The sequence below is a fragment of the Martes martes genome (assembly GCF_963455335.1).
Source record: "Martes martes genome assembly, chromosome: 2".
In the NCBI taxonomy this organism is placed as follows: Eukaryota; Metazoa; Chordata; class Mammalia; order Carnivora; family Mustelidae; genus Martes; species Martes martes.
The window spans coordinates 33,668,648-33,737,799 of record NC_137889.1 but is presented as its reverse complement, the minus strand read 5'-3'; the positions used below and the strand labels follow the sequence as shown (position 1 = coordinate 33,737,799).

The following is a 69,152-nucleotide window of genomic DNA, read 5'->3' as shown; positions in this document are numbered from 1 at the left end:
TTTTACCACATGTTAGGTACCTCCCACAGCAAGTGGTCATGATCTCTGTGTCTATTAAAATTGGACTCACCCTTGAAGCGATATCTACTCAAATTCCCCCAGATGACAGGCCGCCTCCTGCACTTTCAGTTCAGTGACTAAGGGCATGGACTCTGCAGCTGATTTCGTATCCTGGTTCTCTAGCTTATGGATCACGTGACTTGGGGCACATCACTTAATTTACCAAAGTCTCCATTTTCTCATCTGTGAAATGGAGGATAAAAAATAGTTTTTACTTCAGAGAATTGTACTGATGTTGTCAGTTGTACATAAATGATGCCTGTGTGGTATAACACAAAAATACACCTGCCCTTGTTCCTGGTTCCTGACCCAAAGCTTCTCAAACCCTCGGTATTTCCTGAGAGATGGGAGTGTCTTTTGTTAATCAGGAGCCTCTTTGATCACGCCTGAGCTTATGCTAATGACTGAAGTTGGGCCTCTTAGGGAGCCTCGGGATGGGCCCCGGTCACCAGAAAGACTTAGTGACTGGGGGGGATTAGAATTTTTGTCGATGCTGGCCTCTGCCTCTGGGAAAGGGACAGGGGCACTCGAGGTTGAGGTCTACAAAAACTCCAACAGTGAGACTCAGTGCTTCCAGGTCGGCAAACACATCAGGGTGCTGGGAGGACCACACGCCGGAAGAGGGCATGAGAGCTCCGTCCCCTTTCCCCATACCTTGTCCTATGCCTCTCATCCATTTGGCTGTTCTTGGTTTGAATCCTTCAAAATAAACCCACTAAGGAAAGAAAAGTGTTTTCCTGAGTCCTGTGAGCCATAGTGGCAAGTTACTGAAACCAAAGTAGGGATCATGGGAGGCTTGGATTGATAGCCAGTCCGTCCCAAGTATGGGGGACCCAAGACTCCCAACTGACACCTGAAATGGAGGGACCGAGCCCTTAACCTGTGGGGTTTGTTCACTATCTGAGTGGAACGGAACTGTAGGACACACAGTGGAGAACCGAGAACACCCCAGCCTAGCACACACAAGGACTCACTAAATGTTAGCCAGGCTCCTCCCCTAGGGCCTGCGGCTGTTTTTTCTTATTGGTACTGTTGAAAAAGAAACAGCAGATCCAAAATGGAGTCACTTGCGGTAAGCCCCACATCAGCAAACCAAGACTTAATACCAAGTCTAATTTTAGTCTCAGCCCTCCCAGAAATCTGACCTTTAACCAGTCAGTCTGGAATTACCTTGTCAGCACTAGTGAGGTAATCTAACTGATAGACCCCAGCCCTTTCCCAAAGGAGGGAGATCTGGTCTGAACAAACCCACTCTTTGCTAGGAACTTCCTTTTCCCACTCCCTTCTGCCTGTACAAGCCTTCGGTTTTGTACAGCATCAAGGAGCCCCATTCTACTTGCTAGATGGGGTGCTGTGTGATTCATGAATCAGTGAGTAAAGCCAATTAGATCTTCAAAGGTAGTCAGTTGAATCTCATTTTTTTTTTCACAGTACCTACTTAGTTTTGTCCTCTCTCAGAGTTCACTGTTTAAGTGTCTGACTCTTTCATTAGCCTGTAAGGTCCCAGAGGGAACCAGAGGAGGAAATTCTTTTATTTCTATGATTTCCAGCCTGTTCTAGTGCCCAGCAAATGGAAAAGACACTTAATTAATTTGTTCAACAAAGTGCTACTGAAGTTTTAGTCATTCATTTAAGCCACATTTATGGAGCCTCTACTATGTGCCAGATACTGTTTCTGGTGCTGAAGATACAGCGATAAACCAAAAGAAAGTCTGGTTTCACAACACGAACGTTATCACAGAGGGTGACGGATAATATGTAAATAAACACATACATATAACCTAGTAGGTGGGGAGGAGATCAATGAAGCAAAATTAAGCCGCTTAAGGAAATAAAGTGTAATGAGGAAGACCTCTCGGACGAGGTGATCTTCGAGCAGAGTCCGGAAGGACGCAGGTCCTGTGGATTTGGGGGGACCAGAGCATTCCATGCAGGGGGAACAACAGCGTGGGCACTCTCCGTGCTCACGCAGGGAAGAGCTGGGGACCAGTGTGGTCACAGTGCCCTTCAACTTCATGTCCCCATCACCCAGGGTACTGATGACCCGGGGAAGGACTTTGAATTTTATTCTGAACTCAAGGAGCAGCTTCGAGGGTTTGAAAAAGACGTGTCATCTCATCTGAATTAGACTTTTACATCTCCTCTCTATGTGGCATGTGGAGGACGACGGGCCTGGGGGACAAGAGGCCAGCTAGGAGGCCCGTCCGGTGGCGATGCCGTGGCACCTTGGGCAGAGAGGGTGGTGAAGGAGGGGGAAAGAGGTTGGATGCTGGGTGTGGGCGGGGAGCGAGTCCAACGGGATTCCCTGACACACTGAAAGTGGGGTGTGAGAAGAATTTGTCAAGAATGACCCCCAGCACTGTGTAGTGTCAAATCACTGTGTTGTCCGCTGAAACTAATAATAGCATTGTGTGTCTACTGTGTTTCAGTGAGAGAAGGAGAAAGATCGGCCTCCTAGGTGTTGGGCTTCCACTGTGAGAAGAATGGAATCACCGTTTATTAAGCTGGAGATGCCTCAGGAAGGATCACATTGGGGGAGAAAATCAAGTTCAGCCTATCACTGTGGGCCGGGTGCTGGGTATACAATGGTGAAAAAGACCGAAACAACAAAGCCGTGGTTGCCACCCTCAGGGGAGGCTGTGACTGAACAGAGAAGGGCGCCAGTGGCTCTATAATTACAAATTGTGACGTGGGTGAATGTGTGGGAAGGGAAGGGGGCCATTAGATGGAATAATGGGGGGGACAGAGAGCCTGTAGTTTCCACTGGGGACCAGGAAAGGCATCTTGGAGGGAGAGTGGGTAGGCCAGCCTGGAGGATAAGCAGGCATCAGCCAGGCGAAGAGGAGGCCAAGAGCTTCCCTAACTCTGGGCGGGAAAGGTTTGGTGCCTTAGACAGAGAGACCTGTGTTGTGTGAGGCAGTGAAGGGGGGCTGGTGGCAGAGGGGTGAGGGCTCTCCTCCTCCCTCCTTCCTCTCCCTGGCGGGCCCGAGGCACCTCTGTAGGCTCCTCGGCTCCTCTGAGCGCAGGCGATAGGGTGTGTCTCTCCTGCCCAGGGTCTTACAGATGAATCAGGTCTCCGGAAGCCTCTTGATTCACAGCCTTGTCAGGTCACAGAGGGAAGGCCTTTTCTGGGGGGCTGAGGTAGTCCAGCGCATCAGAGCCTCGCTTCCCATCTGGTTTCGTGGCACTTGGGGGTCTGTGACCTGTTTCTTCCAGGCCCCCGCTCCCCACCCCCACCCCGAAGAACTGCTCCATCCATTGTCTTTTCTCCCCAGAGGCCCTGGAGAGGAGGAGGCCGGTGACAGGGTGACACCCCTCTCTTCCTGAGCCCTGCTGGGGTTGGACTATCCCAGAAGGAGGACAGGCAACACGGGCCGGAAGAGCATATGTGAGTGTGTGAGGGTGGGGTGGGATCGGCAGAGGGGGCCGTGGAGGGAAAAGCAGGTGACAGGGGCCACGTTTTTTACGAAGGCATGTGGACATGCGACGTCAAGGGTGTAGAGAAAGAGTGGGAGGAGGAGAACGAGAGTGATGTTTTTACTGAGGTGCTAAGGCCCTGAGGGCGCCTGTGCTTCTAGCCGGCCCTTGGACCACGCAGGTTGGACCTGTGCAGGCGTACTTCTCTGTGGGTTTTTTACGGTACAGTAAATGTCTTTTCTCTTTTTTATGACTTTCTTAATAACATGTTCTTTCTGCTAGCAGACTTTATTGTAAGAATACATACATACTACATATAACACACACAGTATGTGCTCAGTAACTGCTGATGTTATCGGTGAGGTTTCTGGTCAACCATTAGTAGTGGTTAAGCGTTTGGGGCATCCAGAGCTGTACTCCAATTTCCAACTGTGCAGGGGGTGTCAGGGCCCCGAACCCCCCATGTTGTTCAAGGGTCAACTGTATGTCCTTTAATCCTTACCACTGTCCCATATGCGGCTGCTATACTCTCTCACATGGGCCTCAGACAGATTAAATGACGTGCGTGCGTGCGACCGTTCGTGCGTGCGTGTGTGTGTGTGTGTGTGTGTGTGCACATGTGTGCTGGGGCTGGAGAGGCCTCATTTGGCCTCACTCCTCTCTGTGCTCTGACAGGGTGACTCATCGATGCAGCTGGACAGGGCCCCGTATCCCCCAATGCCCCCCACCCCACCTGCTACCTGGCACACGATGGATGAGCGTGGGTAGGTGTGAATCTGTGGTCTGGTTGATGACCCCACCAGGAGGCTCACGCATCTGTGCCCCTCTCACCCCAGGGAAGGCCTGACCCAGCACTGAAGAAAACAGAAGAGGATCAAAAAGCTACTTAGTGGCTTTTCTTGTTATTCTGGGCAGGAGGAGAGATCCAGACAAGCCCGGAGTGTTGGGGGTCCTGGCATGCAGGGGGACGTGGCCAGCTGGGGGCTGGTGAGACTCCAGACCGGGCTCTCCCTTTGCAAGGGATGTGGCAGGGGGCCCAGGCCGAGGCAGACCTCAGACTTTGTCCAGAGTTAAGCCTGCTTCCAGCCCTCACCACTGTTTATTAAAATTATTTTTATCAAAGTAGTACACACATATGGTTAGAAATGAAATAGCATGGAAGCATTTGTAATGGGAAGCAATATTCTCCTCCCCAACCAGCTCTCCAGAGGCGGCTCTCCCCCAGTCTGCTTTTAGTTCTATGCTCTTTGTGGATTTGTGGATGAACCCACTGAAGGAGCCTTAGTACCAAGAGGACTTCCCTGTCTGAGGGCAGCTTTGCAGGTCCAGTTCAAGAAGTGCCCTCTTCAGCTCCTCACGGTTGAGGGGGTGGCCTTCAGGGCGGTGGATCTCCATGGATTTTCTTTTCCTTCCTTCCTTCCTTCCTTCCTTCCTTCCTTCCTTCCTTCCGTCTTCCTTTCTTTCTTCAAGATTTTATTTATTAGAGAGAGAGAGAGAGAGAGGGCACAAGCAGAGGGAGGCGCAAAGGGAGAGGGAAAGGGAGAAGCAGACTCCCCGTCGAGCAGGGGCCTTATGTGGGACTGGAACATGTTTTTTCGGCTTAAAAGATGATAGAAGTAGGTCAGTTCACTTCCGCACTTATCCTGGGGAAATTACTTTGTGTGGTTTAGTTCATTTAAGTGTAAAGTTCTTGAAAATGTGTTCACCTTTTCTTTTTTACAGATTTTATTTATATGAAAGAGAGAGAGAGAGAGAAAGAGCACAGAGGGAGAGTGAAAGGGGCAAGCAGACTCCCTGCTGAGTGGAGAGCCGGATGTGGAATGTGGGGCTCCATCCCAGGACCCTGGGATCATGATTGAGCCACCCAGGTGCCCATTTTCAAGCCCGATTCTCTGGGTCACTGTCACCCTCTCCCAACACCACGGCCTGTCTCCGCAGCACACTCTGGCCCTCTTGGAGCATTCGGGAAGCCCCTCCAGTTTCGGGGAGCCTCATTAACACACAGCTGAGGCTGATCAGCAGCCTGGCAAGTTGATTTGTCATTTGCGTGGAACCCCAGTTCCCTGAAGCCGCTGCCCTCTGGCTGTCTAGCTGGCCATGGGGTTGGTTTCTGGTCTGGACTTTGTCTCTCTTATCTCCCTCGGCTTCTATTCCTCTCTCTCTCTCTTTTCTTTCTCCTTTCCTCTCCTGTCCACTTTTTGTACCCTAACCGAAGCACCACCCCCCAACCCCCCTGAATGGTCAAGGTCAGACTTCTGGTCAGGAGGTCAGGCTCTATTACCCAAGACCTGGCCAGCAGCCTTGGGGCCCTGGGAGGCCCACAGTGGTCATGGACAGGGAGGTTGGGAGAAATGCAGAAAGAGGAGCCCCCTCCCTGGGCCTCCCTTCTGGGGACTGCCCTTGGAGAGTTTGGGTGTGTCACCAGAGTCTCAACGCCCAGGGAGTGTGAGCCAGAGTATCGAGTTTTGGTTTCACTCTGGGCTGATTTCGCTGTTTTTATGCCCCCATCCCCAGCTAGGTCTTCAGTTAAAAGCTATGGGGATGGGAGGGGAAGGCTTGGGTGTCCGTATTTGGGCAGCACATTAAGGGGAAGCGGGGCCTTTCCTCCTTTCTGTGTCCAGCCTCCTAATGTGCGCAGCGAGATGCCTGCAGGGAGAGCTTGGCGTGGGCCCTCTGAGCTTTAGCAGCCTCCCTGACGGTCACCCTTCCTCCTCGGCCTTAGAGGATCAAGTTTCATCTATGAAGGAAGGCCGCGGCTTTCCCGACAGTCCTTATCTGCTTCGGCCATCAGAGCTCCACCCCGTTTCTCCATGGAGACTGGAGAAGGCCGCAAAGCCCAACCAGGCTGGGTCTGGCGGGGGCACCTGCGTTTACTGAGCCTTTATTTTGTGCCAGGTTCTGTCCACAGCACTTTACCTGCTTTGTCACATTGAGAGAAAACATGTCCTTGATTTTTAATGTTTACGTCATCTCTACATGCCACGTGGGGCTCAAACTTGAGACCCCTGCTGAGATGGAGAGTTTCAGGCTCTTAGGGACTGAGCCCGCCTGGGGGCCCCCACGCTTTATTGCATTTAAATTTCCCAACAACACCAGGAGGCAGTCGCTCTTAATATCTCCCCTATTTACCGATGAGGAAACCGAGGCACGAAGGAGCTAAAGTCTTTGGCCCGAGACAATTTGACTGGTGAGGTACAGATGTGGGGGGTCAAACCCAGACAGACTAGTGCCAGAGTCTCGGAGCAAGCATTTTGGCTGTGTGTGCGTGTGCACACGCGTGTGTGAGCAGGCACACACGTGTGCGCGTGTGCGTGCCTGCCCGCAGTAGCAGCTCCCCGCCCCTCGTGCGGGCCGTCTGCTTTAACTCCTCCTGCAGCTCCTCTCCCTGTGAGCACGTCCCTAACGGACTGCATGATGTCTTTTGAAGCCTGGGCTCCTCGAAGCCTGCACAGTGAGAGCCCTGTTCATCCAGCCCGCACCCCCCCCCCCAGGCTCTGGGCCCCAGTTCAAAGTTCCTAGTGGCACAGTGGCTGCCAGAGTGGGCCTGGGCCTCATAGGTGAGCAGGGCCAGCTGGGGACAGCCAACAGCGGGGCTCCAGGCTCACACCCAGCCTGGGAGAGAGCCCTGTGACCCGTCCCAGAGACCCACGCCCCGGTGGAGGAAGAAGGTGGCTCTCCAACCAGGCCCTGGAAGAGAGACATAGCCAGGCAGGGGGGCTGGCCTCTCTCCAAGTCCCCTCACCCTCAGCAGCAGGGCTCTGCTCCTGATGGGTCAAGTAGGACAGCAAAGAAAGGGGACTCTTTGAGATCTCAGCTTCAAGGTTCTTCCTGTTCCCTGGGATTTGTGGGGCAAGGTTTATGAGAGGCCCGAGGGAAAGGTGGCTAGAAAGAGGAAGCAGAGAGGGGAAAAAGGAAGAGAGGGAGATGGCTGGGCTCCTCCAGAGGGCCCCAGATGAGGGACACCCTCGCCCTTTCTCCGAGGAGGAGATATCCCCTCCTGGAAGCCAGCGGGAGGCAGGGAATCCTGGTGGACTGTGTGAGGAGGCGGCCATGGGAAGCCCTGGGGGATCAGCAGCAGCTCCTCCAGCCTGAGGCCCAGCTGGTAATCCCCTCCCCCGAGGCCCGCCGGCCCAGCTGAGGAAAGCTGTTGGCAGGGGCTGCCTCTGCACATCCTGGCTTTATCTTCCCCACACATTGAAACCATCAGGCCCGGCCCCGCGGCTTCGGGCCGCCCGGCTCTGTCAGCTAGAGACACGGCGCTTTCATCCAAACCAGGCCAGCCCTCCTCCAGGTCCCCACGCGGAAAAGGGGCGCACTCGCGCCCCCCTGGAGCCAATCCCTACACGTCTTCATAACGTTTGTCCCCTATTTCGCTCTCCTCTCTGAAACGTTTATGAGGCCACCTTCCACGCGGGGCCCTTGCTCCGCCCTCATCTTTCGTGGGGAGTTTGAGTCAGCCTGCAAAAGGTGGGAGTTCTGGGGGCCCCTTCCCCGAGCCCCGAGCCCCGAGCCCCGAGCCCCGAGCTACTCCCTGAAAGCAGTGGGCACTCTGCAGCGCTGCGTGTTCTGGGGAAGCCAAATCAGAGGCAAACCCTGAATTCCTCTTGCTCACGGCCAATAAAAACCTTGCTTCGGTGCCTGCTTCCTCTGCTGAAATCAGATATCCTAGTAATAAACAAGTCCGAAAGGCAGGGAAAAGCTCTTGCTTCTTTCTTCTGATTAGTTTTTCTTCCCTTAGAAAAAAGCATTCTCCTCTAACAGGACGCTGGCCCCAGAAACTTGAGCCCAGAGCCGTGCCCTCTCCTGCCCTGTATCCCCTGTATCCCCTGCTCCCTGGTACTTACACCCTCCACCCCCCCCCACTCCTGCAGACTAGGGGCCTGCCTCCCCCAACCCTAGGAGGTTTGGCTCTAAGACAGGTCAAAGGGCCTTGGGGAGAAGGGTCTTTGCTGCCTGGGAGCTGGCTCCCAGCTTAAGGGGAGAGCTAGGTCCTGGGTCTTTTGTTGCTGCGAAGGGGTCAGGGGGGTGGTCAGGAATGGGAAAATGAGGCAGGACAGGGGACCACTTATTTTCCAAAGATAGTCCTTCTCAATCCCTCTTGGGGCAACCCCCAGGCTGCAAAGAGCCCAGCACTGTGGATTTTAGTGTTGGGTACACAGGTGAGGAGGCCAGAGGAAGTACAGCACCTCAGCTTCGAGGGGGGCTCAGAGGGTAGAGGACTTGGGATCTTCCCTTCTCGGGGCTGTCCCAGCCTGGGCTCTGGGTCCTGTTCTTGTCCTGCCCCACAGTAAGTGCATCTCCACACGTGGCACACTGTGCAGTGCCTTCCCCCGCGTGCTGACATCTCTTTTCTCCCCTCCCTCCCCCCAAATAGGTTTTTAAGTGACTTTGCTGTCAGAGATGCTATTCTGTTTGTTTTTCCTTCTGACACTAACTCTCTGGAGAGTTTCTGGTCAAGAGAATTATGTCGAGGCTGCAGATTGCAAGAGAATTGCGCCTAATGGGGAACAGACAGACAAGACACCTTTCAAGTCCAGCCAAGTTATCCCCCCTCTTTCTCTCTCTCTCCCAACTTCTCATCTTCCCTTCTTGGCTTCAAAGTTGGCCCTAGTTTATGCTAGTTTCTTCGGTACAGCTGGTGAGTAAGGTCACAGATTGATTTTATTTGGGAGATTGGCAGCTGGGTCAGGCTTTGCTCTGGAGCCAGAGAGCAGGGGAGCTGGGCTGGGGCACGGGCGTGGCAGGCGCTGGCAGGAAGTGCTGGGGAACCCCGGGAGCCCCAGCTTGGAGAAGACACTCAGGTCCCCAAGGGGTGGCTTCTGCTCCTTTGTGAGCTCAGAAAACATCTTTTTAAATACAAGAAAGGTGCCAGAAGCCCCCTCCCCTTTGTCCCTAGCATATTCCATTTCAGCTCATCTGTGCTGGACTTCACAGGGAAAAGAGTGTGAGCTCTGAGGTCCCTTGGGCCCTTGAAGGGATTTTAGGAACTGAAGGTTAGGGCCCCCTTATCCTGTGACTAGCCACCCAACTCCACAGGGCCCCAGTGGATGCTCGGTGATACAGGACTGTGTGTACGAGGAAGCCCCTTTCTTTACCTACATGCTTCTTGAGGGGAGAGGGCAGATTCATAAAGCTTCTTGGTGGACAGTTTGGATTCTTTTGCCCTTAGTCATGAGGCTGATGTAATAGCGTTCAAGTGATTTCATGGTAAAGACGGTCACAGTTCCCAGAGCAAATCGGTTCCAATTGCACCGCCCGCGACACCCACCCTTATCATAGCCCTTCTGATTGGTGGGCGAGTCCTTCCTGTCCAGAGCTTTGGTGCAGGGGTGTCTTAGGTTTTGGAAATGGCCCATTTGAGCTCATTTCTCCCATGTAGCCACGGGGAACAGAATCATCTGCCAGTCTGGCTCTAGAGGGAAAAGGGCACAGCTTGGCATGATTGGGGCCTCGCAGCAGCCCGTGGGATAGTTTGAATCCGGAGAGGAATGTGTGTGTTAGGGAAACAGGATGAGAGAAGGGGGAGGCTAATTCCACTCAGCCTGGGTTTAATTCTCTCCTCCATGCTCATCCCCACTGCTTGTGGTTTCAGAGTTTGTTCTGCATTAAAGATGTGTCAGTTCTCAACAATTATAATAGACTAAAAACATACATTTCTGTTTTGGTAATACACTTCTCTTAACTTAAACCTATAAATCTAAGAATATGCCGTTTGGCAATTGTTATAATAAGCCTGAGGCGACAGAAGATACCGGTGTGGTGTAGTGAAGCTCTAGACTGGGAATTAAGAGCCTTGAGTTTCTCATTTTGTCACCAACCCAGAACCTTCTGGGGGACTCAGAGCCCTGTCCACAAAGGGACGCCACCATGTCGCCGAAATTATCCCACCAGCTTTTGTGAGGGCAAAATTCAAGAATATAGGGGAGAGTGCTTCACGGGCCAGGCATGTTTATAAAAGGGACAGGGAAGAGTTGATTTGAGTAATTAAGAGATGCAGTGGTTGTAATCTCTGAGGATGTTTGCAAGGACAAAGACATTCTGGATGATTGGGAGCCTTTGAACATCAGAACCCTCTGAGGCTGGTACTAAGCAGTCAAGGGCCTGGGTGGCTGATGGCAGGGACAGAGAACACTAAGCCACATGGTCGGTCTGTCCCAGAACAGCAGGCTGTTGTGACTCAGGAACTTGCTGTGGATGCTATCACCCATCTAATGAAAATCTGGGAGGATTCTGACCTGCTGCCTGTCACGTGTACCAAAAATCAAAGTCACCATTTTGCTGGCTTTTCTCTTTGCCAAAGGTCCTGGCCTGTTGTGGGAACACTGGACAGACCTACTTTAGTTTCCTTTCCTTATCTGGATTTGACTCAGCCTCCTCTGGCTTGCCTCCTTCATTGTTCTCAATCTGGAGGCACAATCCGGAGAGTTCTTTATTAAAAAGCTTAGACAAGTTCACTTTTCCCAGTTCCACAGCCATCCTCAGACCCCTATCCAGTTAGCAAAGAAATGAGGCATCTGGAAGAACCTAGTGGCTTTGCAAGAGTCAGCCCTATCACTTGGAAAAAAAGATGTTCTCTTTGGCCTCCTTTCCTGCCCTCTGAAGGGGTGAGACTCAGGGTGAGTGCCCCTCCCAAGAAATGTGCGCGGTGGAGCCCCAGTACTTGCCCACGGGTTAGCCAATGTCGCCACCTAGAGGCCACCTAAAGTAGAGGTTCTTGTGGCAAGAGGTAAGTAATACTACCTTCCTTTTGTGATTCCCGAAAGGCCAACATTTCATTTTCTTGCCTTTAGAAGTTCAGAATTCTTCTCTCATCCACGGTGTGGCTTTGGCTGCATCTCTGAGCCAGGGCAAGTCCTCTTCTAAAGCTGGGCTGGCACCGTGTCAAGTAATGGGCACAGTGACTACCTGTTGGCTCCATTGGCTCGCTCCTGTTAGACTCACTCATTACACCAGGTCTTAAAAAATAAATACTTTAATTGCTTTGTAATCGGCACAGATGGTATAATTCAAACTCACATTTTTATTTAACACACTCTGAAATATCATGTTATAGCTCTGATTGAAAGAATACAGGCATCATAATGGTTTTAAGTTTTACAAAATTACATTCAGCAGTAGCAACAGGTTCTGAAAGTTATTTCGTGAGATAAAAGACTGGGGCTTGAACAAAGACTGTTATGAGTATCTGAGAATTGTGCTTTCTAGTTTTTGAAGCTCCTGCTACTTTATTAACAACCAAGAAGTTGCAAAATTCTGGCTTATCAGTACAGCAGGGGAGGGAAGGGTATAGATGGACCTGGAAAATGCTCTGCAGGGGTGGGAACCTCAAAGCCAGGCCTTGTTGAAACTCTGAGCCTGAACTGGCTTTGAAGGAATTTCTGGGAAGCGATGAGATTCACTGGTCTTTGATAAGAAACCACCATTAAGAGGATTATGGTGTAGAAGAAATCACAGCATTAAATTTTCCTCACTGGAGAGCCCAGGGGAAAAAGCTCAAAGCCCTGTCTCTTGAGGAGGATGTTAGAAAGGCTCAAACCCATTTGTTACCTGTCATTTTCAGGGTCAATACCACAAGGTGGCCAAAGCCATAAACTCTCATGAGCCATGATTTGGGTTTGGAGCACTGCCTTGAGCCAGTTCCTGAAGTCACCTGTACTGCCATTCTAGAGCACAGATAAATATTTACTGGGTGGGGTGGAAACTGGGGACAGCGATCACTGCTCCAGAGCAGCAAAGACAATTAATTACTCACTAGGGGTTTGTGTGAAGAGAATTTTCTATGAAAGGGGACGACAAATGGGAATCCCTCTCACTCTGGTGATTATAGGCATCAGTGGCCACATTTTAACCTGGGGAAGGCATTCATGAGTTGGTTGTTTTTCCTGGGCAAGATTCAAAACTGAACTCAATTCCTGGCTATTGACTTGATATCTGTTCTGCAGAAATGTCTGGATTTCTGAGATCCAATCCAAAGCCACTACCTGAAGTGAACTTCTTGGGTGAGATACTAAGTAAGTACAGATGGTTTCCATCCACACACGTCATCATCAGCACGCTCTCTGAGGGTCACAAGGAGAGCACGGCTGTGCTGTAGCATAGGGAATATCGAGACGGAAATCCAAGTGAGTGCATAGTTCCTCCTCCTGGACGGCCCCGGCCCATGCACCACTGCTGGCTGTGCCTGGCCTCAGTGTGCCTGCGCCACATCCATTGGTGCCTTCAGGTCGGCTGCCGACTTGTCCAGGGCAGGCTTCTTGGAGTAATCTCGCTCTCCAAAAATGGTGCTTCCTACTCGGACATTCGTAGATCCTACTTCAATCTGCGGGAAAGAAGAGAAAGTACTGGGGCCGAGTTTGAAATAAGGCAGCCAATGCTGAAGCCATGCCTGTCGCTGTGGTTCACGAGGGGTTCTATGAAGAACGATGATAACGCAGCTGAAGAGGGCTATAGGGCAGTGGTTAACCTTGGGATGATCCTACCTCCAGGGTGTGTTTGAGAAATCAGTAAGCCTGTCCGTGGCTGTCACCATGATTAGGGAAGACAACTGCCACTTATCTGGGGCCGGAGTGAGAGGTCACACTCTGACTGAGACACGGTGACACAATGGACAGGTCTCACAGCCCACAGCCCTTCCTGATGCTCCATGATTAGGCAGATGAGAAAACCTCCTCCTGGGGCGCCTGGGTGGTCAGTCAGTTAAGTGTCTGCCTTTGGCTCAGGTCATGACCCCAGGGTCCTGGGACTGAGTCCTGTATCAGGATCCCTGCTCAGGGGGGAGCCTGCTTCTCCCTCTGCCTGTGGCTCCCTGGCTTGTGCTTGTTCTCTTTCTTTCTCTCTGACAAGTAAACAAAATCTTTATTTAAAAAAAAAAGAAAATACCTCCTCCTGATTGTTTGAGCACAGGACTGAATTCCATCACACTTATAAACACAAACTATTTTTGCACTGTTTCGGTTTATGTGATTTTCCAAGAATGCAACTACTGGATGCACAGAATCAAGTATCTACTTAGATTTTTAGCACTTTATCAAGTTATTTACTATTCCAAAAAAGCATATATAATAAACTTTAAAAAATTATAGTTTATTTTATTTGTTTTTAAGTAATCTCTACACCCACTGTAGGACTTGACCTCATGACCCCAAGATCAAGAGTCATGTGCTCTACTGACTGGGCCAGCCAGGAGCCCCTTCTTAGTTCTTTAGAATCCACTTGGAATCGTATTGAGTTAAAAAAAGCTATGTGTCAAAGCTATCATTTCTATACATTTAATTTCAAAAAAGAAGGGGGTGGGGGATGCTGGAACAGGTGAGAGCCACTGCTACTTGGGACCCTATTGCTACGATGAGGCATTTTCAAAGGTTTCTCTGACAAAAACCACTCCCTGCTGTGGCCTTTCAGACCCTCCCCTTGAGGTGGATAAAGGCCCCCAGGGGGACACTCACAGCATGCTGGAAGTCCATGGACATGCCCATGCTCAGCTCAACCTGCTCAGTGGGGATGCTCAGCTTTTTACACAGCTCCTCTCGGAGGGACAGTAACACCTGATAGAAAGACAAGTGTGACATTTATTTCATTCCTGCCTTCTCTAAGGATGCCTGAAAGTGGCTGAATCTGAACATCTCTGCCAAAGATTATCGATTCCTTGTGGTTTCAAGGCCTGTCAAAATTTTCAGAAGTTACCAAAAGAGTTTTTTTTTAGCAAATGCTCCTACTTTCACAAAAACAAAAAAAAAAGCCCCCCAAAACAAAAAAATATCATCAGCCATTGGAAAAGGAAGAAAAGAACTGGTTTTCTCTAAAGACTCTGTTTTAGCCAGGTTCAAGTGGGGCTGAGAAAGGTCTGTGGGGGTTTTGGAAACTTATTTTCTCCTTCCCTTACAAGAAGAATTCAGAAGAGGGTCATAACCCCTGACAGGCAATATCTGGGATGTCTCTGAAGTTTATCATGGCAGCCTGTCCTGCAACAGCATTTCACTAAGATGCTTCCTTAACATGCGAGCAATACCCCCATCCTTGGCCCCCAGTACCTGGAAGTCTGGATTTGGTCCTTGACTAAGATCATGGCCAAAACTTCCTATGGTCATGAGCCCCACGAATTCCAGGCTGGGGCACTTGGCATTTATGTGTTCCACCACGGCTACTGTCTCTGAAGGCAGAAGTCCATGTTTACCTTTACAAAAAGGAACAGAAGACACTTGTACCAACATGTCTGAAGCAGCCAGAGGAAGGCTTCATTTCCATCCCTTCCTTAAAAAGGAGGTGACTTTCGGGCTAGAGGACTTCTTGGGAAAAAAATAAAAAGTATCCTTCAGTCCTAAAAAGTAATTTTATTTTGGTGGCCTTTGTTTATGTTGCTTCCCTTCTGGTCAGGAATTGAGTATTAATCATCTCAATCTCTGTGATCTGAGCTGAGAACAGCTAGAGCAGAGGGAAGAGAGAAAAACACTGTCTTTCTTGGGACACCAAGAAGACTTACATTGTCAAAATGCCAGATTCACCAGGGAATTCTTTTCCCAGCTCTGGTACATCTATTGTTTCATTAATTTATTAGAGCTGTAAATATTTTAAAATAAAGTATATATCACAGTTTTCACTAAGTATTTGTAAAATTTAATGGAACTTGCTAATTAACAAATAGAGGAGGAATCTGTAGCACATGATTATTTGTTATGCCGTTATAAGGAATATGGATGTTCTCTTTCCCTCATTTATCAAATGGAGATGCTATGAATGTTCACTTTAATCTTTAATTACAGCCCAATATAGCCAATTATCAAGAAATGCTATCATAGACTTCACTTGGAGCCAGTTTCAGACATACCTATACTGATAACATAATATATAATCTAGGTGCATTCAGAAATAAAAATTGTTACAATTTACAAAACACTTATGTGTCAGGCACATGTGCCAAGTTCTAAGAGCTCTTCACTTAATACAGTAACTATGCAGTAAGTACTCTTATTGTCTCCACTCTAAAAATGAGGAAACTGAGGCACAGGGAGGCTCAGTGCCTTGTCCAAGGTCCCACAACCCTCTGGTGAATCTCGGGGCTCTGCAGGTCATAAGTAAACGACCAGTCTGTGAACACTTACTGTTAACAAGTGCTAACAAGTGAGATGTGCAGGCTTCCCTGCCAGCAGCTCTGCCCACGTTACCACTTTCAATCCTGACAACACCCTCTGACGTAGGCACCACTGTGATTATCACAGTGATTATCATGGTCCGCGAAGGAAACTGAGGTACAGAGAGGTTAGGTAACTTGCCTGAGGTTACAGTGCTGGAACGTGTGGGAGCTCAAACCCGAGGTCTGATTTCAAAGCTCCTGCTCTATTCACTAGGTTACAGTCAACCCAAACCCCTTAAAGGTATTCATTAACTGGCGTTCAAGTGACTTCCGTCTTTTCCCTCCTAATGTAACATTAAGTAATTTTTTTAACACCTGAGTGTTACACCTGTAACTGTGCCATCTCCTTCAGGAGTGATGGATTTCTAGGAATTTTCAGGAGATTGAAGTTACAGTTCCCTTCTTGGCTTGTCCTATTCTGGGCCACCAAAAAACTAAGAATTAACAAACCACAATGTAAGAAAGAGATATGTGGACTGGCTTAGATGTCATTGTACCATCTAGATCCTACAGAAAACAGCTTACTTAGAGGCCTGTGATTCCCTTCTAGACCCTTAGCTATCAGATCCTTAGGCCTGCCATTCTTCCTGACCTTCAACCATACTAAGGGGAAGAAAAATCTACAATTCAGGTCGGGTCACTTACTCTCCTCTCCACTGGTATTAACCTGGACCATAACCTTTAACCTTTCAGGAGAACTTTTTTTCTGCCATGAACTGTTCACTTTGTCTGCCAACTTCACAGAATCCACTGTTTCCAGCATGAAGAGACTGGGGACAGCTGAAACGAGAAAGAGGCAAGGTAATTCTTCATTCACCGTACTGTAGCAAGCAACATACAACCAATCTTTTTGACTTGGTGGATGAAAGAACGATTTCCCAGAAAGAGAACAAGACAGACTTATGCTCAGACTTATGAGATGGTTTTACTAGATGTCAGTTTGAATGTCAGCCCTCTGCTACCTCATTGGAAAGGATCCATCAGGGAAACAGTGACCTGCTGCAACCAGGAGGCACATGCATTCAAGAGGGCTGGCAATTGTGCAGATTCGCAAGAGCAGGCTTGATGGGACTATACCTCAGTTCACATGCAAGAACCAGGTCAAGATGACAATAAAGAAAGGATAACTTTGGAGGCCCAAGTGCTTCCCTGGCAGGATAACGCCATGTTCTTAAACTGTGGGACAGGGGTGCTCTCTTCAAAAAGGACGACAGAACAACAGCTAAGGGAGATGCTGACACCATCGAAACCATCTCCTTTTCCAAAGATGCATGTGATATGAAATATCACTCTTGCCTCAGATACAGAGTGAAGACAGAAGCAGCGACATCAGCAGCTTGCTCTCGTCAAACAGGCAATCTGCTAACCAGTATACATGCATTACTGCTTTTCAATCTTTACTGTGGTTCATGAAGCACTATTATTACCTCCACCTTACAGATGGGGAAACTGAGGCTCAGAAAGGATAAAGTTTATTCAAGTTTACAAAACTAACAAATATTAGAGCTGTGATTTAAATAATGGCAAACTCCATCATATTTTTTTGAATATTTATTTGAGAGAGAGAGAGAGAGAGTGTGAGTGTTGAGGGAGAGGGGAAGAGGGAGAGGGACAAGCAGACTTCCTGCTGAGCAGGGAGCCCAACATGGGGCTTCATCCTAGGACCCTGAGATGACCCTAGCCAAATGCTCAGATGCGTAACCATCTGAGCCACCCAGGTGCCCCACGACTCCATGTTTTTTTTTTGTTTGTTTGTTTTTTTAAGGTTTTTCACTTATTTATTTGTGTATGTGTGAGAGGGAGAGGAAACAAGTGCGTACAAGCAGGGAGAGCAGCAGGCAGAGGGAGAAGCAGGCTTCCCGCTGAGCAAGGAGCCTGATGTGGGACTCAATCCCAGGACCCTGGGATCATGACCTGAGCAGAAGGCTCAACTGACCGAGCCACCCAGGTGTCCCATGACTCCATATTCTTAATGTTGAATTTGAGCTTAGGCTTTCATTTAAAAACATATATACTTTAAAAAGAGACCAGGGGCGCCTGGGTGGCTCAGTGCGTTAAGCATCTGCCTTCGGCTCAGGTCATGATGCCAGGGTCCTGGGATCGAGTCCCGCATCGGGCTCTCTGCTCAGCGGGAAGCCTGCTTCCCCCTCTCTCTGCCTGCTTCTCTGCCTACTTGTGATCTCTCTTTCTGTCAAATAAATAAATAAAGTCTTTAGGAAAAAAAAAAAAAGACCAAAAGCAGATATGCTTGATGTGGAGGAAAAAAAAAAAAGCAAACAGAAGCACATGCAGTAAAAACTCAGAGCCTCTCACCCTAGAAACTACCACTATTACCACTGGGCTGAGGATTCTTCCAGATCATTTTAGTGTATTTCCTTCCAATCACATAGACACCCCCCCCCCAGATGTATAATTTCCTTGTTATTTTTTGGAATAACATATAGATGGGATCATACTGGTTTTTTTCCCCCCCAAACCTTTTATTTTTAAGTAATCTCTATACCCAACGTGGGACTTGAACTTATAACCCTGAGATCAAGAGTCACACACTCCACTAACTGAGTGAGCCAGACACCCTGGATCATAGTAAATGTTTTATGGGTTGCTTGCTTCCAGTTAGCAATACATGTTGGAGATTTTTTCTACATTAGTACCATAAATCTACTGGTACTTTTAACAACTGCAACATTCCACAGAACAGATGATCACAATTTCCTTAACATTGTTCTTATTAACCTTGGTTTTTTTTTTTTTTTTTTTTTTTTTTTTACTACAAAACCAAAGCTTAGAAACAGATCTTTGTGCACATATACAAGTTGCTATAGGATACATGAGTACCAAGAACTGAAATTACTAGTTAAGGACAAAGTACAATTAAAACTGTGTTAGATACCAGAAAACCAAAAAAGCCCTACCATTTTGTAATCTTCCTGGCAAAATGTGGAGTGCTCATTTACTCCTGCTCTCAAACATTGGATATTAGCAGACTCTCTATTTTTTGCACACCTGATTGGTGAAAAGTAGAATTTATTATTGTATTTTGCATTTCTCTTACTGAGGATAAGCATTTTTTGTTTGATTACTGGTCTTCTGTATATTTTATCCATATAAATGGCCTGTTCTTAGTTTTTCCCTATGTTTTTCTTATGCATTAAAACATTCTTTAGGGGGGGGTGCCTGGGTGGCTCAGTGGGTTAAAGCCTCTGCCTTCAGCTCAGGTCATGATCCCAGGGTTCTGGGATCAAGCCCCACATCGGGCTCTCTACTCGGCAGCGAGCCTGCTTCCTCCTCTCTCTCTGCCTGCTTGTGATCTCTGTCTGTCAAATAAATGGATAAAATCTTTAAAAAAAAAAAAATTCTTTAGGGGTGCCTGGGTGGCTCAGTTGTTAAGCAAGCATCTGCCTTCGGTTCAGGTCATGATCTCAGGGTTCTGACATTGAGTCCTGCCTCAGGCTCCTTGCTTGGTGGGGAGCTTACTTCTCCCTCTGCCACTCACCCTGCTTGTGTTCCCTCTCTTACTGTCTCTCTCTGTCAAATAAATAAATAAAATCTTAAAAAAAATTCTTTATACATTATGGACATTAACCTATTCCCCTTTTAAAAAATATTATTTTACTACCAATCTGTGCTTCCCTTTTGCTTTGACATACGGAAAGCTTTAATTTTTGTGTAAGCAAATGTGCTAATTGTTTCTTTAATGGCTTTCAGACTTTGTTTTATTTAGAAAGGTCTTTCACCAGCCTGAAAAAGTAAAAATATCTTCCTATTTTTCTTCTAAAACTTCATAATTTTGATTTTCAAGTTAAGATTCTTTAATCTTGGGATGCCTGGATGGCTCAGTTGTTAAGCATCTGTCTTTAGCTCAGGTCATGATCCCAGGGTCCTGGAATGAGGCCCCGTGTCGGGCTCTCTGCTGGGCAGGAAGCCTGCTTCTCCCTCTCCCACTCCCCTGGCTTGTGTTCCTTTTCTCGCTCTCTCTCTCTATCAAATAAATAAATAAAATCTTAAAAAAAAAAAAAAGATTCTTTACTCTCACTGGAATTTACACTGTGAGGAAGGGAATCTAATTTAATTATTTCTCCAATAAAAAGCTGATTGTCTTGCTGTCCACTTATTAAGTATAAATACGCTCCCTACTTCCCTCACACCTAATATGAAATAGCTTTAAAAAAATAATACAATAGGGATGCCTGGGTGGCTCAGCCGTTAAGCGGCTGCCTTCGGCTCAGGTCATGATGCTGGAGTCCTGGGATGGAGTCCCACATTGGGCTGCCTGCTCAGCAGGAGGCCTGCTTCCTCCCTCTTCCTCTCCCCCTGCTTGTGTTCCCTCTCTCGCTGTGTCTCTCTCTGTCAAGTAAATAAATAAAATCTTAAAAAAAAAATAATACAATAGACTTCTGCTTTTCGACAAGATGAAGTATAGGGATCAGATTTACCCTCCCACCTGAACATTGAAATGGACAAAATATATGAAACGGTGATGTAAAAGAACTGAGTATCATGCAATGAAAGATAGTGATCTCTGAGGGATGAGAAACAAATGAAGTGAGCCCCACAACTGCCCCAGCTAAAGTTTCTAGAATGTGGCACGGGAAAGGCAAACGCAGGAAGAGTGTGGACCCGAGTTGAAGACAGGAACCAAGAATCTGGAAAAACTAAGTAGCTAGAGTTCACAGGGCAGAATTTGGGAGAGGAAAGAGCTGCACCCAGAGAGACCACTGGTGAGTTGTGAAGGGCTCCCTTCCAGAACTCGGCTGGGTACAGATCAGTGCATGCATGTAAGGAAATCACTCCTGGCTCAGGACAGAACTGTTTGAAAGGATTAGAAGAAACAGAGCCTGATGTTCACAGAGGGGATGGAATAGTGCCTATTCCCACCAAACAGGCTTAGGATTCATGGGGCACCGGGTAGAGTACATGGAGGGCCTTATCTCAGTAATAGGGAATAATTAGCCCTAAATTGAGCTCTGCTCTAGGCACATCAACTAATCTTAAAAGCAAGACCTAAAAAGATCAAACTGTCCCAAGTAAGTTAGCTGTGTTCCAAACAAAGGCTCAAAAATATTTATAGGAATATGAAAATGACCAGCTCCCAAAAAGAAAATTCACAATGTTTGGCTGTCCAAAACAAACAAAAAACCAAAAAACCCCCCCAAAACAAAAATCAGACACTCAAAGAAGCAGGAAATATGATACGTAATGAGGGGTTAAATCAATCTGCTGAAATTGCCCCAGACTGTCAAAGATGACAGAAGATGATAGAATTAGTAGGCAGCACATTAAAACAGTTACTGTAACCGTGTGCCATATATAAAAAATATAGAAGGCCATGGAAGATATAAAAAGACTCAACTGTCATGAAAACCACCATGTAGGAGATGAAAAATCCACTGATGGGATTAATGGCAAATTAGACAATGCTAAAGAAAGGCTTAGTTACCTTGAAGAAATTATCCAAAATGAAACACAGAGAAGGAAAAAAAAAAATAAAACTTAAAAGAGCATCGGTGGGCTGTGGGATCACCTCAAGCAGACCAATACGTAACTGAAGTCCCCAAAGGAGAAAAGAAAGGGGGAGGCAAAAAATGTATGTGAAGAAACAATAGTTGAAAAATTTCTAAACTTGATTAGAACCCCAGATCCAAGAAGCTCAATGAACCCCAAGCACAAGAAATGTGAAAAAAAAAAAAAAAATTACACCAAGGCATATCATAATCAAATTGCTCAAAGTCAGTGATAACAAGAAAACCTTGCAAGTAGCTAAAGAAAAAAAAAACACAACATGTTACATACAGAGGAACAAAGATAAGGATGACATTATATTTCTCATTGGAAACAGTCTAAATAAAGACAGTGGAGCAATATCTTTAAAGTATCGAAAGAAAAAACCATTAAGCTAAAGCTCTATGGTCTGCAAAAGTACCTTTGAAAAATAAAGGTGAAGGTACAAAAAAGTTCAATGGAAAAAAATGAAGTGGCACCTCCCTTTTCCTTAGGCTATACATAAAAATTAACTCAAAAAGACCCAAAGGTAAGAGCTAACATGATAAAACTCTCAGAAGAAAATAAGAGCAAATCTTTGAGACTCTGGGGGCATCTAGCTGACTCAAATGGTAGAGCATCCGACTCTCCATCTCAGGGTTGTGAGTTCAAGCCCCATATTGGGCACAGAGATTACTTAAGGAAAAAAAATCTTTGTGACCTTGGATTTCTTAGCTATAGTAACAAAAGCACATGCCACAAAAGAAAAAAGAGATAAACTAGAGTACGTTAAAATGAAAGATTTCTAGGCTACAAAAGATACCATAAAGAAAGATGGTAAAGATACCAAAGATGGTAAAGATACCATTCCCATGGAATGGGAGAAAATATTTGCAAATCATATACAACATAAAGGACTGGTACCTAGGATATATAAAAGAAATTTTACAACTCGATAATAAAAAGACTCAATTAAAAAACACACAAAGGATCTGAATAGACATTTCTTCAAAGACGATGTACAAATGGCCAATAAACACATGAAAAAATGCTCAACTTCATTTGTCATTAGGGAAATGCAAAAATCAAACCACAATGAGATACTATTTCACGTATTTTTTATTACTCCATTTTATCTTCTTTGCTGACGTATTAGCTATAATTTTCTACTGTGTTATTTTATTGGTTGATTTATTTTATTTTTTTAAGTAAGCTCTATGCCCAAGTGTGGGACTTGAACTTATGATCCAAGTGTGAGGCTTGAACTTATGACCCTGAGATCAAGTTGTACGCTCTACCAACTGAGCCAGTCAGGCACCTTTATTGGTTGCTTTAAAGTTGAACTTATACACAGTCTACCTTAAAATGATGTCATACCACTTAATATAAAGTTTAAGAACCTTATATTAGTGTACTTCTGTTCTTACTTTCCATTTTGTATGTCACAGTTTCAATGCACTTTACTTTTTCATGTTATAAATCCCATAATACATCATTATTTTTGTTTATATAACATATTATACTAATAGAACAGAGAAAAATTAATGAAACTAAAAGTAGCTATCAGAGAAGACTGATAAACCTCCAGTCAGATGGATTAGGAAAAAAAAGAGAAGACAAATGACCAACATCAGGAATGAGTTGACATCACTACAGATTCTACAGATATTAAAAAGATAATAAAGAGATATTACCAACAACTTAATGCTCATAAATTCATTACTTTAGATGAAATGGGCAAATTCCTCAAAAAACATAAAGTAACACAGCTCACCCAAGAAAAAACAGATTATGTGAAGTCTATTAACAAAACTGAAACTACAGTTAAAAACCTTCCTACAGGGTGCCTGGACGGCTCAGTTGGTTGGGCGACTGTTTTTGGCTCGGATCATGATTCTGGAGTCCCAGGATCAAGTCCTGCATCAGGCTCCCTGCTCAGCTTCTTCCTCTGACCCTCCCCACTATCATGCTCTCTCTCTCAAATAAATAAATAAAATTTAAAAAAAAAAACACCAAAAAACCCAAAACCTTCCTACAAAGAAACTCCAGGCCTCACTGATGAATTCTACCAAGCAGTTAAGGAAGGGACAATACCAATTCCACACAAACTCTTTCAAAAGACTGAAGAAGTGGGAGTACTTTCCAGTTCTTTCTATTAGGCCAGTATCATTGTTATTAAACCTAAAAAAAGATATTATAAGAAAATGACAGCCCAATGTCCCTTTTGAATGTAGATGCAAACATTCTAAGCAAAACTTAACAAATCAAATGCAACATTACAGTAAAAGGATAATACTGCCTGACCAAGTGAACTTATTCCTAGGAATGCAGGGGTAGTTTAACATTTGAAAATCAATAAATGTAATTCAACATGTTAATAAGCTGAAAAAGAAAACCACAGGATCATTTCAATGGATGCAGGGAAGGCATCTGACAAAATCTAACATTGATTCTTGATAAAGCCTCTCAGCAAGCTAGGATTAGAAGGGTAAACTCCCCTTCTGATAAAGAACATCAAAGGGCACCTGGGTGGCTCAGTGGGTTAAGGCCCTGCCTTCAGCTCAGGTCATGATCTCAGGGTCCTGGGATGGAGCCCTGCATCGGGCTCTCTGCTCAGCAGGGAGCCTGCTTCCCCTCTCTGTCTCTGCCTACTTGTGACCTCTCTTTCTGTCAAATAAATAAATAAAATCTTAGAAAAAAGAAAAAAGAAAAACATGCACGTGCACTCGTAGCATTTCTATTCAATACTGTATTGGAGGTATTAGCTGGTATAATAAGGCAAGAAAAAGAAATAAAAGGCACCCAGATTGAAAATGGTCTTTGTTCATAGGTAACATGGTTGTCTATGTGGAAAATTATATGGAATCTGCAAAAAAAACCCCAACAAAACCCCTAGTAGAGTAAGTAGAACTTAAAAAACTACTACGAATGGGGTGCCTGGGTGGCTCAGTGGGTTGAGCTTCTGCCTTCGGCTCGGGTTGTGATCTCAGGGTCTGGGATCGAGCCCCACATCGGGCTCTCTGCTCAGCGGGGAACATGCTTCCACCCCCCCACCCCGCCTCCCTCTCTGCCTACTTGTGATCGCTCTGTTAAATAAATAAATAAAATCTTTAAAAAAAACAAACAAACTACTAAAATCTAAAAAAAAAAACTACTAAGAAACTACTAGAATAAGTAGAACTACAACATGAGTTTAACAAAGTTGCAGGATAGAAAATGAATATATAAAAATTAATTGTATTATAATTGTATTATATTAGCAACAGACAATCAGAAATTGAAGTAACAGCATCAATAATAGTATCAATAGATAGCATCAAAATATAAGAAAAACTCAGATACAAATCAGACAAAAGATGAAATCCTGCACAATGAAAACTACAAAATATTAACTAAGAGAAGTTAAAGAAGACCTAAATAAATACTGTGCTATACCCCATTAATGTGTTGGGAGATTCAGTATTTTTACTATGTCAATGTTCTCCAAATCGATCTAAAGATCCAATGCAGGGGCGCCTGGGTGGCTCAGTGGGTTAAATCCTCTGCTTTCAGCTCAGGTCATGATCTCAGGTCCTAGGATCAAGCCCCACATCGGGCTCTCTGCTCAGCGGGGAGCCTGCTTCCCCTTCTCTCTCTGCCTGCCTCTCTGCCTACTTGTGATCTCTGTCAAATAAATAAATAAAATCTTAAAAAAAAAAAAAGATCCAATACAATCCTAATCAAATACCTGGCAGAACATATGTTTTATTTTGGTAGAAACTGACAAATTGGTTTACATGGAAATGCAAAGCATCTAGAATAGCTAAAATGACTTTGAAAAAGAAGAACAAAGTTGGGGACTAACAGTACTCAATTTCAAGAATTATTATAAAGCTCCAGTAAATCAAAATAGCATGCTACCAGTGTAAAAGTAGATAAACAGATCAGTGGAACACAGTAAAAAATCTAGAAATAAACCCATGGATAGCTGATTTTTGATAAAGGTACAAAGGAATGCAATGCAGAAGCTGCTCTCCGTATGAGGCTTCCTCCTTATACTAAGAATTCTCTTCCCAAAATATCCAAAACACAAATGGTGAATTATGTTCCCTTTGCCACAGAAAGTAGTATAAGTAATATAATGGTAGAGAGATTTTGTCTCCATATTTAGAAGTTTATCTTACCCATCAATTTGTTGACATTTTGTTTCTGTAGGTGGCCAATGAAGTGCCATTTGATCTCAGGACACAAAGACAGAATCTGAAGAGAAAAAGGTAACCATGTTTGACTTAGAATTTATGAAGGCCTTGCTGGCTCAAATACCTTACATATTTCCTTCTGTCTTTTAATGTCTATCCAACAAACCACTATCACCATCGTTAGCCAGGCTCTAAAGGACACTTAGAGAAAAACCCAAGGCTTCTACTCTGTTTCTCTTGCTTGTTCCCATCAGCTCCCTCCTTCTTTTAGATATCATCCATTAAAGATGAACTGATTATGGAGTACCTGGCTGGCTCAGTCAGTAGAGCACATGACTCTAGATCTTAGGGTCATGAATTCAAGCCACACACTGGGTGTGGAGCCTACTTCAAAAAGACAAAATAAAACAACAACAACAAAAACAAAGGATGAACTGACTAAAGCTTTCAAACCTCAAAAGGACCCAGGATCACAGCAAGCTCCTAAATCACCACATCCAAAAAGCTGCAGAGGAGAAAACTATAGTCTTAGTTTTAATAAAGAAAGAAAGTTTAGCTGAGAAATATTTGGAGTTCAAGATGATTACAGACATTTCTACTGCCAGCTGATCATCCTGTAAAACTCAACCACCAAAATGGGTCTAACTTTCAGCTGAAGGGCCAAGATTAGACACAGACTCCAAAATTCAGATATCCACTTACTTTAGGATTTGATGCTTTTTCTAGCAGTTCTTGAACCTAAAGAGTAAAAACAGAACGAATCAGAAACCTGGCAATCACGACTCTTCCAAAGGCAGACTGGAAAAGGACTCTTACATAGTTCTCCCCGAAAGTACGCTGGCCATGACTGTAGGCTTCAATCACCATGTCTGCAGGTTTGGTTTTGCTAACTGCTACTAGCCGGGGCTGGATGGCTGGGAGATCCTGCCAAGAGGGAAAGAGTCAAATGAGTGAATGTTTAGAAATATTATCCCAGTAAGTTCTATAAGATGGATCCCATAGAGTCAATTGGCATAGGTCTTAACTTGACATTAGGTAAGCTCTGTTATTTCAATACTGGAGGGAGACCAGTATCAAATGTTGATTGAATGTCTTTCAAATGTAGGGCATCCGAATCTAGTGTGTTAGCTGCTTTATTTTATTTTTTTTTAAAGATATTAATTAATCATTTGAGAGAAAAAGAGAGAGTGAGAGCTTGCATGCACAAGTGGCAGGGCGGGGGGGGGGCGAGAGAGAGGAAGAAGCAGACTCTACTGAGCCGGTAGCCTGATGTGGGGCTCCATCCAGGAACCCTGGGATTATGACCTGAGCCAAAGGCTGACACTTAACCCAATGAGCCACCCAGGCGCCCTGTGTTAGCTACTTGAACATCTACTCTCAGGAGAACTGGGAAGGTAAGTAAAAGCAGTATTTCCTTAAAACGCAGTCTTTAACCAACTGCATCAGCATCAGCTGGGTACCACTCCAGACCTACTGAATCTGAATCTCTGCGGCTGGAGTCTGAGCATCTGCTTTTTACACAAACTCTCCAGATGATGCTCTTGCACACTAATGTTGGAGGTTTAAGAATCACTTCATTAAGGGAAGGCATTACCCTCTCACTAGAGGGGGTGCCCCTGCTGGCTTCTGAAACTCCACAGTTAAGTTCTGGAAACTCATTCTGGTCCTGATATATTTGTGACATGTATTAGGGAGAATCACTGAGAATCACAGAACATCAATGTCAGCAGGGAGCTTAAAGCAATGAGAGCGTATTCCATTGCCTACGGCAGATGAGGAAACTCCGGATCAGAATAGTTAAGTAACTTAGTTCAAGGTAACATCTTATTAGTAGCCAAGGAAAGACTATAGCAATCGAGGTCTTCTGCCTCCAGGACGTTATTCTGAATTCTGACACCATCAATGCTTGATCAGAGAAACTCTGACCTTTCTGTTCAGTTATGTCTCACTCCACACCACCCAGCTTAAACTTACAAGGAGGGGAGCAAATACTGACGCTTGATCTAATTAAAGTCCAAGAAGAGACAGAATATAAGGCGGGGGGAGTCTCCCTTAAAACTGCTTGGGACTGAATGTCAGTTCCCTCCTGCCCCAAACGTCCTAGCGCAGCTCTGGTGTCGACAATTACTGAGCAACTGCTAGCTGTTAGACGCTGCCGCACAAGCGATCTCAGGAGACCTGGCCCTCTCTGGGTGCTCTTGGGGACGTCTTCTCTTGCATGTTCTGGGCACCGGACCTGCGCTGCTCCCGTCCGCTAAGGCTGTTGACTCCTAAACAAGGCGGGTGGGCAACGGCCGCGATGTCGGGGACATCATTTTCCCGGGTAGTGGACACCTTCTGCTCCAACGGAACCAACCTCCAGAAAACCTGTCCGACTCATCGCGAGGTCGCTGAGGAAACCCTTCGCTAGCCTTGCGGGGGCTCTGCAACCCGCGCCGACGCCTGGACGGCTGGACGGCTCCCGCCCCGCCGGGAGACCCCCTCTGCGTCACCGTGACGACCCATTCCCATGCAGGTGTCCCCTTCTCAAAGCAGCCGCCCACAGTCCCCACGCTGTCTCCCTCCTCACCCGCGGCCGCCGCGCCACCGCCTGCTGCACGCGCTCGTTCACCGCCCGCAGTGCGAATCCGACTCCCAGCTCCGCCGACATGCTGCCAGCTCTCCACATCCCCAGGGACCTACGCCGAGAGCTGACCCCCCTCCGCCCCCTGCACCCCCAGGCTGAGACCGCTTTCCGGTCCCGCCCAGCTCGCGTCTTGTGTGGTCCAATCGCCGCTCACCACCGAGTCGTCTCACCCAATCGACACTGGGTCGGGGGCGGGCCGAGGGCGGGATGGCGGGCGGCCCCGCCCTACGGCGCCGGCCATCTTGGAGAGGCGGCTCTGGCCTTCCTGGGCACCTACGGGCCGGGCTCTGGACGGTGGGGCGGGGGTGTGGAGGCCCTCTGGAGGAGTTCCGGTGCCCCCCGGCGAGCCTTCCACGTCCACGATGCGCCTGAGCCGCCGCCCCCACCCCTGTGGGACCTTTCTGACGGGACAAAAAGAAAAAGCGTGTTCCGAGGTTCTCGTCCTTTTCCAAATGCGCCCCAGATTTGCTCTTCCCTGGCGTTCAAAGAGCTGTGAACTGAGATTTGTGCGCGGGGACCAGGACTCGAAGCTGTTAGAGCGGAAGACGTGGCTCTGAGTGTCTCAGATGAGTCTCATGAGGAACCGATAAAACTGTTTCTGAAGAACACGGCCTGATCCAAATGCATGTTTATTTCTTCTTGTCATCCTTGAAACAGTGCTGTCCAATAGAAATATGCGAGCCACACAAGTAATTAGGAATTCTCAATGGGCACATAAAAAGTAAAACATTTTCATGAATACACTTAACTTACTATCTCCAAAGTAAGGTTTCATTATGCAACCAATAGGGACACTTAACTGAGTTTCTTTGAAAAGATTTTATTTTTAAGTAGTGTGTACACCCAAGTGCGGCTTGAATTTAACAACCCGAAAATCAAATGTCCCATGCTCTACCCATTGAGTCAGCCAGGCGCCATGAGATTTTGTTTTATTGTGCTTGATTTACAAAACTCAGTGTGTGGTTTTGATTTACAGCCTGCCTCAATTCGGGCTATCCGTACTTCAAGAGGTCAGAAGCCGGCTGTGGCTAGCACTGCCTTACCCGAGGAGAGCACAGGAAGCTTTAGACGGTCTAGCATGACCTCTGCACACATTCAGTCCAATTCTTGAGTGTCCTCTGTGTCCAGCTCTGCGAGAAGGAGCCAAGCAATATAAAGGCTAACACAGTAAAATAGAAAGTTTGATAGATGGAGAAATAGTAGGTGCTGTGGGTAGGTAGAAAGAGATCAGTTGTGTAAAGGAAAGAGGGTTTGGCTGTACAGTTGAAAGATTTTCAAGCATTTCAACTTAATGAAGAGGGATGCTATTATGTTGGAGAAAAGGCCAAAGTTTATTCCTCAGGTTGTCTTGGGGCAACTCGGCTTACTTTGAATCTTCAGGAAGTAAAGGGCAATATTCTTTCTTCTCTCACCATCTTCTCAGAACCCAGGACCTCAGATAAAATCTCTTATGTTGTGCTCTGGGAAAATCACTTTGGAGCAGAACCTCGGGTACTTGCCATCAAGGACGACTTTTTGGGAAGTTTCTCTTTTACTGTGTACAAGTAACTGGGTTATCTGTAAATTAGGGTTGCCAAAGGCATTAGTAGTAATTGTGTTCAAATAAAATGGCTCTGGACTTGATAATTTCTACTCCTGACTAAATGACAACAATTAAAACATGATTAGAACAGCCTTTCATGGTGTGAATAGTTTGCTGTAGAGACAGCGAGTTGAAGGTGCTAGGCAGCGGTCAGTGCCTCGAGGAACAAAGGGGATTACAGTAACCAGGACACTGGTGAAGAAATGTATAGAGGAAGGATTGGGTGAACATGACATACTTAAAGTGATAGGGTACTTCAAACACACTTACTTATTTATTTTTAGAGAGGGAGGATGCAAGCAGGGAGGGGCAGAGGGAGAGAGAGAATCTTTCAGCAGGCTCCACACCCAGCAGAGCCTGGTTCAGGGCTGCATCCCACCACCCTGCAATGACTACCTGAGCCAGAATCAAGAGTCAGACGCTTAACTGACTGAACTGCACAGGTGCTCCTGAAAAACATTTTAAAAACCGTAACTACTTCATCAGATTTAACGGATGTACATACAATCCAGGGGATAGGTTATTATGACAACAAGCAGGAGTCCTCATTTAATAGATTTCATTTGCAAGGTCAGGTGTCTTCTTTGAATTTTAAGGTCAATCTCCCCCACCCCCATTCCCCATATTGTACCTGTGTGTGGCTCCCAAAAAGGCATCAGAAGAGTGACTTAAGATTTCAAGTTAATAAGGACAGTGGTGCCAAGATTGGGTAGTGGTGGCATAGGGCTGACGCGCATTCAATCTTGGTTTCCTCACTAAACTGTGATCTTGGATAAGTTACTGAAGCTCTCTACTTTTCATCTATAAAATGGAGTCAATATCTCCTTCAGAGGTGCAACGGGGATTAATGGAGAAAACATTTGTGAGACAGTTAGCAGAGTGCTCCGCCAAAGCAAGTTTAAAGGTTCAACAAGTGGTAGTTCCCCCACCCTGCTTATCTATTCAGTCAACATCCATAGGGGCATTTCTCTGTAAAGATAACTTGGGGGAAGACCAGGATGCGTAACACAGGCTTTACTGTGGATTCATTTCTAAGATGCTTCTCACCTCTAACATTCTATAACCTTATGAAAATGGAAGTAAAGACAAAAAGATCAGGGGGACCCCGGTCTCATCATTTCACATTTTTCAATGTCTTTACTTCTCAGCTATGCTTCTGAATGAATTTTATTCCACTTTTTTCTCCTTATTTTCGTTTTCAGTTTCTTCTCTTCCACTTCCTGGGATATCAACCATCTCATTTAACACTTCATTCTTCCCTAATCCTTGAAAAATAGAGGTCCACAATCACTTCCACACCTGTAACTGTCTTCAAATTGCTCCCCACAGTTTGCAAGGACAAAGAGGAAGAGAGAAAGATTAAAAAGCCAAATACCCAAAGGAACAGATTTTATAAATAATCTTATAAAATCTAGTATAGTTATTCACCATCAATGTCATCAAGTATTTAAAACATGCGCCTCTGTTGTCTGAGGCCCTGAATTATGAGAAAACCGTTCATGCTTCCTTCTGAGCTTACTGTGATTCTTTTGGGAGATAAAAAAAGATAAAATAATAGAAAATTACAGTTGCCTGGTTACTTGGCTCTAAAGAGAAATGGAGAAATAAAGCCCATGTCCTAATTCAAATGAATTGAGGTAGAGAAGCCATGACAACAATCCCTCAGCAAACATACTGTCACATTTGGCTTTTGAAATGTGAATGTAGATTCTAGAACCACAGACCTGGGCAGAACCTTTAGAGAACATTTGATCTTTCATATAGAAAGAATGACATTGAAACCATCCCAAACAGCACAGACCCTCCCCAATTTCTGAAGACCGTCTGAGAAGGGCTTCTTTTTCCTTTTTTAAGATTTTATTTATTTAACAGAGAAAGACACAGCAAGGAGGAAACACAAGCAGGGGGAGTGGGAGAGGGAGAAGCAGGCTTCTGGCCAAGCAGGGAGCCCAATTCGGGGCTTGAAGTGGGGCTCAATCCCATGACCCTGGGATCATGACCTGAGCCGAAAGCAGACACGTAACGACTGAGCCACCCAGGTGCCCCTGGATTTACTTTCTATTTGCATACAACTACTTCTCCTGATTCCAAATTTTAGCCAATCTTACCTTAAGTGAAATCTTTTAAAATACTCTATTGTGCAAGCTAATTTCCTCTTCACTGGTCTCAGAGGAGCTAGAGAATACCTAGCCAACCCTTATGCAACCTTTATAAAGTGAAGTCATTAAATTCCCCTTCCACCTTTTATGGGGTCAACTCATGGGTTTTATTTTTTTTAATTTTTAAAAAAGTTTATTTTTTGAGAGAGAGAGAGTGAGCAAGAGAGAGACAGACAGCGTGAGCGGGGGTGCAGGAAGAAGAGGGGGAGGGAGAAGCAGAATCCCCACTGAGCAGGAAGCCTGATGTGGGACTCATTCAAGGGGGACCCTGGATCATGACCTGAGTCGAAGACAGACACTTAACCAACTGAGCCACCAGGGCACCCCTGGCTTTCTTTTTTTTTTACTTTTTGAATTTTGGTTTTAACATTTTGTTTTGCTAGCCTCCTCTTAAAATCTTTTTTTCCCAAACTGGAGCCCCAAACTGGGAATTCCTCTCAAGAGGGCCAAACCTGCTTCATTTGTACATAGGACATTTTTGTATTATGTATGTATTCTCAGTACTGTTTGCTATATTCCAATATTGTTCCCTTTTTCCTCTCTGCGCTACGCAACCTGTAATCTTAACTCTGTTATCCCATTTGTTCGATTTTCCACTTAGTGGTACCCACTGAATATTTGTGTGCTTTCTAGCCTGTTTTCCCAGATGACTGAAAACGTTATACATGGCAGACCCAGTGCTAACCCCTTCACACACAGAATTTCATTTAATCCACTCAACCCATTTCAGAGATGAAGAAAGTGATGTTCAGAGAGGGTAAAGAATTTATTTAAGGGGTGCCTGGGTGGCTCAGTCATTGGGTGTCTGCCTTCAGCTCAAGTCATGATTCCAGGGTCCTGGGATTGAGCCCTGCATTGGGCTCCCTGTTCGGCAGGAGGCCTGCTTCTCCCTCTCCCACTCCCCCTGCTTGTGTTTCCTCTCTCGTCTCTGTCAAATAAATAAATAAAATATTTAAAAAGAAAAAATTATTTAAGACCATACACATAGGAAGTGGTCGAGTAGGGACCTGAATCATGACAGTCTAACCCCGGGGACTACATTCTTAACTTACCTATTCAACTCTAAGTTCATATTGTGTATGTAGTGGCTCACACACCGACAGAGAAAGTTTGAGAGCACCATTAAAAGCCCAAGAAAGCCTGGGCTTGGGTTGCAATGTTTGGCAAATAAAAATACAGGCTATTCAGTTAAATGTGCATGTCATATAAATAATTTTTTACTATGTCTCCTGCTGTACTTGAGACATACTTATACTAAAAGTTATTAGTTGTTTATACGAAATTCAAATTAGACCAAGCCTCGTGTATTTTACTTGGCAGCTTTAGGCTGGGCAACTTTCCAGAGTAGAGACTGGGACTTTCTAACTGAATTGGTATCAAAATGAATTCTGGGTCAACTGAAATGATCTCTACCCTTTGGGCCAGAATTGCAGCAGTGAATGGATTCTTTAAAATGATCAATTTCCATAGCATCTACCAAGAATCATGCCACGTTTACAAATTAGTTGTTTATGTTTCTACATTAATAATGGGGATATTCATCTGAATATATTTTTAGGGTGATCTTGCACTCCACGCACTAGGGAGGGATGTTTTATTTCTTTGTATCCCCTATCCTAATATTAGTTATCGCTATATTTCACTTTAATAAAAAAGTAAATACAAAGAAGAATGATTTTATTTATCAAGACTGAAAATAAAACAAGATATAAATTCACACCTTTAGTGTTGTCTAAAACAATACCTCCATCTATCAACCCAAGGTAATTAATCCAGCACATTATTTATAGTGTGATTAATATAACAAGAATCATTTCTCATTTACAAAGGGGGTCATTAAACCGCTGGGGCTCTTTGAAAGTAGAATTAGTTCTGACTGTTCAATCACCAGCTTACACAAAAGCAGAAATAAAAAGAAATTGAAATACAAACACAAACTGATTGACTATTACTTCCTTTCTAAGGAAGCAATAGAAGAGTGGCTCGGACCCTACCGAGTAGAACTAATGAAGAAGCCCATTAAGTTCACAGACACAGAGCAGCCACTAGTCAACATACAGGTTTATTCTCAACTGAGGATTGAAGTTTATCTTCAATCAAACTTAAAATGATAAGTCAGTAAGACGACGACCTTACTTTCAGTACTTACTCTCTATAAATGGCAAAGCCAACAGTGCTGAAAGATATATAGACCCAAAGAAATTACAACAGATCATTTAGAAAACAACTTTTTTTTTTTTGGAGTCAATATATTGCCAAAATTCTTTCAATTATATTTTTCCTCCTTCAAGTTAATATGACCACAGATCCCTTCAAATTTGTTTTATTTTAGTCTTATAAAAACTAGTAACAAACTTTGGCTTCCTTGCAAATATTCTGTCCTTATATTAAAAAAGTGATTAAAAACAGTACGAATATGAACCACTTCTGTAAAGTTTAATGAGAAACATTCAACCAAGGTGCCTTTTCCTTGGAAAAATCCTACAAAAACTGAATTTTATAAACAGTTACGTATTTTGATAGAAGTTCCATTTACAAATAGCAGCCATGACTTTACTGCCTACAAATGTGTAGGCTGTCACATTTTACATGTTTAGGATTCCAATGTTTTAAGATCAGATTTTCTAGTGAGTGCTGAAGACACAGAGTCACACAGATTGGTTATTCGTCCCGTGCTGAGGAAACTGCTGACTTCCATGATTTTATTATTCAGGCAGGTGCAGCTAACCGTGGAATTTAAACGGAGGGGCACTATGACATTTCTATTTTTTGTTCAAAGAGGAAGCAACATTAGCATTGAGGGAGGCAGGGGCAGCAGGATTTGACTTCGAGGCTCTTTTGTGGCTAAAGTTTATCAAGTGCAAGGGACAAGCTGTCACAGGATGTTAGTATTGGGCTTTCAAGAGAAGAACCTGAGCAAATGTGCTATTGAGAGGTGGAGAGATCCTTGCTTTTTGTTCTATTGAAGTAGTGTTTTCTGAGGCCCAGGCAGCAAATCTCGGAGTAGAGGAAGCAGAAACATATGTATGGGGATACTAGATGTCATGTGTCATGTTGCTCCTAACAAGGGATTAATGGCATCGAAATGGGAGGAGGGTGAGTAGATCTTAATAACGGATACCTATGTTGGCCTTGGGAGACTGTCTTCTGCAAGCACTTCTGAGCCCATTAAAATCCATCATTGCGAGGAACAGTTGGCTGCTTGCACGAAGTGTGACCAGGACCACTGTTGTAAGAATTCTTAAGTCCCAGAAATGAGAACAGGGAAGGGCAGCGCTTGAATTAAGAGGAGTTAACATGTTGTTTCTACCTAAGCAGGCTGAATGCTCCCCAAACTCTCGACAAGCCTAGTGCTACCTGGGAGCAAGCTGGCCCGAATTCTGGGGCCATCCAATAAAGCAGAAGTCTGTGCACGGGACCAAAAATGAGGTTGGCATCTGTGCCAGAAGGTATGGTTCATAGTTTCACTGAGGGAAAAGGGGTACCGTGGTAGTTTCTTTGGTAGTGGTGGTGGGGAGGGCAGCTAATAACAAGGCCAGACCCTAAGCCAGAGTTTGTCATGGAGAATAGCAACACGCCTGCAAGTGAAATGGGAGTTAACCTCACAGTCTGGTACACAGCTCATGGCCTACATAAGCTGGAACCCACCTCCTCCCTCTGATTTCAGGATATAAGAAAACCTTCCTTTCATGGTTGGTCTTCTCCATCCCAAATCTCCCAGAATGACACAAAATTTTCCTAACTAGAAATGAGAAAAAACAAAACAAAACAAAACCCAACCAACAAAAAACCACCCCAAACCATTTGAACAGATTTTGATGCAGCCCTTCCAAGCCAGGGACCTGGGCATGAGCTCATGACGTGTACCCCACAGCTGTCTCTGGAGGTAGAACATTCGGTCTGACCCCTGTGTGGCTGCTGGCGCCCTGGATTTCAAAACCCATGCTACCTAGTGGGCTCCCTTTTTATCACTCCATCAGACAGACTGCTTGTAGGCAGTAAGACTAGGAGTTCCTTCAGGTGTCCTTCCTCCGCCCCCGGAGGAGCTCTTGGACAGAGAACCTCCACGGTGAGAAAGATGCTAGGTCTCAAGGAACATATGCAGTTTGCCAAGCAGGTACCACGCTGGCTGAGAGACAGAGTGACCCCCTTCAGCAGCTAGTAAGACACTTGGGTTGCTTGTTCCTATCTTCCTAATGCTGAGTGGAATCAATGAACAGATTCGAGAGGGAAAAAAAAAAACCAAAAGCAAAAACAAAAAGAACCAAATCACAGAACAGGTGAAGAGTTTTAAGAATTGTGGGTGATGCCTAAACCCGGGCTCTGGAATGTAGTCAGAAATCGCTGCTTTTTAAGCCCTGGGGTGAGAAGGGTAGGAGAGAGAAGCTTGCAAAACCTAGCACCAGTCCTTCCTTGTGAGGGCTCGAGAGAGCACGCTGCCAAAACAACTCCCATGTGCCGCCAGAAATACCAGCGAAGTCCATTGTTCTCGGCAGCTGCTCCCCGCCAGCTCAGGGCAGACTCACAAGCACACAGCTACTCAGCGGCTGAGCCTCACCCACAGGCATCCTTGGAGGCAGAGGTGAGAAAATTGGACTGCCTTTCCCCAAATGCGGGAAAGCAAATCACCTGGAGGCAACACCTTCTATCTCTCCCCCTCTGTAATGATCGTATCCCTACTTACGCCAACGTCAAAGGGTTAAAATGAGTGTCTGGAGGGCAAAGGTCAAACCCATGGTTCGCCCATCTTAACAGAAGTCACATGACCCGCTTACCTGAATAAGACCCCAAATCATCAATCCCAGCCCTCCCTTCCCAGGAAGGGGAATAGATTTAAATCCATTTCTTCTTTTTGCTCCACAGAATGTGGAAGAGAGTCAAAGCAGGTAGTGTGGGAGGGAGGAGCATCCCGGTTCATCATTCAAAAATAAAGATCTCTTGTAAGTGTCATCCGAGGTTGTATACAAAAAACTTTCAATTCTCCTCGGGGTCTACGTCCAAGGGCTCATCATCGAAACTCAGCTTGTCAGCCAGCCCCTCGAACTGCTTGCCCAGACCGCCTGCGGAGTCCACGAACATGTTCGGGATGTCTTTGCCGAAGTAAATCTTGCTGTTGGAAGCGATGGCTCTGTACTTCATCAGCTGCAGATACTCCGGCGTCAGCTTCAGCTGGAAGAAACAAAGCAGAGGCCAGGTGGAGCCCGATTCAGGACAGCTCTGGGGGGCACCCTTCGCAGAGGGTCTCTGTCCACGCAGTGCGCCCCCTCGACTCTTCCAGGCCTCACGGCTCTCCGAGTGACGGGGCACTAATGGATCTGCGCAGTCAGAGCTGCCAGTCTGAGGAGCTTCTGTTTCACATGATGATACAACTTCTGCGGAAGCTCAGCTCAGGGGATGGGCAGCCCCGGTGCCCCACAGCACAGGAGCCATCCCTTCTGGCCAGGAGGGCCTTTGCCGGTGGCGGCCATCCGACATCCGGAGCTCTCAAACAACATTAGTGCAAGGCCAAATAGACCTTCCCCTCCCCAGGTGGCCCGGGGTTTTACCTTGTTGGCTTCGGCCAGCTTCATAGCGGTGTAGCACTCCGCATCGGCCTTCGCCTTCTCCCGGGCCAGGAACGCAGCATCTGCGGGCAACAGGGCAGTGAGTGCAGGGCAGAGGCACCGGAACACTGGGCCCTGGGCCCTTCCCCCGCCTGCCTCCGTGACCTCAGGGCGACTGCTCTTTTGCCTCTGTGCTTTGGTTTCCTCTGCTGCAAAATGTGGAAAGAGGTGTTTTTCCCTATTTCACAAGTCGTGGTTGAAAATCAACCACGATGAGGAGGTGCCTGGACGGCATCCCCCTGCGGTGGGGACTAAAGATGAGCAAGGCCGCTGCTGTGCCCAGCAACCTCTCTGACAGCAGGCTCCGGAGGAGCACTGCGGCCCGGCGATGCTTCCCGTTTCCCTGAGCGGACTCCTCTTGCCGCTCCTCCGTGTGGAAGCCGAGTGGGACCTGCCCCCACCTCGAGCCTCAGAGCTCTCCACCTCATCCCTCTTGTGAGGCTCAGCAAAAGCCCCAGGAGCCCAGCCGGAGGTGACCCCACCTAAGAAACAGCTCGGTCCCTCTCCAACTTCGTTTCCCTTTTTATTTCCATCGCTCACTTCGAAAAGGTCCTCGTTAACTGGCACAACTCTAAATAAGGCCACTACACACCGCGGTCCAGACCAACACCTGTTTGGACGAAGACCTATTTCAACCTCCACTGCGCGTGACACTCTTCCTCAATCCGATGAGACGCGCTTTCTGTCGAGCTGATGCAAAATTTTTGATGCTTACTCCCTTGCCTTGGGAATGAGGCCAGCCTCCCGTGAGTGATATCTGTAGCCAAAAGCCTGGGAAGGACAGCCAGTCTGCGGGTGGGTTCTTCCTGTCCACCCCCAGAGAGACTCCGGGCGGAAGGAGGGTGGAGTCTGGCAGGAGTGCTGGCTGCAAGGGGGCCGTCAAGTGGCCTTAGCACCTGATGACATGTTTTTATAAGAAATAAGAATGTCTTGTTTTGCCAAGAGCTCCCTAATGAGGAGCCACTGACCTCTAAAATCCTAGCTGGCTCCTCACTGGGCCCGCTCAAAGCCTGACAGGCCTCACAGTGAGTCCAAGTGGGCACAGTGCTTGGAAGCTGGGCCTCGAGGGCCCATTTTTGTCCTAGAATTTGCTTGATTTAAGGCACCACACAAAGGAAAGGGTAGGTGGTGGGAACGAGCTGAGGGCTTAGGGGCAGGGAACTGAAGGTGAACAGAGTTCAGAAAAGCCAGCAAAGAAAACCTTCTCCAGCTCCAGTGCTGTTGGTGCTGAAAAGGTGTCCCCTTCACGGCTGCCTTGGTATCCATGACAGGGGTGCCAAGAGCAGACTTAGAGGCCGCAGCTGTGGTGTTTGCTGACGTGCACGGGGGCTGGGGAAGGCACAGGGAGGAGCTGCTGTTCCGGCCTCACCTCTTTGCTCACTTCCTAGGCTCTGAGACCCTTGCCAGAGAGCAGGACCTTCAGTGATTTCCTTTTTCCTTAGGCCTCACATGAGCACGCCTAGCTGCAAGCAGTGGACGTCTGCTGAGTGAGCGAACGCTCTCTGAAGTGGAAAACTGACACCAGCCTGGCCCATATCTCCCCCCAAAGTCGACTCAAAGCACAGAGAAAAAGTGATTTTCCAAAGAAATCATCACATCTTAGAACAAAGAGGAAAGAACGAAGGAAATGACTGTCTCACCCCCTTGTCACAAGGTGGGGCCTGAGGAAACCTTGGACGTTCACTTCACCTGTGCTCACCTTCAATTTCTGAAATCTTCTTCTCTGTCTCCTTCTCCATCACCTTCTGCCCATAGGTGATTTCTGCGACCTGAGCCACTTTTTCTGCCTCTACAGTAAGAAAGTTGAGAAAAGGCTCAGAGCTCTGGTATTTCAAAAGTCGGACTGTTTGACCCTTCCTGAGTCCCTGATGCAGGCCAGTGGGTTAGCTCAGAAGGAGAGCCCCGTGAGGGGCACAGGTGGGCTGTACCAGTGAGGGTGGTACCACGACATGAGCACAAGACAGTAAACGGACGGAGAGACCTGGGCCCTGCGACGGAAGCGAGGAGCAGGCCCTCACCTCTCCTGTCACAAGGGTATTTCTCCTGAACGGAAAGGCTAAGATACCCTCCGAACAGTTTCTCCCTGCCACTTCATTTCGGGAAGCCGTCAGTCACTGTTGATAAACCAGTGTAGTGGTTACGAACCAGGTTCTGGACAGAGTCCCTGGGGCTGAACCCCGTTTCCACCAGTTACTTGCCATATGACCCTCAGCACATTATTTAAACCCTCTGGTCTTTGATTCAGGAAAATGAGGTTAATGATAGAACCTATGTCACCTGGTGGTTGTGAAGAGTACATGTGAGCGCATGTAAGTGCTTAGAAAAGTACATGACCCATGATACCTGCTCGATAGGTATCAGCCATTCTTATTATCCGTTAATGCATTAAGAAAAAAGGTTCTTGGGGCGCCTGGGTGGCTCAGTGGGTTAAAGCCTCTGCCTTCGGCTCAGGTCATGATCCCAGAGTCCTGGGATCGAGCCCCGCATCGGGCTCTCTGCTCAGCAGGGAGCCTGCTTCTCCCCCGGCCTCTCTGCCGGCTTGTGATCTGTCAAATAAATAAAATCTTTAAAAAAAAAAAGAAAAAAGCTTCTTTTCATTTCAAACGTAAGGAGAGACTCAAAACGCATTGCCCCTAGCTGTGATCTGACGACTTCCGCTTTGCCTCTGGGAGCACAAATGTCACTCCTGCGCCCTGGCAAGGGTTTGGAGGGCTATGTGATCTAATGGTGCCCAAGGCTACCTCTCAGCTTCCCACCACCCCCTCCAGCCCCCTTTGCCATGTGAGGGGATTGCAGAACCACATTCAGACCAATGAGGGCCTTCTTCCGTTCCGTCTCAGCTTCCTTCTCCACCACCTTCTGTTTCTGCGCTGCAATGAGAAGCTTTGTCTTCTCGCTTTCCCTGATGGGGGGGAAAAAAAAAGCTGTGAGGCCGCCGTGGAAGAAGCTTCTGAGGAACTTCACTGTCTCCCGGAGAAGCCAGGCTTCCGCTGAGGAGAGGCAAACTGTGAGTTCGTCCTCTCTCCTGGAAGGCTGTTGAATGTCCCAGGGAAAAGCAGGTCTGTTGCAGACAGTAACACGGCTCTCTTTCACTTCCAAAATAACTCATTTGTGGGAAATAAAGCATAATTTACTTTGGTAAAATGCATCTGCCTGCCCACTTAACCACCTTTCGCTCCTATCGTCTTTGATATGACCCAGGGAGCACAAACAATGCCCCCTGGCCCTTGGAAAAGCAGCACTGCTGGGAAGGGCTTCTCCCGTGGCTCTCCACCACAGTTACGGAGCCCAGGTGACTGTCCAGACACACCTGCTCCATCTCGCAGAGCGATGGGCTGTAACAAATACTCAAGAAGGGGAATGAGCTCCTGGCACGGCTTCAGTTAACTTGGGGACGGGATGAGGTGGGGGTGGGGCGAGGGAGAGAGTGGTGTGTGTAGCTTGGGCAGCAGAAATACTCACATCAACTCGTAGTTTCTGCGGATCGCCTCAGGGATATTGGGCTTGGTCACCCGCACAGCCTGGAGGAGGAAAACAGCACGTGATGGGAAGGTGAGGGTGGCGAGGGACAGAAGCACCTCCCACTGGCCCTTCATCTTCCTGCACAAAAAGGACATCCTCTGGAAGGGGGGGATGCCCCTTCATCAGAGCAGGCTCCCATTGTGGCCATGCTTACTTGGATGACAAGCCCAGGGGCCATGGAGGTCAGGTCCTGTTGTAAAGCCAGCTTGAGGTTTTCGTCAATCTGATCTGGAATCAAGAAAGACAGCGAGAGTTGTTGTTACACTGTAGGCAGGGTGGAGGAAAGCATGGGGGAAGAGGACAAACTAAAACACCAGCTCAAGAATGCACCTGACAGGCCAAAGGGCTTTCCAAGGCAGAGGGCTTATCAGAGCCCAGAAATCTGAAGACCCTTGGCACATCTTTCAAAGCAACATGCCTCTGCAGCCGCTCTATGCAAGCTGGATGTGAGAGCATCCTTTTCCTGTGGCCTCCACATAAAATCACCGAGGCTATAGAAAATAGCAACCTAGGGGCACCTGTGTGGCTCAGTGGGTTAGGCCTCTGCCTTCGGCTCAGGTCATGATCTCTGGGTCCTGGGATCGAGCAGGGAGCCTGCTTCCCCTCCCCCTATCTGCCTGCTGCTCTGCCTACTTGTGATCTGTCAAATAAATAAAAAAAAACCTTAAAAAAGAAAATAGCAACCTTGCCCAAAAGGAAACTGAGCTTTAATAAGAAAAAGGACAAACAAGTCTTACACATTTCTTGAGTCGGGCGGCAGCCTTTTCCTAGACAATAGCAGCTAAAGAGAAGCCAGGCAGCCTGTTTTCAAGAGGAAGGAAGGTGGAGTGGCTATGCTAGGTATTTCGAAGAGAGCCAAGCCATTGAAATCCAGTCATTTGAGAAGTTTCTAAAAGAAAAATAGACTCTGACGTCAACAAAAGCCCCAAGGAAGACTATTTCCATTAAGAACTCCATCAAAGAACACAGTGGGGAAAATGAAAATTTATGGTTCTGGAAACGAGCCTGAGTCTTTTGATAGTCGTTTGCTTTGGCCCTGATTGCTCTGTGTGGAATTCACATGGGAGCTGTTAAATAGGCAAGTGTAGGAAGAGCTCTGACTGACAACCCCCCCCCAACCCCCCTCCTTGTGGCTGGGATCCTACAGCCCCCACAGCTGCCCTCTCTGGCTGGGCCTTCTCTTCCTGAGCCCTGCCCAGGAGATCCTCGGTAAGATCCTGGACGGTGCTGAGAAGACTCCACAGAACCAGGGTAGGACATCTGAATTGAATCACCTCCCTGTCAGCTGCCACCCACTTTAAGTGGCCGTTTTTGGTCACTGGTGCCCAAAACAGGGGCCTCTGAGGAATGGCAAGTGGAACTCCCTGCCTTTAACAGAAGCCCAGACCAGACTGAGGCCCACAGAAGTTCAGTAATGTGTTCACGCTAGTTAGAAGCCAAAATAATACACTTGTTTAATTACTATACTTTAATTTATGCTTTAAAACAGCACTATCTTCAACTGTCTAATAGGTAAGCAAGAGATTTTAACGTTTCCACACACTGGATATGCTCTCACAAGCCTCTTAGCACGAGGGAGAAATGTCCCAGAAGGCAGCACCTCAGACCTAGTATGTGTTTAACAACTTGACAGCCATGGATAAACATCACATTTCATATTTTTTTCTTAAACAGGATACCAACCAAACTTTGAGATGTTCTGTGCCCTCCCTAAGTTAATAATAAATGGTCATTTATTAGACCAAATTATATCTGACTTAAAGCAGACAACTGTGGTCCTGGGCTCATAACTTTCCAGGAAAATCTGGAAGAAATATTTTGCCATAGGGCGCCTGGGTGGCTCAGTGGGTTAACCCTCTGACTTCGGCTTAGGCTGTGATCTCAGGGTCCTGGCACCAAGCCCTGCATCGGGCTGTCTGCTCAGCAGGGAGCCTGCTTCCCCCACCCGGCTCTGTCTGCCTCTCTGCCTACTTGTGATCTCTCTCTCAAATAAATAAATAAAATCTTAAAAAATAAAGAAATATTTTGTCAGGTGGTTTATTACAAAATTAATATTGGTAATAAGTTGTTTATACGTTATAGTCATGCAAATCAATGCATATTAGGTTCCATTACACAAAGAGATTGCTATGGGTCATTGCTAAACAAGAACTACGTAATGTTTTTATAAGATAGGCATAGAGGAGGCATCAGCGTAAGCAGGGCTGAGAATTACACAGTCATGTGGGAGGGAAGTCAGGGCCATGAGTCCTGAGAGGACAGACACAGCTAGTGGAAAACCTCCCAAGTTCTAGGAATGGGATTAGAGACATGAATTCCTCCTTTACAGACACAAACAGGTTCTAAGCAAGGCAGTGTTCTTGCTCGAAAGATGTAACTTTAAAAAGAAAGAAAATTTCAAAGCAATTACATTTTCCCAGCTTCACTGTACAAGAAGTTTCACTAAGCTACTAAGTTTATCTCTTGGGCAATACGAAGTTTCCTTTTTTTTTTTTTTTTCTTTTTTAAGGATTTCATTTTTAAGTAATCTCTACATCCAATGTTGGGCTCGAACCCACGATCCCGAGATCAAGAGTTGTGTGCTCCACCGACTGAGCCTGCCAGGTGCCCTGACAGTAAGAAGTTTTCTATTGCAAAACAATTTCATATTTTCATTTTCTCTTCATGGAAGTTACAGTCCTTTGTCTCTTGTTTCGAATGCTTTAAAGTGTTCTTTTAATGGCACAAGTTCTAAAACCAGGGCTAGAGAGAAAACTAATGCTATTTTTTTTTTATTTCTTTACTTGACAGAGATAGACACAGTGAGAGAACACAAGCAGGGGATTGTGGGAGAGGGAGAAGCAGGCTTTCCGTCCAGCAGGGAGCCCAATGCAGGGAACAATCCCAGGACCCTGGGATCATGACCTGAGCCAAAGGCAGACGCTTAATGACTGAGTCACCCGGGCGCCGTGAGAAAACTAATGCTATTTTATAAAGTGCTCTCAGTTTGAAATTAAAAACAAAAAACAAAAAAACTAATAACAGCAAATTCACAGAATTTTTCTTTAAAGCATACTGAATTCAAATCCTGTAAAGTGAATTTAGATTTATTTTTTACTGCAGAGAAATTAGAAGTGATTCTGAAGATTTCCTGAATCAGAAATGTGTGCAATGGGCTCTCTCACTGAGCTCACGGGGAGCACCAGGGGTTCCCCCCACCCCCATTCTGTCTACTCTGCGAAACATTCTATCAGGGTCCTTTTTAATGAAGATTCCTGGGAAGAGACACTGTCCAGTCCTAGTATCAGGAATAGTTGTACTATCATTTACTCTCAGCACTGGCCACTAGAAAACTTCTGGCAGCAAGCTCTAACAGAACACTTAACCACAAAAGAGCTCGAACAATTACTGAACTGTTTCTTTCTCTTGTTGCTGAAGTCAGGCTATGTTTACTTTGACTGGTTAAAAAGGTCAAAAAGTGTGTACTTAAGCATGTGGATTCTTTTAAGTGTTTTCCTATTCATCTCTACGCATGCAGGCTTAAAGACACTAGGAACTTTAAGCAGCTATGGTCCTTGTCCCACTTCTAGAATTAAATGTGAACCCTACTGTCCTCCTCACCTCTCCTGGAGGCCCTTCTTTTAGTGTGGCGGATGGAGAAGCACTCTGAAGCGAGAGCCAGGAGAGGGAGGGTCTAGCCGCTTCAGCACTGCTACGAAATAGTTCTAAAACTTTCTCTTTGGGCCTTAGTCCCCTCATCCGAAAATGAGGTTTTTGGGGTGGATAATCTCTAAGGTTCTTCTAGAATGGACTCTGTCTTCATTACAGAAGGCTGTTAGGGATAGTCGGAATGCTCTGCCTTCTAGTCCTCTGATTCAGGCCAGGAATCCCCTAGTCCACCGTATGCCTGTGCCCAAGGCTCACCTGCTTTCATGACATTCTGCCACTATCATCAACATTTTCTAGAAGTTCTGCTTGGGACCAGTTCCCGGGCACTGGCTTCTTTGACACTTCCTGTCCCTTGGAACCCATCCTCCCCTACAGTAGCTCAGAAGTAGGCAGTGGGGGAAACAGCAGTGGAGGCATGCTACGGCCAGCAGAGGCTTTCTTACCGAAGAGCTCTATGTAGACCTCCTGAAGGGTATGCACACTGCAGAACTGGTTCAGCTCGTGGTGGATCTTATTGAAGATGAGGGCCTTGTCGTAGTCAGCAGTGTAGTTCTTCACGATGTCATACACTGGGAGGGAAGGCGGGACTGCAGTCAGAAAAGGCAGGACTCCCTTTCTTAGACACAGCGGCTCTCCCCGCCTGAGGTGCTGAGACAGACCTGGGGTGGCGGTGCGGATGGGGGGACATGCTGGGCAAAGCAAGTCGGTGGTGAAGGTCAACTGCAAAGACGTACCTGCATTTGGGACCAAGAAGTTCACCACTTCAATTCGGTCAAAGTAGATCATCACACCACCACTGTTGGGGGAAGAAGGAAGAAAGAAGTCACCAGTAGGCTCTGGAACAGAGTGACGTCTCTAGGTGATGGCATCAGGTGTGTGACCTGGCAGAAAAGGAGCAGAGGAGTTCACGGGAGGCCAGAAGGCATGAGATCTCCAAGTAGGAATCTTCCAAGCTTAGAGCAAGAACACCATCTCCTGAGAAACCACACCTCCTCAAAGTATCTCCATAAGGAGAAAAGTGAAACTTCTGGGTGCCACTAGGAAAAGGACAGTTCGTATCTGCTGAATCTGCAATGCCTTTTGATTAAAGCAATCCATTGATGGGAAAAGAAAAGTGAAGGATTTCTCAGCATTTAGAAGGCCACCGTGGGACTTTATGGTCACTGTTTCTCCCTTTGTCTTCACCATCACTTTGGTTCAGCACTTCCCTTTCCTGGCACATATTCATAATACATAACTTTAAGCATACAGAAACGCTGAAAGAATAATACAACTCACATCCATACATGAACACCTACATTTAGCAATTGCTAACATTTACCTTACAGATTGCTCTGCTTTTTATGCTGAGCATTTCAAAGTGAGTTGCCGTCATGATACTCTTTCTCCCTTAACACGTATAGAACAACATGCACTGAGGTATAATGACATCCTTCTATGTCCCAAATCTAAGAAAATTAATAATAATTTCTCAACGGCCTCTAATACCGATCCTTATTCCAGTTTCCTGTTGTTCCTGTTAGGGACTGAATTGTGTGTCCTCCAAAAGTCCATTTGCTGAAACTCTTAAAAGCCCCTTGTCACTGTATTGAGTGAGACAGGGCCACAAGGTGGTGATTAAGACTCCATGAAGTCATAGGGGTAGGTCCCCAACCCGATTGGACTGGTAAAGGAAAAGAGGCAGACACCTGAGATTTTCTGCCTGCGTGCACCCAGGAAAGGCCACATGAGGACACTGCAAAGTCACCATCTGCAAGCGAGGAAAAGAGGCTTCACCAGAGATGAAGCCTGCTGGCACCTTGGACTCTGTTTCTGTTCAGTCTGTGGGCCTCTCTTATGGCTGCCCGAGCTGACTCATCCAGTCCCCCTGTCTTTCATAGATGGTATTTTTGAACCAAGTTCTAATTAAGGCTCACCATGCCTTTGTTTATGTCTTTTAGGTCTGCTTTGCAACCCAAAGCTCTTCCCTGTGATGCCACCAGGTCAGCTGTCCCGTGAGATGCCCTAATTCTGGATTTGCCTGAATGTTTCCTTGTGGTGGTGGTTTGTGATTCTATTCCAATTTGGACCTTCTTTACTTTTCACCCAGACCACTGGAGTGGTGTTCTGTTTGGATTTCCAGACCCTGAGGTCAGCCCTTGCCTTTACAACATTCCCCAGCTATCAAGTCATTTATCTGCTAAAAGCTTTTAGGGGATCTTCACTTATAACGGAAAAAGCCCACACTCAGCACAGAATTCAAGGTCCTCCTGAACCTGTCTACCTTCTGTGATTTTTCCCTATGGCACTGCATGTCCTCGTCAAATCGGAACCAAGGGAGCAAGGAGGTAGGGAATTTGGTAAGACCACCGAGAAGGAATGCATCTCCTTTCACTGTCTCTAACAGTGAGAGCTAACAGCCAGCCCTTCCGCCGACATAGGCTTACCCCTTCACCCCGGGCAGCTTACCTAGTCCCGCAAGGCACATTCTTCACCTCATCTGTCTGCAGTGTGGTCTAGAAACAGAGGAGACATAAAATGGCTGTAAAATGGGCCATGAGGAATAAAGTAACTTAGTTTTGGAATCCCAATCACCTAGTCCTTGAGGTTATCTGGGTTAACCTTTGGCCTTGTTAAACAAGAATACTCTGTCTAATCCTCTTTATTTACACAGGCTGCCTGACTCAGAGGAACAAAGGTACCTACCCCAGCTTCACTGTAAGTGAATCACCATATGCACTAGCTGTGTAATAATGGTTTAGTTAAAAAAAAAAAAAAAGAACTTGGATTAGGAGTCCTAAGATTGTCTTTATCTCTACTGTCCTCCTTTCACTAGTTTTGAAACTAGAGGATTCTGTATTTAACCTGGCTCAGCCCCTTCTCAGAATTACTGTGAGACTCCCAAGATCCTGGGCACAAATGCACTCTGAAAACCACTGAGCACTGGAGATGGCAGAAGAAACGAACAGGGAGAATGCTGGTGTCCCAGGATATTTTCCTGAGTCGGTTCAAAAATCATCCTCTACATCTTCTTATCCCTCTTAGCTGGACATACTTCAAAGATGGCTAGTCTATCTGAGCCAGGCCCTCCATCTGTTATAATTAATCCTACTCTTCCTTTAGATGTCATCCCACTTCACCAAGTCCAACTTTCCTCTCCCCCACCCCTCAAATTACGTTCACATCTATGAAGTTCAAATAAGAACCAGCAAAATTACCATGTTTTATTTCCATTTATCTAGGTAACCTGTGATTGAAAACATACAGACCCACACATCCTACTTTTCCTTCTTTATCTTCAGAACATTCTTCTCTGGCTCTACCTTGAAGTGAAGAAATAACTCCCAGCTGGGGCTGAGGGGTCAAGGCAATGACCCCATTCAGCCATTTCAACAATCAAATAAAGCTCCAGAGTATGCGGTTCATGGGGCCTCATTCTTTCTCTATACACGATACATTACATATATACATTCCTTGAAGAGGCATTTACTCATCTAATGGGAAATAATTCCAAATCATGTGTTTGCCAACACCCCAAACCTGCAGAGGCCCAAACATGCCCCACAAGCCCAGTTCACCTGCACCGACTTATACGATGTGATGAAAGGAAGCATGAGATGGAAACCCGGGCCGCTGGTCGAAGTCAGAAGAGCTCCGCCTCTGCAGAGGAGAGAGAGGCGATTTAGCAAGAGCTAGCAATGACAGCAATTACTATTTGCACCCACCTTCTCTACACCCCCATAAACATCTCATACAGAGATCTCATACAGAGATGCCCGAGCCATGTCCATAGACCCCTTCCTCTCAGCTCAACCCTAATATTCTAGGAAGCCTGATGGTAAAGCATAAAACCATTATTCATGCTTTCGAGGCAGGAAAAATAGGCACATGGGCCAAGGGGAATGAAGACAGCAGGATCCCTGGCAAACCTTAACAGAAAGGGAAGTCTATTTTACTTGGTCATACCCGTTGAGTTTGTGGCAATCCTTGGGGGGGCAATTAAGTCTGGTAATACATTTACCAACTAACTGCACTGATATTGGAGTCAAGGGACACAAACAACCAGAAGAGTAATTTTAAGAATGCTTTAAAAATCATCTGCATACCTTTTTTGGGCAGTAGGGTGACCTTCAGAACCAAGTTATATGTAAAGGGTAACAAAATTAAAAGCCTTTTTTGGGCACATATGAGCAGCAGGTGGGGAGAAATAAAGGGGAGAACGGAGCCCAATGAAACTTTTAAAACTTGCTATTGGCAATCCAGGAATAAGCATCCTGGGCACATATAAGAAGGAGTTCATAATGGCTTAAAGTAAAAAACTTGGGTCACGGAGGTTACTGAAAGGAAAGCAACCCAAGATTTATAAGTGCTTCTTTGCTTTGCATTACGAAGGAAAAAATACATTAAAAAACAAAACAAAACAGCAATAAACAGAGATGCAACGGGCTCCTCTTTCTTATAAGAATCACTACTCTTGGGCTTGCCTTGATTGATACAGATCAGTCTGAAGGATTCCTTTTTCCTGAAATGGTAATTTTCAAGAGTGGGTATAAACGAGCAGAGCAGGCTAGCTCCTCAAGTTTCCATCAAGAACTGGTGCTCATGGGAGGTAACCTTGTGTCAACAAGATTCCAGGGAGGGATGTAGGAGAAAACAATGTTTCAGAGAGGATCTGCAAGCACTGGTTTCCTTCAGATTTTGTCTCTAAATCTCTAGACACATTTATTGTCCACCACCCATGGCATCAACTTAAGACAATTAAGTTTTATATTCACACTTATATATGCATATAAGAGTGTGTGTGTATGTCCCCTTCATGGTCACTGACACCACAGCTCCATCTAAAAAGGCTCCTTTATTCAACAGACACAGATAATCAACAGAATCTGCTAGACAGTGACTAGGAAAGAGACACTTAACAGGGAGTTGCAAGCTTCTGTCTCTTCCTTACCTGTAATACACCCCAATATGTCCCTCTTCTATCTTGTGCACAGCTGAGAAGAGAGATGCACAAAAGAAACTGGTAGCCACAGCCACAACTGCTCCCAACTGAGCCATCAGCGAACCTGTATCCTAGGGAAAAAGACGCAGGAAAATGTGTGTGGTCCAACATGCAGGAGAAAAGTTACAAGGGGGAGAGCACCTCACTAAGCTGAGCTCCCTGAAGTGGCTCAGGCCCAGCCTGTTGTACTATGAACACAAGGCTCGATGTCCAACTCTCTTCATCCTGTTCTCAGGCAACATTCCCACTCCTCCCCCAGCTGTGGGATCATATTCCCTACCTCCCCCAGGAGGCAGTGGCTCCAGATACAGCAGGGCCCCAAGAGAGAACCAGTGCCAGTTGGGCAGCGTTCAGAACACAGCCTTCTCTTCCTGTGAACATGAAATGTGCTGTCACTGGAGTCACTCATGCTAGTAAAAGGGAAGAGAGGCAGCTGCAGTATGTTGCCCAAATTACAGAGGATGTCAAATGACAGGCAGTTGTGGCTATGTAATTCTGGTCAGAGCCTCCCAGTCCTAATTGCCTGCCATTTCAAAGGAAACCATTATTTACTCCTTTCAGATGCTGGAGCGACAGAGTCAGTATGTGAGCAGAGTTCACATGATGGGATTCTCTGGCCTTTCGTCCACCTTCCCAATTATTCCTTTGGCTCTAAACCGGGGAGGGCTCTGCATACACCCTCCCACACACCTGCCTGGCACTTTGCACCTGACAGGTCCCCAAGCCCATGGTTAGAGGAGAAAGAGGGTTCCCCAGGGTGGGCTGACTAGGATCCTGGGTCCAACTGCGTTCAAGCACCAGGATAAGAAAGAGCTGGCATCTAGAGACTCATTTCCTAAACACTGAAGGCTCTGGAAAAACGATGGTTGACAGCAAAGTTCACAGTCAGGCGTGCCTGGGCCCACCCGCGCAGGGCGTGGATTCTGCCTCCCGGGGCTAACATAGCTCGGGCTCAGACGGCTACGAGGCGCTTATTTTACCGTGGCGGACTCCAGCTACCGATCTGCAGCTGCGTCCTTTCTGCAAACGGCCCCCCCCCCGCCCCCAACCCGCGCCCCTTCCCTGCCCTCTTCGGAGAGAGGGTCGCGCGTCCCTAGCGCCCTGGGGCTCGCGGGGAAGGGACGGAACAGAAAGGGGTTGCTTTCTCGCTCCTGAGGGAAAGAGGCTGCTGGAGCTGGGGCCCCGGAGAACGGCTGATGAGCTTCGGCCGGGAGCCGCAACTAGGCCCAGTGCGCACACTAAGGGGCGGGGGCCGCGTACCAAGCTGTCCCTCCAGGCGCTCCGTACTCTTCCGAACCCCTGTGCAACCGTAGAAACCGCCACGCCCTCCACACGCTACTTCCTTCCGGACCCGTCGCTTTGATGACGCCATTAGTTCACGCGAGAAGAACACCCCTCCCTTAGGTCGTCAGCCCCGCCCCCGCGCTCCAAGCGGTCAGAGTCCGCGCCTGGCCGCCAGAGGGCGCCCGCGCCTCGGTCCGGCCCGTCAAGACCTCGGTTTAGGGTTTCCAGGTTGGAGACCGGTGCCCAATACTTGGAGAGCGACGCGGGGGAGGACGCTCGCGGCCACGGGTGCTGAGTGCCGGAGGGTGTCGCTTTCCGAGGTTCTAACTTTGGAATTTGCTCTGGATTCCCTCCTCCGCCCTCATTGGGTCAACTGTGTTGTTTTTCGGAACAGGAACCCGCGAGTTGCAACCGTTGTTACCCTCCGCTCGCGCTTGCCTGTGGCGCCGCTGAACAGAGCACATCTTTTCATGCGTGGATTAGCCCCAGTGCGTCGTTCACCACACACAGTCCCTATTTTGAATTGCCCTTTATACTTTTCCAGGAGCCTTGGTCTTTGAGACCCCCAGAGCACCATCCAGCAGCTTAAGAAGGAATTATTATCCCCGTTTTAGTGAACAGAATCTTGAGCTCAGTGAGGTGTAAGGGTCACGGTGGATGACAGTCCCCTCGACGCTTCCTTAACATCTGGAGCTTAACTGCCTTTGTAACACCTCTCCGCAGTCCACAGGGCTGGCTGCTGCGTGCGGTCTCCCCCAGGCTGGACTGTAGGTTTCCTTGAGGGCGGGGACTGCGTCTGCACTTCCCGTACGTAGGTACTCAGTAAATGCGGACTGAAGGCGCAGTGGCTCCAGGAGCAGGATCTAGGTCTCCTGTGTCCTAGTCTGAGGGCATCCCGTTGTCCGCTGCCTTGGCGGTTCAGCAGCATCACATTGGGACATTTCTAATTCAGCCACTGAAGTTGTTTTGTTTGCAGCAGAGAAAGAGTCCACTTAATTGCAGTGCTCGGTAAATGAAAAGCTTTTACACAGAGAAGATGGCAAGATGGTAGTGGTGGACAGATTCAGGATACAGGGAAAGGAAAGAGTAGGTTTTCCAGGCATCTCTGCTTGGAACTCACGCTGGGTTTGTTCTGGGTGAGTCTGTGTTGGGATGTTCAGCACTGTATGGTTAAGGCTACAGGTGGGTCGCCTGGGCTCTGTGTGCCAATCTCTTGTCAATGAGGGCTCTTGTCTCCCCACCCTGTCTCTACAACCCCCCCCTCCTCCTAGCTGGCCAGTCTTCGGATTGATCCTGTCGATACCTAAGAGCTTTTTGTCTTCGTGTTCAGTATGTAATTCAGCTGGGCACGCTTAATAAGTTTAGTAGTCGAGTGAATGAGTCAGAGAAATGGAAATATTGGGGCTTATCAACCCAAGGAATGGGGCTTAGCCTGCAGCATAAAGGATTTGAACTAGTTGTAATTTAAGACTTTCCTGACTGTTAAACTTTGGAATGAACTATGAGTAGAAGTTGTGGGATTCTGTTCCCAGGAAGCTTTCTGCCAGGCCTGGGTAGGGTGTTGCCTAGAGGCTGAGGAGGAACTTTAGTAGATGATTTAGCATTTCTGAAAATCCCTCTCTTAAGGCTCCTGTGATTTTTCTGACAATATCCAGCATTATCAAGCAGATAACCCTGGGATGATATCTTTTAAGTGGTTAAGATACTCCACTGTCAGACTGCCTGGGTTCAAATCCTGCCCTTTCACCCCACCCTGTGCCTCTTATTAACTGTATGACCTTGCAAAATGATTTGTCTGTGCCTCAGTTTCTTCATCTGTAGAATGGGGGTAATAACAGTACAACCCTTCTAGGATTGTTGCAAGCAATAAATGGCAGATCAAGGAAGGGACACACACACACACACACACACACACACACACACACACACAATGAGATAACACCTCACACCTGTCAGAACGGCTAGCCTCAAAAAGACAAGACATAACAGGTGCTGGCCAAGTTGCGGTGAGAAGGGAACCCTCTTGCACTGCTCGTAGGAATGCAAATTAGTATGATCATTGTGGAAAGCAGTATGCAGTTTTCTCAAAAAATTAAAAGTAGAAATACCTTATGACCCAGTAATTCCACTACTGGGAATTTACCCAGAGAAAAAGAAAACACTAATTTGAAAAGATACAGGCACCTCTATGTTTATTGAAGCATTATTTACAATAGCCATGATACGGAAGAAGCCCAAGTGTCCACGGACAAATGAACAGATAAAGAAGATGTGGTGCATATATATATGCAACAGAACATTACTCAGCCTTTAAAAAAGAATGAAGGTTCCGGACGCCTGGGTGGCTCAGTTGGTTAAGCTTCTGTCTTTGACTGAGGTCATGATCCACGGTCCTGGGATCGAGCCCCACCTTGGGCTCTTGCTCAGTGGAGAGCCTGCTTCTCCCTCTGCCTTTGCTGCTCCTCCTGCTTGTGCTCTCTCTCTCTCTGACAAATAAAATCTTAAAACAATGAAGTTTTGCCACTTGTGACAACACAGATGGACCTGGTGGGTATTATGGTAAGTGAAATAAGTCAGACAGAGAAAGATAAATGCCATAAGATTTCACTTATATGTGGAATCTCAACAACAAAACAAATGAGCAAACAAACAAAAAGCCAGACTCTTAACACAGAGAACAAACTGGTGCTTTCCAGAAGGGAGGTGGGTGGGTGGGGGACAGGCGAAATAGGTGAAAGGGATTAAGAGGTATGAACTTCCAGTTATAAAATAATTAAGTCATGGAGATGAAAAGTACAGCATAGGGAACATGGTCCATAATACTGTTATAATGTTGTATGGTGACAGATGGTGGGTACACTTATCACAGTGAGCACTGAGCAACATATAGAATTGTCAAATCACTGTGTCGTGCACCTGAAACTAATATAACATTGTATGTCACCAATGTTTCAAGAAAAAAAGTACACACAATGTTTGGCACATTTTAAGTGTTCAATATCGTTAGCCGTTGCTGTTTTAAAATAGCAAATTCCCGTAATGTGTTCTTGTCTGTTTGTAGATTTGCAATATTAATGTGACAGAAGGTGAGAGAAGGATAAGCTTAAAGTTATGTGGTATTGAGTAATAACCAAATGAAGGCTTATCAGAAGGAGAGATAAGGGACTCTGAAATGCGGCTTCAACAGATATTTATTTACAATACAAATTTCATAAAGCATTATCGAATGCTTTCCACGTACCAGGCCCTACCCCATTCTCATTTTATATAATCTTGAGGTCAGCCCTTGGAGTTCAACTCCCTTCTAGAAGAGGAAGTTGAAGCTTAGAGAAGTCAAGGGACTGCCCCAGAGCACAGAGCACGTAAATTGTAAAGCAGAATTCAAGTGATCCCAAGAAGATCTGTTTCATTATAGTAAATGAATGAGAAAATAATGATTCAACTTAAAAACGCACACACACACAGTTACCGCATTTATCTCATATGTAACCTTTCAGGAATGTAGACCAATGGTCAGAAATCGCAAGTACTTTAAAATTGGGCCAGTTCATTTTGCAGTCGTGGGTTGTAGTAGGATAAAAAAAGTACTCCCACCCCAGTCACCCACCTCTCCCTATCTCTGGATTGCTGTTTGTTTAGCTCTCTTACCAAGCTTGTTGTTGGTGAGAGAGCCAGTCCAAGGTGAAAAAAGACCCCTTTTAAAGATTTTTAAAAATTTTTATTTTTATTTATTTCACACACACACACACACACACACACACAGAGAGAAATATCACAAGTAGGCAGAGCAGCAGGCAGAGATAGGTGGGGAAGCAGGCTCCCCGCTGAGCAGAGAGCCTGATGCGGGGCTCGATCCCAGGACCCCGAGATCATGACCTGAGCCAAAAGCAGAGGCTTAACCCACTGAGCCACCCCGGCACCCCAAGACCCCTTTTTTGCACAGAGCAGAATCATTATTAAGCAGGTGAGCCCCAAAGGAGCCAGGCAACTCTTAAAATCTTGGTCTTCGTTTATATCACAGGATTGGAAGTTGCTGGGAAAAATTTTTGTTTTCCCTTCTTTATGCCTCAAACAGGGAATAAAGGTCTTTTTTTTTTTTTTTCAGGACATTTGATCCCAGTAAGATTTTGGTGAACGTGGGAGAAGAGAAGTAAGGAACTATATCCGTAATAATGATGGAGGGGGTTGCTTCCAACACTCTTCTCGTATTTTCTGTTGGAAAAACCAGGATTGGTGCCTTTTAAGAACAAAAGGATATTTGCTCGGGGCTAATAATGTTTCTTCAAAGGAGTTTGGTAAAGGGATCAAAGAGGAATCATGAAAAAAAAAATGAAGTTGGAAGTCGGTTGGAAGTCACCTAAAGATCATTTTGTGATGATATGTTTTTACAGCTTTATTGAGGTATAATTGGCCTACAATAAAGTGCATATAGAGTGTACAACTTAATAAGTTTTGACATATGTATACACCTGTGAAACCATTACCACAATCCAGATAATGAACATATGCCTCATGGCCCCACATTTCCTCATGCCCCTTTACAATCTCTCCCTCCTGCCCCTCTCCATGATCCAGCAAACCTGATTTTCAAGTAACAACTGATCTTGTCACTATAGATTAGTTTTCATTTTGTACAATTTTATACAAATGGAATTCATACAGTGTGGATTGTTTTTGGGGGGAGGGTGTGTCTGGCTTCTTGTAAAAAAATTATATATATATATATGTATATACATATATATATATATATATATATAATTTTTTAACCCAGAATAATTATTTAGAGATACGTCTGTGTTGTTGAGTGTTAACAGTTCATTCCTTTTTACTGTTATGTTTTATTCCATGGTCCAGCTACACAACAATTTATTTACCCATTCATCTGTTGATGGACATAAACATCGTTGCCTGTGATTTTAATACAATCCGTTTATGTTACTCATGGAAGAACAGAAGGCAAAGGGGAGGAAGTCTCCAGGGCAGGGACTTGGTCAAGGTCCACAGTGCATTTGGGGAGTGAGAGAAAGCAGCCTGCTGCCCTGGGAAATGTCCAAGAGGCCTGGTGGTTTGAAGTGTGGCTTGGCTTCTTTTGCCTGGGATGACCATTCTTTTGACATTTCTGAATCCATAATAATATTAGGAGTTAAAAAAAGATTGTATGCATTTTGTCTGCATATATTTATCTGTACCTCTCTTTGTTTCATGGATAGACTCCTTTTTGCAGTAGACAGAGGCACCTTAGATACTTGGCATGTGAATCTTAGAAGTTAAGGGAATCTGTGTTCCATTCTAGGCCAGTCTTTTTCCACCTGGGGTCCTCATTTCATCCCTCCTCTGTCCTCAGGGACTGAGCGCTTTCCATCATCTCCCCACTCCACCATCCCTTTGGATGTGGGGTGAAGACTAACCAGTTGTGTTGCAAACTGAAGGGCTAGGTCCCCTCAGACGTACTTCTCCCACGAAAGGCACCTCCCACCGTGCATTCAACACCGCAAGCCAACCACTCAGCCTCTACCTTAATCTGCCCCATTCGTTCAGACGAAGTTCTCCTTGTTCCTTGACGCTGCACCCCTCCTCCCCAAACACTGTCCTAGTTCAGGGCTTTATCTTTTCTCACTTGGGTTATTATAATAATCTGCCTTTAGGGGTGCCCAGGTGGCTCAGTTGGTTAAGTGTCTGCCTTTGGCTCAGGTCATGATCCTAGGGTCCTTGGATGGATCCCTGCTCTGGCTCTCTGCTCAGGGCGGAGAGTCTGCTTCTCCCTCTCCCTCTGCCCCTCCCCCAACTCGTGCTCTCTCTCTCAGATAAATAAAATATTTTTAAAAACCCTAAAACCTGATCCTATGGAGAAAAAACTTCCCATCTCTTAGCTAGTCATATACGATCTTCCGTGAGATGATTCCCCTACCTACAGCTCCAGCTTTTGTGATATTATTCCCTGGCTTTTGTGTGCGTTTTGCCGGACCAGCTCTTACTCATCCTTCAAGCCCCTTCTAAATGTTTCCTATTCATGTTTTCACAGCATCCATGCCTCCTTCTTCTAGGGCACCCCTCCAAAATGCTGAAACCTTCTGGTTTTGTCCGTCTGAGTCACGGGACGGAAGCTTCTGGAGGGCACGGGATTCTTTTTATTCCTCTTTGTGTCACCCACCCTGACCCTGGCAGGTCTGGCCGAATTCCTAGTATATAAGCAGCTCTCAATATGTGCTTGTTGAACAAAGTAATAAACATCATGTGACCCTTTGGGACATAAAATGCGCTTTCAGTGACAGGAGCTCATCGGAACCTAACAGTCCGTGAGGATAGTATGACGGTCATCCCATCTTACAGAGAAGTGAGGGTGAGCTGGGTAAGTCACTTCCTGGTGTGATCATTGATCCAGTATTCCCCTCTCCCCCACGCTTGTAAATTTGGAAAATGTCGGTGTATCAGGATAGCAGTTTAGCTCAATTCCATACACTTTTATTAAGCACCTATTAGCTGCGAGCTACAGTCTTATGTGCTGAAAGTTATTAGGAGTGAGATTGGCCACCTGTGCCTGCTAATGTCCAATGGCAGGTTTCTCAACCCTGCTATTAACACTTTAGGCTGAAGAGTTCTTTGGGGGGCACCTGGGTGGCTCAGTGGGTTAAAGCCTCTGCCTCCGGCTCGGGTCATGATCCCAGAGTTCTGGGATCGAGCCCCACATCGGGCTCTCTGCTCTGTGGGGAGCCTGCTTCCTCCTCTCTCTCTGCCTGCCTCTCTGCCTACTTGCGATCTCTATCTGTCAAATAAATAAATAAATAAAATCTTGAAGAGTTCTTTGGGGTTCTTTTGTTGGGGGAGGCTATCCTGTGCTATCCTGTGGATCCTCTAACCCTAGATGCCACTAATGACTGTCCTCCTCGCCCCTACCCAGTTGTGGCAATCAGGTACATCCCCAGACATTGGCAAATATCCCCTGGGTTGGTGGCAGGGACGTGACAAAATTCCTCCTAACCAAGAGCCACCGTTGTATGGCAAGACTTAGAAACAGGGTTTGAGAAAGACCAAGCTTTTCCAGGCATGACATATGTTGCCCCGGTGCGGTTCTGCGTGGGCCAAGAGAGTCTGGTGAGCGGAGTGTGGATGGAGAGGCCCTGAATGTGGATGCAGGGAAGCAGAGCCCAGGAGTCAAGGATGGGGGGCTGGCATTGCTGGTAGGGTTCTAGAGAACCTACGAGGATAAATCCCCTGGGGTTCGGGGCCGGGAGAGGTGGAAACATTTATGTATAGGTAGGACATGTAGATCTCAGCTAACTTACTGAACTGAATTCTAAAGAAGGAAGATCTGCCTTGGGGAGCAGCTGGGCTATAAATCCTAGAGGGGAGGACTTTAATGCCACTTAGAAATCAGGCCTGAAACACCCGTAATGTTTGTCAGTCCACATTTTAGTGTTCTTAAGTAAGTGTGCAGGGTGTGGGGGATGAAATATGGCAGGTATTTGATTTAAAAAGCCTGCACAGATTTAATGTCCTGATAAAATGTATTAAATCTTTTAAGGTTTTAATGAATCTAGTATGTGTTTCATAAATCAAGAACTCTGCTAAGCCGTCTCCTGGTTTAATAAGAGTAAACTAGGAAATTGCTGTGAGCAGAAGCAAAATACATTTATGTCACATTGAAAAGTAATAGAGTTTTAAGCTGAGGGGGTATTCCTGGGCTTTTTAAGCTGTTTGCTTATTACATTGCTCCAACTCCTTCAAATATTAAACCCCAGGCAAACACGTGCTTAACCGTATCAAGATGTGAACTAGCACAAAGGTAAGGATTATTTGTAAGAGAGCAGAAAACAAAGCCCGTGTTGCCTCACCCGGAGACCTCAGACCAAGTTGATTTCTGCCCTGGAACCTCTGGCTTTGTGTGTATCTGGGTTTGAGGAGGTTGGTTCAAAAACATTATTAACTGTTATTAAACCCCTTTTCCTAAATTCCCTCACCCCTCCATCCTCACCTCCTCAACACATTCTCGGGACTGAAATGGTAAGTGTATAAAAGACTTCTAGAACTTTACACCTAACTGCCGAGTGGCCTGTTAGGGCTGCTGGTCAGACTGTCCAGACCAAGCAGGCAGAAGCCTCTTCCCCTTGTCTTAAACCGGAGGGCTGTAATGTTTGCTTTTGTCCCCCTGCCTTCCTTTTTTTCACGAACTTCCCCAGTCCCACAGCTCAGGCTCCCACAGGGGTGGGGAGGAGGTACACTGGGGTGTGGGTGTAACAGATGGGGCTCTGTGAGCAGGGCTGGAGATAGAAACCCCTGTTACTCAGCTTCCTTTGTGGCGGGGCAGGTTCTGGGTGAGATGGGTGGCTCAGGGCACTGGGGGGAGGTAGTGATGGAGGAAGAAGTTGGAGGGGGGAGGCTGGAACATTCCTGTGCACAAAAGCTGGCAGGGCTTGTGAGCTCTGCAGGGGAGGGAGCCCGCCCCATAAAGCTCAGTGTGGAGAAGCCTGTCCGACCTCATTAGCTGTCACGGGCAACAATACTGATCTGGCAATAAAGGCGATTCCAAACCTGTTGGTCATTAATCACCCACCTGACAGTTGCGAATGGAAGTGGAAAAACCTCATCCCCCTCTACCCTTCCCTTCCTCCCCTGGCCCAGTTCTGGGGTTTCAAGTTACCTCTTGGTATATATGGAGTTCGCTGCTGGGGGCTGGTTTCTTCCCCCTTGGCTTTTCAAGGGGACTCGTTCAGGGTGGAGAGGCCACAGGTTGGCCAGAGCCTGGCACACCACAGTTCTGCACAGAGACAGAGGAGCGAGGGGGAGACAGGAGGTGGCTTCAGAGGTCAACCCTGGGCTGTGACCTCCCTGGGATCCAGGGCTGGGCCTTGGCAAGCCTGTGGAGTTGGGGAAGCCTGTCGTCAGCGCTCGGCCTCGTCTTTCCACACCCTTTCCCTCGTTCCCTGTTCCCTGGCATTCCCCTCCCTCCCTCCTTCGGCCACTAAGTGCCAACACATTTCCCTGTGAGTTGCCTTCCGGCCCCTTCCTCGCCCCCACCCTCTGTTCTCAAGTAAGCTAAGCAGGTCCTGCGCTCAGGGCAAGTTTTCGTCTCGGTCCTGTACATCTCACCCTGAATGCAAGCCCGTGTGCCTTCCCAGAGGCGCGGGTACCGTAAGCTTCACCCCTAAGCGTGGCAGGTGGTGAGCAGTGACTTGGGCGATAGCGCTACATTGCCAGCCGCAGTGCGCGGGCGGGTCGCGGGGTGGAGGGGGAGGACAGGCCCAGGCCGCGCTGGCGCCCCTACCGGCGGCTTCTGGGAAGTGCGCCTCGGTTGCTGGTCGGTTTCGGGCCGGTCGGTACAGGCAGGGGAGAGCAGAGAAAAGCATTATGCTAGACAGAACATCTCCAGACCAGACTAGCTGAGGACGCGCACAGCCTTCCAGTTGCTGGCATGCTCCTCAGTGTCCTTGAGCCAGGCTGTCTCTTAGAGCGAGGATGTGGGGGCAACAGGGGTGTGGAGAGTTAGCCAGGAACTCCTGAACCGGTAGCCGGAATATAATTGGTGTACTTCTTGGCTCTTCGGATGGGCAGGCGCAAGACAGACTAAACCGAATTCTAACAATCTGGCAGGGGGGAGAGGTTGCAACATAAACTTCTCAGTGGTCTGAAATAGTCTCGTTTCCTGGACTTTTCTGATTCCCATGGGTTCCCACTGACCCTGGCCATGCCCACATCTGTTGGCGCTGCCTGTTCTCCCCAGGGCAGGGGGCAGAATCATCTGTCCACAGCGCCGATCCATCCAGACTACTCCAACAAAGACAAATTCCCATGACAAACTAATAGAAGCAAAATGGAAAAAAAGGACAGACACGATAATAGTTTTTTGAGGCCTATTTTCCAATATCCTTTATACCCCTTTTGCTTTTACTCCCTATGGCTGTCATTACCCCCCAGCTGTGCATTAGAATCACTTGAGGGGCTTTTACAAAATAGCGATGCCTCCACCACATTCTCTGATACTCTGATAAAATTGTCTGGGGTCAGGCCTCCATGTGGAGTTACTGTTAAAAGCTTTCCGGGTGAGTCAAATCTCAGCTGGGCGGAGAAGTCCTGGGGTAATACCTTTAAATTCACCATGTCCCTTCATACCACACAGTACCTTTGCTTCTGAGGTTTCCCGTGCCTGGAATGCCCTCCTCCTTCTCTCTGACTGAGGACCCAACCAAAGGGAGCCACACACGTCAGGGGCCACTCCTAAACAATGCTGACATTCAAAAGAGAGAAGCAGCAAAAGACGTCCTTAAGAATACACCGTGCACACGTAGTGTTTTTATTTAAAGACTAAACCGTCTGATACAAAGTATACGTGCTCTAGGAGCTCTGGGAAGAGAGAAGTCAGGGAGGGCTGGGGTAATCAAGGAAGACTGTATGGAGGAAGGGGATGGGGGCTGAGCATTGGTGGGTGTGCAGGGTATGGGTAAGGGGACAGCAAGAGTTGAGGACTGTAGGCAGAGGGCATGAGCCAGAGAGTATTCTGGAAGCTGGAATGATGCAGTCAGGTGCTGGGGACAAGGACAAGGTCTGCTTGATCAGATGGAAGGCTTGGCCTCCTTCCACAGCGTGACTATAAATCGCATGCGGCCAAGTATCCCCATGTATTGTTCAGCTGCTTGTGTGTGTGTGTGTGCGTGTGTGTCCTTCTAACCATCAGATCTGTCAGCAGCTGGAAGGCAGGGACCATACTCATGTAAGTTGGGACCTGTCATTCAATTCCATTTAAATCGGTTCAACTCAACTCCATTCAATTCACTGTATATTTAGTGAGTGCCAGCTCTGTGCTTTTAGGATTCAGTTAAATAGGTCAAGGCATTGGCCCTCCTGAGCTTGGATGCTAGCAAAGGCATTCGAACAACAATGAACACAGTAAGTAATATATAGATAAATTACACAGTCTAGTGAAAGGTGGTAAGTACCACAGAGAAAAGAAAAAGAGGAACAGGATGAGGGCATCAGGGATGAGTGTGTGTGGGTGAGTAGGCACACGTGCCTAGGTGTGTCGAGTTTTCACATGGAACGTATTAAATAGAAGGTTAGACCAGGTCTCACAGTAGAGGTGAGAATTGATCAAAGGCTTGAGGGAAATGAAGGAGTTGACCACATGGCCATGCGGGAGAGAGGTTTTCCAGGCAGAGGGGACAGCTGGAGCAAAGCTCCAGCGCGGGAGTCTGTCTGATGTGCCCAGGGGAGGCGTGGAGGCCACGAGGCTGGAGCCCACAGTGCTGGGACAGGAGCTGTGAGGGGAACGGTGGGGGGGCAGTGGTTGACTTCATGTGGGGTCTCAGGGGACACCCTGTGGACTTTGGCCTTCACTCCAGGTGAGACGGGAGCCTTTGCAGGGTTTCAAGCAGATTAAGTGATGTGATTTGGCTCTGGGGCTGCTGCATCGAGGACAGAGGATGGGGGTTGGGGTGGGCTGGAGGGCAAGCACAGAAGCGAGGAGACCTACGGTGGGATTGACTGCTGCACACACGGCCAAACTCATGCAACTCGGTGAAAGAAGACCTTCAAAATATTCACAGGCAAAGGCTGCACATTATGCCTGTATATGTTCATTAAAAGCTTTATTAGAAGATGATTATTTAGGTTTTTGACCTGATGGAATGAGCCTGACCATCCAGTTTATGCACTGGGCTTGGCTTCAAAAGACATTTCTCTCACCTAATGAACACACAAAGATTTGTCATTGTCAGTAAAGAATGTGACCGGCTTTGGAGATGGTTTTCAAAGAATTCAAAGCCAAATCCTTTACAGCAAGATAAGGTATTAGAATAAGTGTGAATCATTCCAAAGTAGCTGTTTTGAATGGGACAGTATTTATTTGGATACCTAATTCCTGTGATGTTCGTTAAAAAACATTGTTACTTTCTAGCATTTCTCCTGTATTTCCCCTACGAGAGAGCAGAAGCTTGGCCCTCCGCACATGCCATGCTCAGTAAGTAGTTGAGGAATGGAATTAAGCCCTGGGCATGCTGGTTTGTGCTAATTTGCAAGGCAGCATTAAAAATTCCATTTGAATTTCCACATCCAACTTATTTTAAGGAGCAAACTACCCTTTTTCCTCAAGATAAATGAGACATGTGTGTTTGAAAGAGGTCCTTTCCCTTCCCCTCCTAAAAAACAAAGGTGACCCCTTTCCTGTGATTTTCTTACAAGTCCATTTAAGTGAATGAGCAGCCCCCCCGGGGGGGGGCGGTAATCAGTCTGTCACCCAGTAAGCAACACCGTTGAGTAGCCTCTGTGAGTGTTAGTCACTGAGAGAGCAGACAGAAGAATAGAAACCACCATCTCTGCCCTCACGCTGCCCCCAATCTGTGGCAAAAAACAGGAACCACAAAAACAAGAGGACGCTTGCAAAGACATGCTGGTGGGTGATTGGAGGAAGGGGACTCTCTAGTACCCTGTCTGCGCATCATTTGAAACTTTTCAACCTATTCAAATATCCATTATCTCATTTCATATGGCCCTCCCAATAATTCTCTGAAGTAAAACCGTGGACCATTACAGCTGAAAGGGGCCTTAGGAATCATCCCTTTGATCCAATCCCCTCGCTCTACCAGGAGGAAACTGAGGCACGGATGGGGGATGTGCTTTGCTCTGAGTGGGGGCCCAGAGGGGCTAGAAGTGGAAACCCAGTGTCTTGGTTCCCCCTTGGCTCCTATACTGAGGGAGTGGGATCAGGTTATGGGATCGAAGTCAGTGGAGCACTGAATGAAGGTGGGAGAACAGGCTCATTTGGGGTGTGGGGTGGTGGGGGGTGGTGTGGGGTGGGGGTTGTTGGTGGGGGGAGCAGCTAGCGGGAGAGCCCCTAATGGTTTGCTGCTTCGAAGAGGAGAGGCCTATGTAGGGAAGGTGTGGTGGCTTATGGAAAGGGGTTTGGAAGGTTGGGTCACAGCTGGGGCACCTGGGCACAGAGTCTCAAGGAGAAACATTAGCTTTTAATGATTATTTTCTGAGGCTGACCCTCCCACAGCCAGGGTGGCAGGGCCTAGGCAATCTGGAAGGTCAGGGATGCCTGACAGAATGAAGGGCGGGGGCGGGTTGTAATTACACAGGGCCTCCGTGATGAGCTGAATTCCTCAGCGTGGAGCATTTAGTTACCGACCACTGGGCCAGAGCGAAGACTCCAGACCTGGGACCCCACAGGGGAAAGTGACCTGCTTCTGCCTGTGACTCAAGCTTTGCAGCCTGCAGCGGGGACCAGCAGGGGTGAGGCCCTCAGAGCCACCCAAGGCCTTCCCGTGGTAGCAGGGCCTGGGATAGGCCGACCCACCGTTCCGCTTCCGCCCTGCCCCTGCTCCAAATGGAAAGGAGCAACGAAAGCACGACGGGGCCCACACTGACGATTCTCTGAGGTGTTCCAGGTGTGCTTCAGAGGGCCACAGGGTGTGAGGCCAGGTGGGTGGGACAGATGCTGTAGCCGAGGGGGACCCAGGGGACCCTGCTGGATGTAGTGATATGGTGGGCAAATGTCAGGGCACTTCCAGCCATATCAGTCCCTGGGTCAGGACTGCTACCCCGGCATGGCTTCCTGCCCAGGGCATTTAGAGCTTATCAACCTTTATCAAACTTTTTTTAAAAAAAGATTTTATTTATGTATTTGACAGACAGAGATCACAAGTAGGCAGAGGCAGGCAGAGAAAGAGGAGGAAGCAGGCTCCCCGCTGAGCAGAGAGCCTGATGCGGGGCTTGATCCCAGGACCCTGAGATCCTGACCTGAGCCGAAGGCAGAGGCTTTAACCCACTGAGCCACCCAGGCGCCCACTTTATCAAACTTTTGACACACGTGCAGCTATGTGGGGATCTTGTTCAAAGGCAGATTTAAAGCCACAGGTCAGGCGTGGGGACCATGGTGATGTGGCTGATGTCAGGGCCACCCTTGCAGGAATGAGGCTTTAAAGGGGGAATGAATGACAATTCAAATATTCAAAGCCCTCACCTGCATAAACGTCTTGCTAGTGCTTTCTACCCGAGGGCTTCCGTCTTTCAGTTTACATATTTCTGTCTCTTCTAGACGTTTCTAGTCCCTGACTCTGAGCTGACCTCTCTTCTGAAAGCTGGAGGCACTGACCGCCTCCCGCCGCCCATTTAGCCCTTAGCAACCACTGTCCAGGCTGTTCTTATATGTCCGTTTCCTATTTCCCCAACTAGAGCGCTGGCTGCCTGGGTCTCACCTCCTTCTCTGCGTCCCCGAGAAGCCAAGTCACAGCTGGTGACTAGAGCCAGGCCTCCGTGAGCACAGACTCCTTGCCTCGAGCCCACATCTCCTTTTCTCTGTGCCCTTCGTCACCTCGCTCAGCTGGCCTGCAGAACCCTCGCTGGGCCAGCCTCTCTGTCCCTATTGCCAGGGACTCTTGTTCTAGAACAATAAGATGGATTCCGTTCCTCTCCTAAGAGCGTGTTGAGTTCCGGAATGGGGGTAACAGTTCTCTTGGCAAAGGGGAAGCCTCCCAGTCAGGCGGGCCAAGGGACCATTGATCTGAGTCCAGTGAAAAAGTGGCTTCTCGGGCTCCCTGGATCCAGGCCCACTTCTAGACAACTTCTTCTTTCAACTCTCTTTCATGTGTTTTCACTTCACAAACATGCCAGTTCCCAGCTGCCCCTGAGAGACAACGGTGTTGCTGGTGGGTGGTGGTGGGGAGACCACAGCAGTAGTCAGAGGCGCTGGTGGGGTGGGGAGGGGGTCGCAGGAGCCTCGGCCGGATCCGTGGCCTGCCTGCTGGGGACCAAAGTCATCTTGCAGGTCTGCTATACAGTCCTACGGACTCACTCCCCGGGACTCGTGGGATCACACAGTTACGCACATACTAAAATAGAGGTGTCCCTGTAGGGCAAATTCACACACCGACATCTTATCCCTTTCTTCTGCCCTTTATATCACCCTCACTCCCTCTCTCCCTCTCTCTCTCTCTCTCTCTCACACACACACACACACACACACACAAATACTTAACCAATTAAATCTGTTGAGCGCTATTTGCAGATGATGGTGTGGAATTGTGCTGGACTTGTGTCCGGCCTCATTAAATGTCAGCATTAACAATACGGCACTTGGCAATCAAGGCTGCTCTGTGTCTGTTAGTCATTAATCACCATCTGACAGTCCTGAATTGGAAACGAGGAGCCTGTTCACATGTGCTCTGTGTACCTAGTTACCCTCTTGGTAATCAGTCTCGGAAAAGTTTTCTTTGACTCCCCGCCCGCGAGGAGGGCCTCTGTCCTGGCAAGGGGGCACAGGGTCATTAGGCTCTGCGCTCCCTTTTCCCCCTCCTTCTCCTCACAGGGAAAAGAGGTTGAGGTCCTAAGAAAACAGGGGGGAGAGGAGCATATTGTTTTTGGCCTACTCTTTACCTCTTAGGTCTGTTTTATGTAGACTTGTTTTTATATTCTGGCCCAATGGCCAGGAAAATTCTTTTTCTCCCTCAAGGAGTCCTGAAAGACAGCAGGGAGGTCGGTTCTGCTCCAAAAGCTGGTGTGGTAAGTTTGCAAATGCGCCCTCTCCAAGCTGCTCAGGTGTGGACCTCTGTCTGCTAGATGGGGGTGCTTGGCTAAAGTCGGGGATGGCTTCCGGCAATGTGGGTCCGAACGTCCACAGATTTGCTGGGTCCCTTTGCAGCACTGAGAGCAAGGACCAGTTTCTCCCTGGGGTCCCTTCTTAGCACCTTCTTACAGCCTTATTAATTTATAGGTTTATTCAAGAAATCTCTGTCAAGTGCCTGCTGCCTGATGGGCACAGACTGGACGTTGTGGGTACAGCAGTAACACTGGGCATGGTCCCTCCCCTCGTGGTTGTGGCTTGTCGAGGGTGAGATAAGGATCAAAGAGAGAGTCGGTACTGAGGGAGGGTCACTCTTTAAAGGACTGGCTGCCAGGGGCGCCTGGGTGGCTCAGTGGGTTAAAGCCTCTGCCTTCGGCTCAGGTCATGATCTCAGGGTCCTGGGATCGAGCCCCGCATGGGGCTCTCTGCTCAACGGGGAGCCTGCTTCCTCCTCTCTCTCTCTCTGCCTACTTGTGATCTCTATCTGTCAAATAAATAAATAAAAATAAAAAAAAAATTTAAAGGACTGGCTGCCAGGTCCTCCCTGGAGGCACAAACCCTGGAGCTGCCACTCCTGGGACAATATTCATGTTCCAGAGCTTTCCTGACCAGACCCCTTGATAGTCTGATGTCCCGTTCCCAGTAGCCTTGCCGTCCATCTACTTAGCTGTGGGCAGTTCCCAAACAGGTTTAGGGAGCACTGCTGTCTTAGGAAGGGTATTTTCTCCCTCTACGCCATTCATAGCACACTTTTATGTTCTTTATTTTTCAGGACTTTGCTCCTTAGTGCCAAGAAATGAGTCAAGGGGGGATGGGGAATTCCAGCCACCATGGCAAGTTGGTAGAGGAAGGAGGTCACTGACTGTCCGTACCTCAGTGGGCATCCTCTGCCTGCCTTTAGGGTTTTCCATGATAGTTAAGGTCCTTAGAGTGCACCCTGTGCCCTCAGGACCCCCTCTTCTGTTCTGAGCATGGGGACAGCAATGAGAGAAGGGAAGGCTTCTGGAGCAACTGGCCATTGGGCCACTGGTAAAGGGTGTGCATCTTTTTTTCTTCTTCCTGATTGTTCTTTTGTCCCTCTTGTTCTGTCTTTGAGTTTTACCTCCTGGGTCTCTTCTTTCATCAAACTAGTCGTGTCTTCAGCTTAAAGATGTTGACAACTGCTTAAGCTCTTTAGCTCTTTTCCAATTAAATGGAATTTGGCAAGTAGTTATGGTCTACCTCATGCCTGGCGCTGTCCTAGGACGTGAGTGTGTGTAAAAGACCCTTCTTGCCATTAAGGAATTTATGGTCCAGTGAAGGGTGATGAGGGGTCCTCGCAGACAGAAGGACTACCCGAGAGATAAAGTGAGGAGTTCAAGAGATTCAGAGCAATGGGAAACCGCAATCAACTGGGGTAAAAAAAGGAGACCTGGGAATTTGTGAGGGGGGGCGGGGATAGGCTTTTTAGGAGGAAGGAACAACACCTGGATGCCAGAGCTGGACGTCTAGGAAACAGTGAGTCGTCATGTTTGGCTCCTGTGAAGGTTCCGGCAGGGGCGGGTGGAAAGGTGTTGGGGCCATTCTGTGGAGGACTGGATTGCTAGGTTAAAGGTTTGGCCTCAATTAGACAGTGGGGAGCCAATGAAGGGCTGTGGGTTTCCAAGGGTAAGAAACACATTCTCCTATATTTCATTAAAATATCTTTCTGGAAGAGAGAAAGCCGGGTCTCCCACAAGGTTCATACTTGGGCAAGAATCTTGTAATTTTATGTTAATTTGTGTCATTGTTAGTTCAACAGTTGTCTCCACCAGCAGCTGCCCATATCACAGTTCCAGGAGTTAGAGAACCTCAAAACTTGGTGCCAGAGCATCCCTGAAACTCTAGGGAGAGGTCCTGTTAGCCCCAGACCAGGCTCCAGTCTCCCTCTTGCTTGTCGGGATGGCTGTTGGTGCCCTGGACCGTGGAGAGCCTGGGTGGTCAGTGCTCTCCCGTGCTTCCCTTCTCTTCCCAGGTCCTCTCCCTTCTGGTTCTTCCCAGGGCTTGGGCTGAGTTACTGAGTTTTTGTTGTTCCATGGAAGCACGGCTACAAGGGAAAGCACCTCCACCAGACAAGTGCATTTGGAGCATTTGGCTGATGTCCAGGTGTGGGTTTCCCCAGCCTGGAACACTCTTCCTTCTTTACCTGGCTGATGCTGCTCAGTCTTTAGGTCTCAGCTTCATGGTCATGATCCCATAGAGGCTCTCATGATCCCATAGAGGATTCCTTGCTACACCCTCTCTGGGTGTGCTGTAAAAAACTCTGCTTTTCCTTCATTGCTGCTACTGCAATTATAATCCTACATTGATCTGTTTTTTTTTTTTTTCTTTTCTTATTACGAGTCTGTAAGCTTCATGCAGGCAGGGGCTGTGTGTCTTTTTACACATTACTGCACGCTCAGAGTGGAGCCCAGTGCCTGGCACGTAGTAGATGCTCAGTAGATGGTACTGAATGAAGGCACTGATGGTGCTGGTCCATCTGGGGACTGGAGCACCGGGCCCCTGACCGGACCATTGGTAAAAGCCGGGTTGGGGCATGTACCCAGTGGCCTGAGGGATGGGTAAACTATGGGCTTTTCCCCCTCTCTTCTTCAGAAGGAAAGGGAGAGGAAAAAACGTGGAGTGAGGAGAGTAGGTATGGCTTGATACTCTTGGAAACACTCTCTCTTGTGGCCTGGCTCCATAGAATCTGCTCCACAAGAGATCGTGGGTGATGCCATTGGTTACAGGGACCCCGCTTCTCCTCTGATGGAGTCCTCGGACCTTAGAGCCTAGCTGGAAAAAGGAATCTATGGGTGTTCCAAAAAGAAACAGCACATTCCTGACCCCAACTCCCTGGCACTGGCCTGCTCCTGAAGGGTTCTCAGCTTGGAAAGCCCAGAGAAGTTTTGGGCACCGCTCTTTCGCCCT

The 69,152-nt window shown here is 47.1% G+C and overlaps 2 protein-coding genes across 6 annotated transcripts; both read right to left on the bottom strand.

Annotated features, from left to right (window-relative positions):
- Window positions 1–11,433: 11,433 nt before the first annotated feature.
- PLPBP (pyridoxal phosphate binding protein) lies at window positions 11,434–27,969 on the bottom strand. The gene is made up of 8 exons (XM_080830718.1): window positions 27,836–27,969; window positions 26,083–26,190; window positions 25,969–26,004; window positions 25,252–25,327; window positions 16,253–16,387; window positions 14,508–14,650; window positions 13,923–14,021; window positions 11,434–12,796 (listed from the first exon to the last, which is right to left on the bottom strand). The coding sequence occupies exons 1-8, from the start codon at window positions 27,932–27,934 to the stop codon at window positions 12,665–12,667; spliced, it is 828 nt and encodes a 275-aa protein (XP_080686844.1). The 5' UTR covers window positions 27,935–27,969; the 3' UTR covers window positions 11,434–12,664.
- Window positions 27,970–33,293: 5,324 nt separating this feature from the next.
- Window positions 33,294–50,717, bottom strand: ERLIN2 (ER lipid raft associated 2). 5 transcript variants are annotated; one of them, XM_080830456.1, is made up of 13 exons: window positions 50,368–50,658; window positions 49,668–49,758; window positions 49,337–49,458; window positions 47,964–48,045; window positions 46,855–46,901; window positions 45,141–45,202; window positions 44,850–44,975; window positions 40,913–40,986; window positions 40,699–40,757; window positions 40,047–40,138; window positions 38,936–39,025; window positions 37,180–37,259; window positions 33,294–36,802 (listed from the first exon to the last, which is right to left on the bottom strand). In XM_080830456.1, exons 3-13 carry the CDS (start codon window positions 49,441–49,443, stop codon window positions 36,608–36,610), a joined length of 1,014 nt encoding a protein of 337 aa, XP_080686582.1. In that variant the 5' UTR covers window positions 49,444–49,458; window positions 49,668–49,758; window positions 50,368–50,658; the 3' UTR covers window positions 33,294–36,607. The 5 variants fall into 5 exon arrangements, with proteins under 5 accessions (XP_080686582.1, XP_080686581.1, XP_080686583.1 ...); XM_080830455.1 differs by lacking the exon at window positions 49,668–49,758 and having other exon boundaries at window positions 50,648–50,717; XM_080830457.1 differs by lacking the exon at window positions 49,668–49,758 and having other exon boundaries at window positions 50,368–50,410.
- Between the last annotated feature and the right edge of the window lie 18,435 nt (window positions 50,718–69,152).

Coding starts and splice junctions, on each gene's coding strand:
- ERLIN2 (XM_080830454.1), bottom strand. CDS start 49,796: ATGAGTGACTCCAGTGACAGCACATTTCATGTTCACAGGAAGAGAAGG. Junction 46,902..47,963: donor CATCGTATAAGTCGGTGCAG/GTGAACTGGGCT, acceptor CTCTGTTTCTAG/ACCACACTGCAGACAGATGA. Junction 36,803..37,179: donor AGCTGGCCGAAGCCAACAAG/GTAAAACCCCGG, acceptor TGTTTCTTCCAG/CTGAAGCTGACGCCGGAGTA.
- PLPBP (XM_080830718.1), bottom strand. CDS start 27,934: ATGTGGAGAGCTGGCAGCATGTCGGCGGAGCTGGGAGTCGGATTCGCA. Junction 26,191..27,835: donor CGGTGGCGCGGCGGCCGCGG/GTGAGGAGGGAG, acceptor CCCTCTTGGCAG/GATCTCCCAGCCATCCAGCC. Junction 14,651..16,252: donor TAATACCAGTGGAGAGGAGA/GTAAGTGACCCG, acceptor CTTTTTGTAAAG/GTAAACATGGACTTCTGCCT.